Genomic DNA, 72,089 nt, shown 5'->3' with positions numbered 1-72,089 from the left:
ACTTCAACCTCTTGTTCGATGCATACACATAACTAAAACAGTTACAGATCGTTCCCTAGTAAATGTCTGCTCTCAACCTGTCCATTACTGCAGGGTTTATGAGAATCTGCTGAGCGATGATTCCGAAGAGGAAATACATTTATCTGTGTGGTCAGTGATAGGCCAGGAGCGGCAAAAATACCGACGGCCTGGTCCGTGTGTTGAGGGGTGTGTTTGGGCAGGTATAGCAGACTGTGGTTCACCTCTCCCCCAAATACAGATCTCTCTGTATTAACACCCTGAGACAGTTCTCTCTTATTCGAGTGATCGCTGGATTTATAATTTATTACAAGATATTGTGAATGAGCGCACTTTTTTACTCTTTTGACTTTATTTAAATGATCCCTCTTTGCATCTTGACGGATGGTTCGCCTTTAGATGTATTTCACGGCCGAGTGTATTCAAAGAAATAACGAGAACGATACTTGAACCACTGTGTTGTTTTATATTGAACACGTAGTAATTCAGAAACTTGTCTCCTTCTAAACAAATCTGGAAATCTGCAAAGTTTCAGTCCTTAACTGACATTATCTTCTCTCCTCCATCCGACCTTTTACAGAATGTTACATCTATTGCTGTTTATTTCATGTAATCTGTGTTATGCAGTTTGATATCAAAGTTGAAATGTTGTTAAACCTCTTCAGGCAAAATATAATCCATTCGATGCGGCTGATCACATTCAAGGTGCAAAGTGAAGGTCAATGTTCGTTCTATTTTGTTTTTTACAGCCGCTGCGACCATCTAAATCACTCATCGCTGTTGTAACCTTGTACTTTTCTAATTTACGCTCAAATTTATAGCCCACTTGTAACTTTTGCTATTCGTTCACATATTAGATTGGTTATACACTTATCCAATGCATTGTTCATACGTAACCTCATAGAAATAATGAATGTGTCCAGAGAGCACTTGACTTCACCCGTTTGCCCAGAGTGTAACTCCGCCCAATATAATGGTAACAATCATAACGACCATTATTGTTTTCCGTAATTGTGTACATCTTAACTGATGAGTTTCAAAATTTTAAAACAATTTGATCCCTAATCCTTGTAGCTACTTCTGTTAGTTTGTACAGCCATTGTTTCCTTGTTTCAATATCTTCTGCTCCGACCTGGAACGATCAAGAACGAGACTTGCACAAGACTTCGGCCCCTGCGTGCGGTAATCAGCTGATGTGTGAAATACTATAAGCGCAATCAATGGATATGACCGGTCAGTTGTTGGCGCTGTTCGCTGTTCATGACTAACAAAGAACATGGTCACTTTGCTGAGGTTTTTACCGGTATTGGCAATACAATATTCTATAAGTGTGATCTGCATTGCTCTTCCTTAACGAGTCATATCTGCGGTTAGTGTCGGTTTGTGCACCATTTAAGCCGAGGACAGCGAATGTACATTTGTGTTTGTGGGTTCCTCTCTTCCACAGTGGAAAACGCATTAACGACGTATCTACATTGCTAGTTCCACTACAATGTGAGACAGCAATCTCTATTGTGTTTCAAGCAGTTAGCAAGTTAAAACAGAAATGTACACGTCGGGCGGATATACTTTGTTTCCGCCCTCGATATCCTGTTACTCACGAGGAATCATGTGGTTTCAGTGAGCACATCAATACTACGTAAAATAGAGCTGAGTAAAGGAATTAAAATATGAATGTCTTGGGAATTTATTTGAACGAATGTCCATGGTACACAGTGCCATCATCACAGTGTTCAGTGATGAATCTGCAGAAGCAGCAACATTATCAGTGTGTTCAATGTTGGGTCTGGATTTGCAATGAATTTCTCAGCATGGTCAATACGATGTTTTCATCTCTTATCAGTGACGGTTCTAGAAAAGCAGCAATAACACCACTGATTTCCTTGTGGAGGCACAAATTAATCTATATATTGACATGAATTATCTCCATGACCGTTGAGAATATGCCTGTTATGTTCTCAGTACTCAGCGTTGCATTCCATGCTGTGTATACGTCTATTATCATTATCACTCCGGTTATAGCACCGAAGGACTTTACACAGTTGAGGGGCAGTGTGCTGACTGGAGAGCTTTTCCAGATCCAGTAGGCAGTGGTTCACATCCTTCTCCTTTGACAAATCATCCTGAATTCGGTTCCATGGAATGAACAAACTTTCACGAACATTTTACTTTTTACTTACACGTTGTTTTCTGTTGCCCGTTAGTTGTTCAGCATTCTATTTTGTTTACGTACAGCTTTTCCGCTAATTTAAAGCAATGTATTTTCCCTTGTTCTCCTGTTAGTTCCTGCAAGACAATGAAACTCAAGGTAGTAAATGGCAAACTATTGGCAATTTCATAATGATCTTACAGTGGACAGCTTGGGAGATTTGAACCAAAAAAAAAGTAATGAGATGGAATAAAGTACAAGGAGATGTATGGGCATGCTCTTCGGTAAATGGAATAAAGGCTTTGACTATTTTGTCAATGGGATAACATTGAAAAATAAAAAAAAAACAATCGAATGAATGCGGACTTGGTTGTTCTTGTGTAGGACTCTCAACAAGGTAACTTTCAGTTGGTGTTGCTGGTAAAGATTCCAACGGCAAATTTGCATTCACTCCTAGTCCGCTAGAATATAAGTGCAAGAATGTATTGCTGAGGTTTTATAGGACATTGATCAGACGTCAATTGGGGTACAGTGGGCGTTTTCGTCCAGCTCAATGTAGAAAAAGTGTGGCGGCGTGAAGCCATGTCTCTACCGATGGAGATAAAAGGCGCTTCCACCCTTCGCTAGCATGCAGTTCTCCCAAGGGCAAGGTGTTGCACCTGCCTTCTCGTACAATCAGCTTCACGTAAAGCCATGGGAGCTGGTGTTTGACGGTCGTATGAGCAGATGGTGCAAGTGAAAACTTCTGGTTATGTGACAACTGACGCTAGGCAAACAATCTCTCAAAAGTATTTCTAGTGGCTAGGGCCACCGATCTTATCAAGACACTGCCAAGCGAAGGCAACAAACAACCACTTCTATATAAAGAATGCCGAGAACAATCATTGTCACGGAAAGGGGATAACCGTGCACGTCATACCACGCAGTATAAACCGGTCAAACTAATCTAAAAGATGTATTGCAGATATTGAAGAGGTTTGAAGAGATGGCTTGCAAGAATGATTCCTGGAATGAGAGGTTTGATGTAACTGGAGCATTTGGTGGATCTGCGCCTGTACTTGCTGGAGCTCAATCGAAGGAGGCGGCATCTCATTGAAATCTACTGAATTGCGAAATAACTAGATTGAATAGATGTGGGGAGTATGTTTCCTATCCTGCCTGATGTTAGGATCCGAGGGCACAGCCTCAGAATAGATGGACGTTAAATTCAATTTCAATAGCTGTGGAATTCTTTTACCATGGACGGTTGTGTAGGCCGAGTCACAGATTATATTTAGAGCAGTGGTTGATAGGTCCTTGATTAGTTAGGTAGTCAAATGTTACAGAGAGATGAAAAAAAAAACATGAGAATGGGTTTGGGAAGTATAATAAATTAACCATGATGATAATCATGATAATAAATTAACCAGACTCAACAGTTCGAATGGTCTATATCCACCTCTATGTTTTTTTCGCTTGTTGCATACAGTGGCTGAACGTAATGGTCCAATCAGAGGAATCGAATACTATCGTTACGTCACTTTCCAAGTGATAGGAAAACTTTACTGAACTGTCATTTCAGACGCTTCAACCCAGGACTGATAATTCTAAAGTTTTTAAAACTTAGTGTGTAGGACTAAACAAACTTTCCACGCCTTTAGCATTCATTTCACCAAGTTCATTTTACTGAATGCTATTATACTGAATACTGAATACTGAATGAATATAAACCTGACTGTATTTGCTGCATCAGCAGAACTGTGGACAGCAAAATAAATCTGTTGCACAACATTCCTGAGGTTATATACAGTGGTGAAGAGATGCGGTGAGCCTATGGTACTCAGCATTTGAATGTTTATTTATTTGCATAATATGAAGATAAAGCACGTTATTTCAAAGATTTTAAATAAAATATAGATCCAAATATTGTACTCACTGGAATATTTCCAATGACCGATTAATGTTAGCTCAATAAATGGGAAGGGCTGCACCATATTATGTTTCATCTACAAATACATCACAGGCTTTATCGTCAAATGACATATTTCAGCTTTTTAAACTGAACAGTCTTCCCTTTTGTACATACATCACTGACAAACCTGAAAATGATTCTACCTTTTTCTAACACTATCTCTAAGCAGAGATGACAATATTACTGTTGACCACTCCGAAGAAGAAATTCCTAATCTAACTAACTAATGGTATTGACTTTATTGACTCATTGATCGCTACTTTGATATTTGGCACATAACGGGTGTGATTGCTGAAAATAATTGCAAGCAGATAAGTTATTGCCTGTTATGTTTGCTCCCGTGCTTCACACCTGAGCCGGAGAACATGATGGTGTACATGTAAATAGTTTGATGACAGAAAAAATCGATATGACTTGGCACCAATGAACAATTTCAAATATCCCAAAATATTTGGTCCAGGAAGCGTGTAGATTATCATTTTCGCTTATTATATGTAGTATTGTCATTACTGCACAACGAAACCGTAAGAAACAACGCAGGCAAATTACTAATCCGGATGTTACTGTATAAGAGATGTCAAAAACACGATCACTACCGACGAGTACAATAATGTGCAGCTTGATTTATATTGTTTCCTGTAAACTATACGCGGGCGCCGCCACGCAGTAACAGAAATGCTCTTGCGCACATAGCCTCTGGTGCCGACCAGCTGGAAATGAACGCAGCGAGAAAAAATCTTTAAGAAACGTGAAAACTTTTCTTTGTTGTTCTCTATTTTATTCTACACTTCAGTTCATTAAGAAAATGAAAGAATACCATTTTTCAATTTTCATTCTAAGCATCCATGTTATGCATATTTATATGAGCCATGGGGCTTTCAGGTCATCTAACAATTTCCTACTCGGAGTAATGGAGAAACAAAACTCACACTCAAATAGAGGGGACACTGCTCTTCACAGGGCAGCTTATATTTCATTAGACTAATAATGTAATATGATGACAGAAACTTTGCTCATTTCAAGATTTGTTACAAAGGAGCCAGAAGTTTTGAATTCCCACGTGTTCCGTATGGAACTACACATCGTTTGAAATATCGCTCTCGGCGTTTCTTTGATCATAGTCAGCCGTGAAATACACTGAAGGGGAACACATCTGACCGGATGCAAGGACGGGTATTTAACCAAAAGATAGTCAGTAAGGACGTACGCTAATTGAAAGTACCTTGCAATAAAATATAAATCAATATACCACTCGAATAGCAGAGAAATATCACAGGGTTAGAATACAGAGAGCTCTGCAGTTTTGGCGGGGGTGGATATGAACCTCACTCTGCTGGATCTGTTCAAACACTCCCCTCAGCACACGGACCTGGACGGCATTTTTTTCCTTTCTTGGTCGCTCCTGGTCTATCGTTGACCACACAGATGAAAGTGTTGATTGCGTAGAATCATCACTGCCCAGATTCTCTCAAATCATGTACTACTGTAGAGGCTGAGTGCAGAGATTTCCTAGGAAAGGATGGGTAATTGTTTTCGGTTAACTGTGTGTGACGATCAACCTGATGAAGTGGCTGTAGCAGGAAAGAAAACAATATTTAACATATGCTTGAACAGTGTAAAAACAGTCACAAACACGAGCTGAAATGACTGCTCGGAACGTCGACTGTTTTCACTTTTCCAAAGATGCTGCCCGACCTGCTGAATCCCGCCAGCATTTTTGATGTGTTGTTGTGGATAAATACTATAGGATTGAAGAAGTTGAAGCATGACGGGGAAATGTCATGAGCTTATTCGGCAACGACTAGCATGGCGAATATGGAAGAAAGGGAAGTGGTGCATTGAAAATACATAAATAAATAAACAAACAAACAAACAGATAAATAAATAAATAAATAAATAAATGAATGAATGAATGAATGAACGAACGAACGAATGAATGAATGAATGAATGAATGAATGAATGAATGAATGAATGAATAAATAAATAAATAAATAAATAAATGGATAAATAAATAAATAAATAAATAAACAGATGAATGAATAAATAAATAAATAAATAAATGAATGGATGAATGAATGAATGAATGAATGAATGAATGAATGAATGAATGAATGAATGAATGAATGAATGAATAAATAAATAAATAAATAAATAAATGAATGAATAAATGAGTGAATAAATTTGACAACGTTCCACATGGTAGGCTTATTCAGAATGTCAGAAGACATGGGATCCAGGGAAGTTTGGCCAGCTTGATTCAGAATTGGCTTGCCGGCAGAAGGCAGAGTGTCGTGGTGGAAGGAGTACATTCAGATTGGAGGGTTGTGACTAGTGGTGTCCCTCAATGATCTGTTCTGGGACCTCTACTTTTGGTGATTTTTATTAACGACCTGGATGTGGGGGTAGTAGGGTGGGTTGGCAAGTTTGCAGACGACATAAAGTTTAGTGGTATTGTAGATAGTGTGCAGATTGTCGAAGATTGCAGGGAGACATTGATAGGATGCAGAAGTGGCAGATGGAGTTAAACCCGGAGAAGTGTGAGGTGGCACACTTTGGAAGGACAAACTTCAAGGCAGAGTACAAAGTAAATGGCAGGATATTTGGTAGTGTGGAGGAGCAGAGGGATCTCGGGGTGCATGTCCACAGATCACTGAAAGTTGCCTCACAGGTAGATAGGGTAGTTAAGAAAGCTTATGGGGTGTTTGCTTTCATAAGTCAAGCGATAGTGTTTAAGTGACGCGATGTAATGATACAGCACTACAAAACTCTAGTTAGGCCATAATTGGAGTATTGTGTCCAGTTCTGGTCACCTCAGTATAGGAAGGATGTGGAAGCATTGGAAAAGGTACAGAGGAGATTGACCAGGACGCTGCCTGGTTTAGAGAGTATGGATTATGATCAGAGATTAAGGAAGCTAGGGCTTACTCTATGGAGAAAAGGAGGATGAGAGGAGGCATGATAGAGGTGTACAAGATATTAAGAGGAATAGAGAGAGTGGACAGCCAGCGCCTCTTCCCCAGGGCACTACTGCTCAGTACAAGAGAACATGGATTTAAGGTAAGGGGAGGGAAGTTCAAGGGGGATATTATAGGAAGGCTTTTCACTCAGAGAGTGGTTTGTGCGTGGAATACACTGCCAGAGTCAGTGGTGGAGGCAGATACACTAGTGAAATTTAAGAGTCTACTAGACAGGTATATGGAGGAATTTAAGTTGGGGGGTTATATGGGAGGCAGGGTTTCAGGGTCGGCACAACATTGTGGGTCGAAGGGCCCGTAATGTGCTGTACTGTTCTATGTTCTATGTTCTAAAGATGAGGAGGTGCCTGCTGCCTTACAGTAAATAAAGGTCAATAAATTCCCCGGGCCTGACATGATATGAAAAGAAATATCTTTATTGTCATTGCATAGTACAATTTGTCGTGCACCAATACAGCGAAAATGAGTTTGCAACTCTCGTACTCGAAACTATAAAGCAACAAATAAAATAAATAAATAAACAATAAATAAATCATGTAACCAGCCAGTGCAATCAACGTCCAACGTATAAAAGCGCAACTCATTGGCATGGCAGCCATAAAACCAGTATTAAAAGCGGCAATATAACAGATTTATGGATGATGCTTGATCGATTGGTTCAGAGGAATTGTAGCTCTGAGGTAAAAGCTATTTTTCGGTTTCGAAGTGCGGGCATAGAAGATATTATAGCGTCTGTAGATGGAAGAAATTCAAACGGTTGATTGCATAGGTGTGTATTGTTCTCGCAGATAGTTGTAGCTTTCCTTAGGCACCATGAGCAGGAGGAGCTGTGTCCCGATGTTCTCCTGTGCGCTACAGAAGATCCACCGATGTGCTTTCCTATCAGCTGCTGTACAACTGAGATACCACACAGAGATGCAGTATGTTAAATTGCTCTCTATGGTGCAGCGGTAAAAATACACCAGCATCTGTTCAGGTACACCAGGTTTCTTCTGCGTCCTGAGGGAAAGGAGACGTTGTTGTGCTTTCGTAACTATCGTTGTGGTGTTATTTCCTAGATTCTTGAGAGAGGCTAGTGTATAAATAGCAGGGGCCCTGACAGAAATTATCCCGCGGTCTGAAACACAGTGCAACTCCCTCCGCCACCAGCCCGCCCACACTAACCGCTCAGACACAGAGAGAAACTCCCTCAACACCAAACCATCAAATAATCCCCGGGTCAGAAACTGAGAACAGCTACCACCAGACCATCCCATCAAACACCCGGGGTTAAGCACTGAGAGAAGCTCCGTGCGCACCATCACATCACACAACCACATGTCAGAATCATTGTGAAGCTCCCTCGATGCAGCCGCTTCACACACTCCCCGGAACAGACACAGAGTGCATCTCCCTCCGCACTGCCGGATCACAACGTCACTGGGTCAGACACAGATAATTCCTCCACAGCATCCCATGATACTCTCCCAGAGTCTGTCATTGAGAAAATCTAACTCGGATTCGTCCCATTACAAAATTTATGTGTCAGAGACAGAGTGAAGAACCCTCCACACTGTCCCAACACACATACTACGCCTAGGCACAGAGTGAAGCTCCCTTCACACTGTCAAAACACACACACCTACGCCCAGACACAGAGTGAAGCTCCCTCTACACCACCCCATTACACAGTCCCGGCATCAGTAACAGATTGAAGCTCCCTCAACGCAGTCCTATTATACATTCCCAGTTTATGCACGGAGAGCAACTCCTTCCACACCACCCAGCCTCCACTCCCTGGGTCAGACACAAGGTTCATCTCCCGCCGCACCGTCCCATCAAACACTCCGGGGTCAAGCACTGGCAGAAGCTCCCCACACACCGTCCCATCACTAAATTACTGTGTCAGACACAGAGTGAGTTTCCCTCCACTCCGTCACATCATACACTCACACGGTCAGACGTTCTCATGGAACTCCCTCCACGGAGATTCATCACCGCACAACCCACAGCCCGTGGCCTCCGTCGCTTCCCATCCACTCCCATCGTCTGCACTCCTAATCGACTTCATCCCTTCCCATCAACCCCCATCGTCCACTCACCCAATGGACTCCATCCCTTCCCATCAACTCCCATCGTCCGCACTCACAATGAAAACTTCATCCCTTCTCATCCACTCCTATCGTCCGCACTCACAATGAAAAGTTCATCTCTTCCAATCAACTCCCATCGTCCGCTCTTCCAATGAACTCCATCACTTCCCATCTCCTCCCACCGTTTGGTTTACTTCGATCGTAAATCCTCCGGGGAAATAACATACTTCGGCTTGTATCAGCAGTAACTCCACGAAAGAGAATTTAAATCATTTTAAGAAGCCTCTCCTTTAACGGACTGTATAAACATTTGATCTTTCGCACTACTGCTTCCAAGAACTGCTTTCGCATTATCGCTTTTAGAACTGTTCAAGCTGCCGCACAACAGTCGACTTCCGGTTAAGTTAGTCGTTTGTTTACTTTTGTTTTTTTTTTAGCAGTGTTTAATAAAAGTTTTATTTGTTATAGAAAACCTGTCTCAATTATATCTTCAATGTTGCTGGTTTGTTACAGCAGACAAAGAATAACTGCGTAGTTAAAGTCGCGGTGGTTGCTCTTATTATTCTGCTTTTGATTATACAGTTTTGTAACTTGCCAGAAAATTAGCAATTTAATATGTTCGCTAGGTAACGGATATGTCGAATCAAGTGTTTTACCAATGTAATGATTGCGCTTGAATATTTAGTCACCATATGTGGTCAGTGACTGAGTCCCATTATCGACGGTACGATTGTGGTAACTTTCAAGTTTAAGTATGGAAATTACTGTTGTGTCCGAGATGCGACTTGAATTACAACGGCAGCGTTTGTTTCGTCAGTTTATTTCAGAATACGAGATGATGCTATCCGTGTGGATATTCATGGGTCTGAAACAAGCACTCCTAACGATATTCAGCAGGCCCCGCAACTTCAACGGAATATAGTACACCAGACCTGACCACAGTTGATGGAAACACTCCCACAGTAAACACGAATGTAGAAGATAAACCTGTTGAATTATTTTGAGGAGTTAGCAGTAGGACAGATAAAGGGGATGCAGTCGACGTTGTATAGCTGGATTTTAGGTTGGACTTTGTCAAGGTGCAAAACACGAGGCTCCAAACCAACGTAAGATCCCAAGGTTTTGCAGGAAAGTTACTGTGACATGATCAGAGCATTGGCTGATTAGTAGGAGGATGACAAGGATCATTTTCCAGTGACTGAGTAGTGGTGTTCCGCTGGGTCTGTGTTGGGACCGTTTCTGTTCATGCTAAACAATAATGAGTTAAATGATGGAGTAGGTGGCTCTGTTGCCATGTCTAACGATGATAGGAAGAATGGTGGATGGGCAGATTGTGTTGAAGAAACGGCTAGGATGCAGGAGGGCTTAGACAGATCAGAAGAATAGGCAAGAAAGTGACAAATCATATGCAATGTTGGAAAATTCGCGGTGATGCACTTTGCTGGTAGTAACAAATGTGCAGACTATTGTCTGTAACCCCCTTGGTCACCTCAGGCTCGCTCAGCTCGTGCTCGTCTAGGGGGACCAGCCTTCGGCCCCGCCAAACCGGGTAATCAGCTGGTGTGGATGCTATGTAATGTCCCCGCCTCGCCCAAAAACAGACAGTACAGCATATGCGATTAAATGAGTACAATTTATAAAGGTTACTATAACTAAGTGATTAATAACGATACAGTATATATGAAGGAAAAACAATAAAATTAAGGCGCCAAACTTATCAAAACCACTTTGTGCACAACCGTTGGAGCTCAATTACTGAAGTCTTCTGGACACCATTCGATCCCTTCCGAACTCCTCGACTCGCCGCTCAGGACCACCTGAAGTGGTCAACCCAGCACATCTTTCGTCGTCTCCTCTCCTCAGGGTACCTCCTGGTCTTGGAACCCCCCCACCCCGGGTCCGTTCCTCGCCCAGTTAACAGTATCGCGTCTTCACTCTCTCAACCCCTCGCGCCGGTCTCCCCAAAAGCCCGCCAACAATAGCTTACAGACTCAGAAGAAAGAGCAACATTAATCCCAATTGGTTTACAAAGGAATAGAATTCTTGTTATCAGTAAATTTTAACCCAAACAAGCTTCCAGCACTCTCTCGCAACAAAGAACCATTCTTGTTTTTAACAAAGCAAAGAAGCCATTTTGATTACATACACAGTAACAAAGAAAAAAGAAGAAACGCACTTTACACTCTCCTCCCACCAAATAAAAGTCATGTCCCTTTACATGTCTAAACGATGCAAATATCCAAAAGTCTGAGATGAAAATGGACTTCCAACTAGTAGTGCAGAACACACTAATGATTGAACATCTGTGGGTCTGTACTCGCTGGAATGCAGAACGATAAGGAGGAATCTCACTGAATCCTTTCGAACGTTGAATGGAATATTCAGAGCAGATGTGCAGAGGATGTTTCCCATGTTGAGGGACCCTAAAATAACAAGCCACACCCTGGGTGTGGAGGCCATTTGAAATAGAGAACGTTTTTTAACCCAGAAGGTGGAGGATTTGTTACCGGCAGCTGTGAAGGCCGGGTTGTTGGCTGTATTTAAGGCATAGATTGATAACTGCATGATTAGACATGGCATCAAAGATTACAGGCAGAAGGTCAGGAAATGGGGTTGAGGATGGAGAAAAAGATCTGAATGGAGAAGCAGACTCGAGGAGCCAAATGCACTCATTTTGGTCCTATATCTTACGGTATTAACGCCGAAAGGTAGAGACGTAACGTATGGGAGAGTACACAAAGTAAGGCTTTTCATCCGCATTAGTGAAGAACGGGGAATATACAGTTGCAGGATTCATTACAGTGAGGGGAATATTCCTCTGAGAAACTGCACGTGCTTAAACAAGGACAAATCCTCGAAGCTGAGTGAGATCTTAACCGATGGTTACTTGAGGAAGCCAAGTGAAATGTCTAAAGACATGGAGAACTACAGGATAGTTACAGTCTCTTCAGCGCTAATAGTCACGCAGATCTATTTGGTCCTGTCCCATCAACTTGCACCTGGACCATATCTGGATGGATGTTAGAAGGGACGGGGAAGTACCATCGTCATGTTCTGCAAATTGCGAATTACTCACCTGGAAATGGTGTGACAAGGTTCCGTATTATTTTTTTTGAATTTGACAACCTGTGATTTAACAACCTCTAATCACTGATGTCCGGGCAAGGAAACGAAATGTGGGAGGCCTGATGTGTTCATGGACAGTGACTCCCACATGATGGCAGGTCTGTTTCAGGTAGGTTCAATGTTACACCGCGGGTAGGTGGATCTGGAATCTGACTAATAGTGTTCAAAGGTATTCTGAAAATTTACTCTTGTGTACTCTTCATACAAATCAAAGCATTATACTGTATAGCGCAATGAAGTAGATCAGTGTGCAATAGCATCAATGCCGAATGAAGTGAAACAACTACTGATACATTGCACAATAAGCAGACAAAAATTAGGGAAATCACAACGATGTATATTGGGACGTGAGGTGTCCACATTACTGGACTAGGAAATCATTCAATAATCTTTTATCAGCGGTGTAGAACATTCCCGGAGTCTGGAGGTATATGTTTGCAGGTCTTTGTACCTTTACTGATGATTTCGCAAACACTTCCAGTAAACAGTTCCACGGCCATACTTCCGTTTTGAACGCTGTGATACCGTTCCGTTCTAATCTGGATTCTATAATAGAGACTACCCGAAATGTCTCGGCTCTTTTTAACCATTTCCGCCTTGGACAAAACCTGAAAAAGTCCGTGATTCAAAGTGTCGCTGAAACTCAGCACACGCAATTCAGCGGAAAAGAAAGAAAAAATGAGAACATTACTTAGGAAAGACAGATAAACAACTGTACCAATAACTCTTTGTTTACCCAACATCGGGGCCCTGAAAAGAGCAGTGCGTGTGAGACACGCCCTGGCTGTCCCCGACTTCCAATGCGACCATCGAATTTACAGACTTCTATCAATATTGTGACTGCAATTACTACTGAAGTGATTGGAAAGATGACAGCGATACCCGGGACATGAGCCAATTTCCAAACTCAATCTGAGAGCTGGGTGGCCTAGACCGTTATACAGGACTGACAGTAGGAACACAGATTCCCACGCTGGGAGAGGAACCAGGCGGACAGTGCCAGACTGTGGGTCACAATGACGGTACTGATGTGAACTAACGCACGCAGTCCTCTCCACTGGGGAAGAGAGGGGGATATAAACATGCGAATGCAGACACAAGTGATAGCAAGGAACATCGGTGAGCCAGAGTTGTGAACCATTAACGATAGTAAGGTCATTGTGTATCGAGTCGAACAAGGAATACGCCGGGCTCCATTGTTGCAGGAGTTGCCTGCAATGCGTGAAGAATTAGTAGGGTCAGGCCTTCCCATCCAGTACCGAACCAAACTTCTCTTAAAGGTTGAAATCAAAATCGCATCCACCACTTGAGCTGAAAGATCGTACCACACTCTGACGACCCAAATCATTCTTCACGTTTAACCCATGACCTCTGGTTGTAAAGAGCCTGGTTGTTTTTACACTGTCTTACCCCCTGTTAATTGCGTATATCTCAATCAAATGTCCCCTCAATCTTCTACGTTCTAAGCAATTGTTTTCTAACCTTTAATATTTAATATTTCCTTATAATTCAGATCCTCCAGACCTGGGAACAACCTTGTTTTTTTCCTTGCACTCCATCGATCTTCTTTACATCGATCCTGTAGGTAAATTACCAAATCTGTACACATTACTCCAAATTAAGCCTCACTAATGCCTTATTCTCGCAGCAATGAGAATCAATGGATATTTTATTATGACCATCAGTTGCTCCCTGAACCTGGTCTGGGTAACGGCGTAAAGAGCCGTGTTTGTACAGCAGCTCAAAAGCTGCAGCATTGAACCCAGATCTCCCAGATATTCAGGAGGAGGAGTCGATGTATAGAAACCTAAAAGCCGGTTCCACGCAGAATACACAGTGTACGGTGCCCACATCAGTACGAAATTGCCAGAGATGATCAGCAATAAAACGAGGGATTTCCTGCGGCTCTCCATCTCCGGGTCCCTGGCACCCTGTCCCTTGTCAGCACACCGGAGTCTCCTGCGCCCTCTGCTGGTGACTAAAACGTGTCTGACAGTTAATCCATTCGTCAGGAGAATCAGAAGGAATGGGATTACAGGGGTGAGGAGATAATTCAATATGTCTATTGACCCTGAGATATATAAGGACAAATAATAAGAGGTATCCATGCAAAGAAAAGGAGCAATCATCAGTGCATAATACCCTGAGAGCCGAAAATTCCAGTAAATGTTCCTTAAACAGCTGATTACAATCACTGACCCCTGAATCAGACTCGCGGTTTTCCCGGTGCAATAGTTTGTTTTCAGCTTTTGGCAACAAATGGCCACAAACCGGTCAAATGTGAAGGTGACAGTGAACCAGACTGAACAATCGGTGGCGGCGTAAAGCAGGATAGCGTGGATGTTACACACAGGTGTAGCCAGAGACCAGAAGAAAACATCGAATGGAGCGTAAGAATTCGGAATCTTGCTCAATATGAGGTCCAGGACAACGACCAGGAGATCTGCTGCTGCCATGGCAACCAGGTAGGGAGTGACAAATCTGGAGAGACCGCATTTTCCTCCGGACAAGATTAAAATCGTCACCATGTTCACTGTGAGGAGCATAAAATATCAATGGGTACGAATCAGGAAGCGTTCTCTGTTAAATGGACATATAATGTATACCATGTGCCTTCTGTGTCTAGTCATGTTGGAAAAACATTCCACCTCAAGAGGAATCAAATCACATGTGAAATCAGTGAAAAATCGAGCAGAATATTTTCGGACCAGTATCACCCAAGAAACAACATTGAATAACACAGATAACGATCACTGATTATTGGACAATTTCGTAAATGTTGCGGGAAAAGAGGTAGCTGGGTCATTAAATACTAACTCCGCAGAAATGTAATTGCCATCAAATAAATGTTCGAAACACTGATTCTGATTAGATCAAAGACAGGTTCCCGCCCCTGGTCATAATAAAGTAACGTGCGAGTGTCTTCAACATTTGTAATACTGCTGGAGTGGACAATACTTTTGAAAAGGACTGTATTTATCAAATTAGAGCGGATTGCGTGTTTGCACATCTGGCGGGAGTAAACGATGTAAGTGAAAGAGGGTGGAGATGTGGGACAGGTTGCAGAGATGTAGTGCCAGGGTAGGTTGGCACGGGTGCTGTCACCCCTATCCCTGAGACAGCAGGCAAGGTAATTTGATTCGAACCAATTGTTTTATTGAAAATTACAGAATGCCTTCCTGGAGCTTCCCGTTCCTTCCGCTCTGACTTCCCCTTTTCCCAACCATGATACTGCTCTCTCTGCCCCCTTCCCTTTATGGCAAGAGGTACTCATAACAGAATCAGGTTTATCATCACTCTCTTATGTAAAGAAATCCACTATTTTGCTTGTGGTGGCACTTACTGCACTTAGACATCCTTATACGAAGGGTGATTGATAAGTTTGTGGCCTAAGATAGAAGGAGATGAGTTATTAAACTTCAACACTTCTGCATAATCACTCAAAGAGTTGACCTGCATGTGCATGTAATGAGAGCTGTATAACCCATCTCCTTTCCACTCTCCACAGTGCTGACCTTTGCACTGTCCAAACATTAACCAATAAAGAACTGTCACTGGTCACCCTGTCAGCAGCAGCTCCATTGAATTCGCTCCATAAGCGAATGACTCAGAGCTGCGGAGACTAAGCAAGTTTTACACGATCCGTTAACTAATTCGAAACATCTGACCCAAAGCTTGAAGCAACTGGTGGACTGTCCAGAACTCGCTAAGTGGACGATCTGACTTGGATGTTCCAAATGTTGTGACCACAGACCGAAGGTTAACTGTGCAGATGATGCAACGACTGCAAGGTCATTTATCCCTTCAGAAGCATCGGCCACCATTCTTACACATTTTTGGTGACGGAATATTTTTTTCCGGCACCGATGATCCTTTTTTATCACCAAATCAGCACATCGCAGTTTGAATATCGTGGCCTTTTCGCAATCTTTCAGTTTGCAGATATGTAGTCACTTTTGAACAGGAATTGAGTTCACAGTAAAATACCCAGGCCGCGGATAATAACAGAATCACCTCAGGACATTTTAAAATTGCATTTGGAGACTGGAATCGATTTTCTGCGACAACTACCGTAAAACACAGAATTTACGGTCAAATGCCCCCGCAAACAAAATAAATATATAAATAAATAAATTGCTTAATACATAAATAAAACAAATATCAGTAGGATCACTGGCATTTTTTAGAAGTTAAATACCAATCGTAGATATAACTATGATACAGACAACATGGTGAGGAGGACGGTGAGAGGAGGGTGAGTGATGAAAAGATCATTTTACCGGAGGGATAGTGGAAATTGTGATCTCTTTACTTTGAGATCCGAAGGGTCGCCGGTGCGCTGAATAATTTATTTGTTCTACTGTGGTCATAACTTTCAAGGTCGGGCATGAAATGCCGATACCAGATGTGTTGAGGAAGGAGGATGAGAAAGTGAAAGAAAAGGGTTTTACCACCGAACCATTGAATGGGATAATTAGTCAAGAGGTATGATTCTCGCTTTGGGCTTGAATTTACGAATATCAGAGAGGTCCCGGGTTCAAATTCCAGATGGGCCCTCTAATTAATTTTGGGATTTTATTCAGTGGAGCACAGGGGAATGAAGGGCGATGTTTAGAAGTCCACAAGATTATGAGGGCTATAGACAAGGTCAATATCTGCAGGCTTTCCACCCTCTGTTTGAGTGAGATGAGAACTAAAGATCAAGGTTCAGTATGAAAAGTTATATATTAAATGGGAATCAGACGGGGAACGACTTCACTCAAAGGATATCGCGAGATTGGAACGAGATGTATGTTGAATTGATATAATTAAGAGAAGTTTGGATATATACATGGATTGGGGCCAGGACTGAAATTGAATAACTGGGAAGTGTAGTGAAGCTGCTGGCCAACTCCTGCCTCGTATTCTTTTGTTATTTTATTACTGACGTTCAGCTTACTCTATAGTAACATATGTAGTGAGTGTCATAGTCTCAACATTGAAATGAAATAAAGATAGTGGACATGTAAACTATTATTTGAGTAGATAATCGTCTGCCAAAAATCCTCTGAAGTCTGGAGACATTCTAGCCGAGCAGAGCTTGGAAAATGTAACCTCGCACTTTCACAAAGAAACTGGGAATCACAGGAAATTAGAGCAAACCAGATATCTAAATTAGGAGTAAAACCAGGGTGAAAGCATTCAGGACTTCTCCACTGAAGTTGGAGCTTAATGTCTTAGATTTATGGTGATTGTTGAACGATCATTATGACGGACTCTAAAATCCCTTCAGATACGTCTTTCAAAAAACTGGGGTGTAATCCATCAGGTCCGCGTGACTTGTTAAATTCAGAATGTTCAGCTTCCTGCCCAGCTCCTCCGTAGTAATGGAAACCTGATTCACTTCTTACCCCGAACACTCTAGAATATCTGGCATACTGCAAGTATCTTCCACTGTGGACTGGTGCACGATAGCTATTAGTTCGTCTGCTGGGTCTTTGTTACCCCCTTTCTATCATTCAACTGTCATTTTCCAGCGCTCCGATGTATATACTCTCGCGTCTTTGTAACATTTTATATATCTGAAAATAAAATACATTTTATAATATCGCATTTTTTCTATTTCTCATTTCTAACTTTTGCTATTTTTACAGCTTCCCAATCAGCTAACCACCCACTAATTCTTGTTATATTATATGTGACATATAAAGCTAATGTATCGTTTATCTTTAAGGATGAATGCATTGAAGAGTCAATAAGATATCATTTTACGACCCGTCACCATAATTCCATCAGCTTGAAAATAGGTCTGCAGAAATAGGTCTGAGGGCGATTAGCCGGGGATTTGCAAGGGTTTACGGTTGAGAAGAGGCTGAATTTATTTTGTGGTAAAGAGACATTTGTTTTTCAAGGTGAGATATCCGGAGTTCAGGTATTTCGTGTTCCAAACAGAGTGATGGACATAGCTGGCAGCAGTACGGAACATCGGTTGACGAGAGATATTGAGACCCTGGTCTGGATAAAAGGATAATGAGTAACAAATAACAAATGCTGGAGAAACGCAGAAAGTCTGACGGCATGTCGGGACAGGAGGCTAAAACACAGTCGACGCTTCCGCCCGATAGTTCAGAGTCCCCTGTATTTAACAGGAAACGTAGTTCAGCTTGAGGTATTCAGGAATAAGTGGATCCTTCGGCGAGGACACTTAACAGGAAAAGCCGGAGGGCAAAAAGAGGGTACGGTATCGATCTATCTGTAACGGCAGAGGAAAATCCTCCGGGATTATATAAATATATTGCTGGAAATGCATGATCAAGGAGTGAATGGATCAGCGCCGTCATCTGTATTGAGCCAAAGAGGATGGACGTGGAGTCAAATGATAACTTCCGACCCGCATTTAGCGTGGAGGATATCATGGAAGCGAGAAAATTCAGGGAAGGAGACGGCCCTGCTCTGAACCATGTGTTCATTGCAAAAGATGAGGGCTGGCCGCCTTAAAGGCAAAAACAAAATGTATAATGTATATTCCAGAGTGCGACCAAATGCATCTAGAGCATTCCGGGAAACAAAAGAAGAAATGAATGGAACAAAGGTGGAGGTAATTGTATTATCGCCAAATACATGGGGTACCGGAGTCCGGAGAGTGCCCAAAATTCTGTTTTTAGTTACGATAGGCTGCAGGAAAAACACAGTGTTCAATAAGTCATTAATCCTAACATTACTGATTGGAAACTACCTACAGCTGATTCTCAGAGACACGATCTACCTGAATTTGGATAGGGGAACTCTTTTTGGGAATGGTCAGCATGAACTTCGAGCGGAAAAAAGTCTCTCTTGAATTCCGTTGGTTGTTCGAAAAAGGTTACGAAGAGGATGGATGATTTAAGAGGGTCTCAAGTCACATAGAAATGATCCCATTCATCCCGCTAGGAAAATTACCCGGCTATCCAGAGATCTATGCATCTTACCATCTTGTACAGCGACATCAAGTGGCCTCACATCCTATGTCTCTCCAAACAGCTCGCTTAGCTAATCCTCATAATCTGGGCAGCATCCCGATAAATCTCCTCTCTCAAACTTCTGCATGCTTCCTATAATGAACCATACATTGTGTCACATACTCGCTTGTCCTGACCCGATGCATCTTCTGATCTTGTGAGAAGACGGGGGTAAAAAAAAACGAATTCACTTGCGGCCACATTTGCTTCATCTTTAGGCCAAGGTATGTACCAGAGGCTCATGTCGTACCATTTACGGGTAGCACAGGTACACCAAGGAAATTCAAGCCAGTGAGCCTGACATTCGTGGTGGGTAAGTTACTGGAGGTGGTTAATATGGTCAGCACCTTCGTGTTCTCGGTAAATCAGCTCTCACAAAGCTGTTAGACTTCTTTGGAGAGATGCCCTCGAGGATCGATGTGTGGAGGGCAGTATACGGAAGGAAGCATGTCTTTTAACGTGGCGCTGCATGGACGGCTACTCCGGATATGTAGAGAGCTTCAGGTTTAGGACGCACTAGCCAAGTGGACACGACACCGGCTTTATGGATGATGGTGGAAGATTGTTTTCAGGACGGGAGGCTCACGAATTGTGGTGTACTACGTGGATCTCTGCTGTGTTTATTGTGTTTGTATCTTAGTTCAGATAAATGATTTTGATGAAAATGTGCAAGGCACGGATATTAAATATACCGACGAGTCTAAACTAGGAGGTAATGTAAGCAGACAGGAAGGCAGAACATTGCGTTGGTTGACAATAAATTCATTTGCAGATTAGCAACATTTGTAGGTTAGTCCTGAGCAGCTGGGTTCGTGTACTGAGGAATGTGAAATGGCCTTCTATGTAGAAAAGGGAGAGCTGTAATGCTGTGAAACATCAAACCTGTGCTGGAAGTTTTCACTAAACGCTTTGGTGCTCCAGCATCTTGCGTGTATTCCGCTGTCTCATTCAGCTTTGACACTGAAGTGAAAGCAGCAGGAACACTTGAGTTGGCTCAAAAGGGGAAGGTAGAGGAACGGTGCGACATAGGTAGCAGCGGGCACAGTAACATCGAACATTGAATAGTACAGCACAGAGCACGTCATCAACCCAATGACGTTACGTCGACGTTTTAAAGTAGTCCAAGATCGATCAATCTCTTCCTTGATATATAACTCTACATTTTCCAATCTAAATTACCTTAAAATACCTTAACCTGTCTGTGTCTATCAGGATCCCGACAGACCGGTCCAGGAGCCTACCACTCTCTCCGTAAAGAACTTCCTTCTGACATCCCCTATACAGTCCCCCATTTCGAATATTCATTTCCGCCTGTGAAGCAGTCTCAGCTCTCGATCTCTCCCTTTCATCATCTAAAACACATCTATCAAGTAGCTGTTCATCCAAAGAGGCGACATTAAATTACCAGCAAGTATAAAACATCGAGCCTGAGGGTTGCCAGGAAATGAAATTCTAGAGAGAAGGTTTGAAAGTTCCAAGGAGGTTGCATGGGTTGGATGGTGGATGGCAGAGTGAGCAACTGGCTGAACACAGGAAAGTTTAGACGGCATGTTGGAGAAGGCAGATACTGGAGCCTGCCGGAAAGATAAGTTACCGGATGGACTCAGCAGGTTATGCAAGATATGGAACGGCCGATATGTATGTGCAGGATCTCGATCCTCAACGTTAACCATTCTCTTTTCTCCAGATCCCCACCTCTTTGTTTTCCCTGTTTGCTTTAAGGGGACGGTGCAGTCTTGTAAAAACCCGCTGGACAGAGAACAAACGAAATAATAACCGTTAGGTCTCGGCCACAAGTAATAAGTCTGTTATATTTGACATCTAGAGCAACATTAGACTAATGTCACGGCGCAAGTTGAGAGAGTGGTTCTGAAATCACGTTGTGCGCTGACCTTCATTAGTCAGAGATTTAGTTCAAGTGCCGCGAGATTAAGTAACTCTCTCAGACTCTGGTTAGACCACGCCTGGAGGATCGTGTCCAGTTCAGCTCGTCTCAGAATCGGGAAGATCAGGGATGGAGGATCAATGATTAACGTTTTCGCCGATACATTTACGTGTATTCGGCAATTGACGTAGAGTGTTGGGACGATATGCAACTGAAAAAACATTTCCCGATGATAAATCATAAATAAATAAATAAATAAATATATATATATATATATATATATATATATGTGTGTCGTGGTTACAGTACGAATATAGAACAGAATGTGCATAAATAACACGAAAACTAGCGTGTACTTACAATGTTATCACTTTGATAGAAATGTGGTTTAAATAGTTTACATCGTGATAGATAGAAGGGGCTTGGGGGAGCGGTGGTGCTGCTAAATAGAATGGTTGATCGGCGCCACTGTCTGGGTCGAAAAAGTCCTTTAGAGAAGGTGCACCGCAGGTTCAGCAGAACGTTGCCGCGATTAGGACACGTCTTGTGGAGGAAGATTGAAAAAGCTGGAACGTTTCTGTTCGAAGCTTCAGAGCGTGATGGAGGTGTATAAGATTACAAGAGACACAGACAGGCTGGACAACAGCACCTTTTCCCCAGCGTGACAACGTCCAACAGGAGAAGGCATACGTTGAAGATAAGTGGAAGAAAGGTTATGTCAGAGGTAGGTAGTTTTTTTTTGTACACAGTATGGTGGGTTCTGGGAACGCACTGCCGTGGTGCTGTTCGTCGTTTTCACAATAGGGATATTAAAAAGATACTTGGATAGACAGATGGCTGTCGTGAAAATAGCGGATTATGGTTTCTGTAGGAGGGAATAGTTATAATGTCAACAGAGTAGAGCTACACTGGTGAACTGAGCTTCCTGGGCCGAAGATCCTGCACTGCCTTGTATTGAACTTTGCTCTTTGATCTACTTTCGACGTAAAATTACCACCAGATGCGTTGACAAATCAGACTGAGAAAGTGAAAGGCAGCAGTGTTATGACATCAACACAGAACGGGCTCGTTGGTCTAGTGGTATGATTCTCGCTTTGGGCCTGAATTTGCGAGCATGCGAGAGATCCCGGGTTCAAATCCCGGACGAGCCCCATGATTGATAAATTTTAGAACTGCAGACATTGGAGCGCAGAAGAATGAGGGAAGCTGTTTAGATGTACAGAAAATTATATGTAGGTCAGTGCTTGCAAGCTTCCCCCCCCCCCCTCTGGTTTGGACAGACGACGACTACAGAACACAGCTTTAGAGTGGACAGTGAAAGATTTGGTTTGCCGTGGAAATTGAATGGATAAGGAGTGATGATAAACTGAGTGGCTAATCCCTGTTTCTCCAATCTTGTGTTTCTGTATGACTGAAATTCGGCTCTTTCAATAGGATTTTGTACTGAGATACGGAAAGTGACCATGGATAATTGGGTTTGAGCAGATGAACATTTTCCAAATATTTTCGCGTTTGCCGACGTTCTTGCAGAACGGAGTGTGTCAAACGTAATCTCATAGTTTCACAAAGGAACCGAGAAAACCAGCGAATTAGAGCAAACCAGCGATACGAAGTTACGAGGGGTATAAACCGTGTTATTGCAAGCAAGCCTTTTCCATTGAGGTTGAAGCCATAGGTCATAGATAAGGGGTGAAATATTAAATAGTTAAGGGGGAACTTCTTCACTCAAAAGGTGTGACTCAAAAGGATTTTGGAAAGTTTCCGTAAATAGAGTATAGCATGGATTGTGGGAATGAATACGAACCCATACGTGGCATTTTTAGATCAATGAGCCGAATGAAGCAGGGAAGAGGAAAATGAGGGCTTTTTGCTGGATGGAAGGAAGTGACAAGTTCGGTTTTGCGGAGTTCAGTACCCAGCATAGATTTTTGCAGGGTACGGCGATAACATTGAAGCTGATCTACAGTATTTAAAGATTAGATTCATATTGTTACATGTGCATATAAACATCAAGTGAAATTCGCTGTTTGCGTCAAGTCAAATCAGCGAACGTTGTGCCGGAGCAGCCCGCAAGTGTCTGGAACCAACAGAGCATGCCAACAACTCATTAACCGGAACCCGTACGACTTTCGTCTGCAGGTGGAAATCGGATTACCCGGGGGAAACCCACGCGGTCAGGGGTAGAACGAACAGATACTTTGCCGTTAGCTGTGGGAATTGAATCCCGATCTTTCAGCGGCAGCTTTGGTAGTCTGACGCAAACCGCTACACTACCGTGTCTTCGTGTGGACACATTCCCTGTTTGCGGACGACATGAAACTGCACGGTTGCAGGTGGGATGGAGAGTCGTGAGCAGGACGCAAAGCGCCTACGATATGGTCCATTCAGGATTGTTGAACGGCCAGATGCGTTCCAGATGTGGACGATGATAATTCAGAGGTTACCCTGAATTCTTATAAACCAGAAATCAGATTAGTAATAACGTGAGAGTAACGGTCTCCAAGGTTTCACTGTTAATGTAATGGTCTCTCTGTAATGTTTCACTGCTAATGTAATGGTTTCACTGTAGCAACGGAGGTTGGGTTAAGACTAGAGATAACGGGGACTTCGGAATATGTGTCATCCAATGAGCGGCGTGTTGTATTTATTTTTTCCAGTGCGTCTGATAGAAGGTATTCTCAGGCTTTTTGTCAGCAAGAGATGAAGGGAGATGATGCGATTGGAGAGAGCCGGTAGTCCGCTGGACGGAGTGGACTTGGAGTGAGAGTCCATGAGCCGATAACGCACGGAGGAGTTCGATGGGGAACGAATGGATGGGCAGCCGTGAGATCCAACGTGCACATTAGACAGTTTCATTAAAAAGGGCCCTTTTTATTTTTCTTTTCTTTACTAACTACAGATTAAGAATTATAAAGCTAAATTGCATATGGTGTACCGTTTGATATATTGCGATTCAGATCTGTAATCCGACAACACATCACGCATCGTCCACAGAAACGAAATTTCTCAGCTTGTCACGGCCAGAGGCTGTCTATCCCTAGACAAACGCATGCTGGAAGATAAATGGGTCACGATAAAGAAAGGTGGAAGGAGACCCGCGTGTCTGTGTACACGAAACAAGGATTCAGATCACACAGGAGATTCTGCAGCTACTGGAAATTGAGAGTAACACACATAACATGCTGGAGGAACTCAGCCGGTCAGACAGCATCTATGTAAAGGCAGCAATAGTCAACACCTCGGACACTAATCCTTCCTCAGGACTGATAGAACTGAAGCTTCGAGCTACGCCATGCTTTATTGAAAGTGAGGGTAAGTACAGGAGTGCCCCAATGCAGCCGTACAGGGCATTTATGAGTCGCGGCTGCGGCCATTTTATCGAAGGATATGTGTTGATTTGACGTAGAGAGCGCGTGCCGGTCTGATATCCGCGTGGCACAGCGAAGGGAGAATAGAGACTGGGCTGATGGTTCAATGATGTACACAGCACCAGATGGGATCTCAATGGCCAGATACTATGGATGGAATGAGGACCGATGTTAAAACGGAGTGTTGATAGGTTCTTGATTAGATGGAACTTGATAGGGTAAAACGGGAATGACATTGAGATTAATCAAGCACGATGGAATGGAGGAGATGAATTGATAGGCCGAACGGCCTAGTTCTGCACCCATGTCTTATCGCCTGATGTCGTGCACTCCACACCCAGGGATTGTGTCATCAAGGTATTTAGAAACTTCACATCCAATGGAGATTAATATTTATCTCTCCACCAGGACAGCGGCGAAAATATTCGTTCTTTTACATAGATGGCACCCGTCTCCAAGGAGCGGATCGTACTTCAGATATAAGTATATTACATTTATTAATTCTAAGAGAATCAGCTGATAGGGGAGTGGCTGTTGTTCCTGTGTGTGCACCGATGTTCAAAGGCAACGACAAAATGCTGCAGCTCTGTAAAACCCCGGTTAGTCAGATAACTGGAAAAATAGAAAACATAGAAATCCGACAGCACAATACAGGCCTTCAGGCCCACAAAGCTGTGCGGAGCATGTCCCTAACTCAGAACTACATAGGCTTACCAATATGTCTCTACTTTTTCGAAGCTCCATGTATTCATCCAGGAGACTCTTAGAAGACCCTATAATTTCCACCTCCACCACTACATCCGGCAGCCCATTCCACGCACTCACCATTCTCTACATTAAAAAAAAAACATATCCCTGACATCTCACCTGTACCTTCTTCCAGGCACCTTAAAACTGTGCCCTCTCGTGCTAGCCATTTCACCCTGGGAAACAGCCTCTGACTATCCAGATGATCAATGTCTCTCATCATCTTATACATCTCTGTCAGGTCACCTCTCATCCTCTGTCGCTCCAAGGAGAAAAGCCTATTTCATTCAACCTATTCTCATAAGGCAGGCTCCCCAATCCAGGCAACATCCTTATAAATCTCCTCCGCACCCTTTCTATGGGCTCCACGTACTTCGTGCATTGAGGCAACCAGAACAGTGCTCCAGGTGGGGTCCGACAAGTGTCCCTCATAGCTGAAACATTACCTCTCAGCTCTTGAACTCAATCCCACGCTTGATGAAGGCCAATGCACCGTGTACCTTCTTAACCACAGAGTCAACCTCCGTAGCAATTTTGAGTGTCCCATGGACGCGGACCACAGAATCCGTATGAGGTGTTAACATTCTGCAAATAATTTTACCATTAGTACTATATTCTGCCATCATATTAATCACTTCACACTTATCTGGGTTGAACTCCATCTGCCACTTCTCAGCCCTGTATTGCACCCTCCGAATGCCCTGCTGTAACCTCTGACAGTCCTCCACGCTATCCACAACAACGCAATCTTTGTGTCATCAGTAAAGTTACGAACCCAATCTTCCACTTCGTCATCCAGGTCATTTATCAAATTCGCGAAGCTCTCGGTATTCTGGGGAACGAGGGGTGAGCAGCCAGATGTCGTGGTCCACGTGCGGACCAATGACATTGATAGGAGAAGGGATAAGTTGGGAATGAAGTTAAAATTCTTGTCCTGAAGAAGGAAAAGAGTAAGTTGGGAATGAAGTTAAAATGCAGGACCTCAAGGCTGGTAATCTCGGGATTGCTGCCTGTGCCACGAGACAGAGAGGGTAGGAACAGGAAGTCATGGCGGATGAATGCGTGGCTGAAGAGTTGGTGCAGGAGGCACGGGTTCAGATTACTGGAACATTGGGTTCTCTGCTGCGGAAGGTCTGACCTATGCAAAAAGGACGGGCAGCACCTGAACTGGAAAGGGACCAGTATCCTGGGGGGGGGGGGGGGTAGATTTGCTAGATATGTTGGGGAGGGTTTAACCTAGTTTAGCAGGGGGTGGGAATCAGAATCTAAGTGCAAAGATTAGGGTAGAAGGACAAGGGCATGATGTTATGTGTTCTGAGCTGGTGAGGAAGGACAGGCGGACAAAACATGTAGCCAGTTAGAGTGTTTGAAATGCGTCTCTTTCAACGCTAGGAGTATTAGGAAAAATTTGAATGAACGTAGAGCATGGATCTGTACGTGGGACTATGATGCTGGTGCCGTTAATAAAACTTGGCTGGTGGAAGGTACCAGGGTTTAGGTGTTTCAAAGGAATAGGACGGGAGGTAAAGGGGGAGAGGGGTAGCTTTACTGGTCAAGATAGCATCAGGTCTGTCAAAGGGAGGACGCTGCAGAGAGAGTGTCCACTGAGTCGGTGTGGGTGTAAGTCATAAATAGGAAAAAATTAGTGCTGTGCTGGGATTAGTCCCTAGGACCCGAAGTAGCCTTCAGGAACAGAACAACAGACAACCAGGCAGATTTTAGAATGGTGCAGGCAATAATTGGTTGTAGTTATGGGTGATTTCAACGTATACTGGCACCCTCTGACTGCAAGTGGTGTAGATGGGGCTGAATTTGTCAGGTGTGTTTAAGAAGAATTCCTGACGCAGTATGTGGACCGGCCGACGAGAAGAGAGGCCATACATGGTCTAGTTCTGTGTAATGAATCTGTTCAGGTGGCAGGCCTCTTGCTCGGGGAGCATTTTGCTGCCACAACTCCCCTAGCATCAGCATTGCTATGGAAAAGGATAAAAAGAGACAAAAAGGGAAAATGCTTAACTGGAGAAGGGCTAACTATGAAGGGATGAGGCAGGACCTAGTGACAGTAAATTAGAAACAGATGTTCAAGGGGGAAAACTCAGAAGTAATGTGGAAGAAGTTTAGAGACCACCTCTGCTGGGTTCAGGATAGGTTTGTCCCACTGAAACAAGGAAACAATGGTAGGAAAAGGGAACTGTGGTTAAGGAAACACATGAGACAACTCGTCAAGCTGAAGAAGGAAGCATACGTTAGATATAAGAAGCAGGAAGCAGGAAGCAGGAGGGGCACAATAGAAATATAGGGTAGCCAGGAAGGAGCTTGAGAAAGGACTTAGGAGAGCTGGAAAGGGGCATGAGATGGCCTTGGCATGTAGGATTACGGAGAACCCCAAGGTGAACTATGCGTACGTGAAGAACGGAAAGAAGACAAATATGAAGCTGGGGCCTGTAAAGGATAAAGAATGCAACATGTGCCTAGAAGCGGAGGAGGTTGGGGAAGTCCTAAATGAGTACTTTGCTTCAGTAATCACAAGTGAAAAGGGCCTTGATCAGGGTGACTTCTAAATAGAACAGGCCGGTGTCTTGGACAATATGGATATTAAGGAAAAAGAGGTGTCGAATCTTCTTAAAAACATCAAGATTGATAAGTCCCCAGAGCCGGACGTGATATACCCCAGGTTGCTATGGGAAGTGAGAGAAGAGATCGCTGAAGCAGTAGCTATGAACTTTGAATCCTTTTTGGCCAGGGGAGGTGCCAGAGGATCGGGAAATAGCAACTATAGCTCCCTTGTTTAAAAAAGAAGGAAGTAGGGAGAATCCAGGGAACTATAGACCGGTGAGTCTTACGTTGGTGGTCTGCAAACCTTTGGAATGGATTCTCAAGGAAACGATCTACGAGCATTTGGGGAAGTACAGTCTACTCAACGATAGTGAACATGGTTTTGTGACGGAATATTTTTACCTTACGAGCCTAATTGAGTTTTTTGAAGAGATAACAAAATACAGTGATGGGCGTAGGGCGGTAGATGTGGTGTACATGGATTTTAGCAAGGCATTTTACAAGATCCCCCACGAGAAACTCATCGAGAAAGTCATAAGGCATGGGATCAGTGGATCATTGGCAGTTGGGATAAAAAATTGGCTTACTGGAAGAAAGCAGAGAGTAGAAGTGGAAGGAAAGTAGTCTACCTGGAGGTCCGTGACTAGTGGAGTGCCACAAGGATTGGTCCTGGGACCCCAGCTCTTTGTGATTTTTATAAATGACCTGGATGAAGAGCCGGAAGTATGGGTGAGTAGGTTTGTGGATGACACGAAGATTGGAGGAGTTGTGGATGGAGCTGTAGGTGTCGAAGGTTACAAGAGGATATACACAGGATGCAGAGTTGGGCAGAAAAGTGGCAGATGGAGTTCAATCCGGTAGACTGTGAGGTGTTGCATTTTGGAAGGACAAACCAGAAGGCTAAGTACACGGTTAATGGTCACTTACTTAAGAGTGTGGATGAACAAAGGGACCTTGGCCTTCAAATCCATACATCCCTCAAGTTCGCTGTGAAGGCAGGTAGGGTAGGTAAGAAGGCCTATGGGATGCTAGGCTTAATTAACAGGGGGATTGAGCTCAAGAGTAGAGAGGTCATGTTGCAACTCTACAAATCTCTGGTGAGACTGCACTTAGAGTGTTGTGTTCAGTTCTGGTTACCTCATTATAGGAAGGATGTGGAAGCTATGGAGAGGGTGCAGAGGAGATTTACCACGATGTTACCTGGATTGAAAAACAAGAGGCAAGTTTAGCAGAGCTGGGAACGTTCTCTTTGGAGCTTAAAAGCATGAGAGGACACTTGATAGAAGTCTACAAGATTATGAGTGGCATAGATAAGGTGGATAGCAAGTATCTGTTTCCCAGGGCAGGGATACCACACGCCAGAGGGCATATGCACAAAGATAGGGGAGGAAAGTTGAGGGGAGACATCAGGGGTATTCTTTTTTACACTGAGGGTTATGGGTGCCTCGAATGTCTTGGCAGGTATGGTGGTTGAGGCTAAAACATTAGGGGTGTTTAGGAGCCTCTTGGACAGGCACATGGATGAAAGAAAAATAGAGGGTTTTGGGGTAGTGGGGGTTCAGAACTTTTTTAAAGCAAAATATGGGTCGGCACAACATCGAGGGCTGAAGGGCTTGTACTGTGCGGTTGTATTCTAGTGTCTAGTGTCTTCTGGATGGTGACGAGGAGCAGGACAGAAGTGGGGTAGTTTGGCATGTAGAGTGGTGTCACAACAGCCTTGCACTCAACATTATGAAACCAATGAATTTATTGTGGTCTCAGGAAGTATAAGTGGGGAGAGGCGGAAATGCTTCCGGTGTAAGGTGGTGCTGGTGAAGCTCGGTGACCACTTATCGACGGCAAACTAAACAAAGAAAACAACTTAATATGTTATTAATAACTTATTTTATTCTGATAAACGATCGCTGTAAACGAAAGCCTCTAACTTTCCATTCGGTGTTGAGCTTTTGAACCGCCTATATGAACTGGCATTTTTGCGGTGTGAACTGAAAGCTCGAAAGCGCTAGATAGTGCTGCCTTGAAGGCCGAAGCAAACCGCCGGGGTCTGGGTCGAAAAACCGAGAACGAGCCAACGTATAATAGCGATTGCAGGCGCGGACTTAGAGGCGATTCGATGTGGCAGAACAGAGGCTAGCGGAGGCGAGGCAGATTTCGGCTCCATGCCCGACAGCGAGGACATATCGGGAATTTGATCCATTTTAAAGTGGGCCCGAATTGGAAAGTTCGGAACGAGCAGAATCGAGGCGGTGAGGCCAGACCCGAGAGAATAACAAAGCAGCAGGGCCCGGGTCCGAAAGCGAGGAACGACGCGATGTTTGGACTTTTAAAATGACGGACCAGTTTGGACGATGGGCGGGACGCTTCGGCTCGGTGCTCCGCGACGTTTACTCTGCGCTGCTTTGAACAGAGACAGGGGCATGTTCTTGAATCGGTTGTTGCAACGTCTGGCTTCCTATCCGTGAAGGACTCACTTTCCTGAACTTCAGTTCGGAATGTTATTTGGTTAAGTTTATCGTTTGCAGCATTGGTCTTTTTGTTATGTTATTTTTCTCTGCGTATCGGGTGTTTGACTGTTTTCTGACTTAACCGGCTCTATTGGCTTTTTTTTTTTGGTTTGTGGTTAATTGTGAGGAGACGAATCAAAATGCTGAAAAAGTATACCTTGATAATAAACGCACTTTGAATTTTGAACTGTAAACAGGTACGTCTTCATCGATGGGTCAGCAGTGGAAAGGCTGAGCAGATTCCATTTCCCCTGGGTCCACGGCTCCAGATGATGAGTTGGAGATGAAGAATTGATGAAATTACGAAAGACTTTGAGAAGATCCGTTATGTCAAAGTTTGAGAAGATTTATGATATGCAAAAGACTCCAGAAAATTTCTAGAGATGTACCCTGGACTGTATGCGGGCTGTCACATTCCGTCAGGTGTGGAGGCGCTAATGCAGAAGATCGGAAAAAGCCACAACGTGTTGTAAACTCAGTCAGCTCCAGCAATGGCATCAGGCTCCCACCAGATTCAAAAAGCAATGTCTCAGCAAGACGGCATCCATCATTAAGGACCCTCCGTTAAGTTATGTCTCCATGTATTCGCCATTTCTGCCTGGGAAACGTGCAGTATCTCTTGCTGTACAATCAACCTCTGCCTCTTATCTTTTTGTACACATTCCCAAAGTCACAGCTCATGTTCTGTTCCCCTAAAGCAAACCCTCGCTCAACCTCGCTTCTTAATCCTTGCGTCATCACAGTAAATCTCCTCTGCTCCATCTCTAACGATTTGACATGCTTGCTATAATGTGACGACTGGAACGGAAAAGGACAGAAAGTGCGGATTCAGCAGGGTTTCATAGGGCTACAAAATTATCTCACGGATCTGACACTCATTCCTCCATCTAATGAAGGCCACTGCAGCCTCTGCCTTTTGCGGCCAAACCAGTTTTGAATCCAGACAGGTAACAGTCCCTGTAGCTGATACCTCCTACCTTCCTCAATGATCGTATCATTGAGCGAACATACCATAGTAAAATCAATATTTAATAAATATGTCTTGCCAATTTCTCACGGTATTCAATCATGTTCGTGAGACATGTTCTGTTCTTCAGAATGTCCTGTCGACTGTCCCTGATCAGACTGTGCTTAAGCAAATGAAGAGAACACAATGGAACGTTATTGTCATGGCAGAAGACAACAAAATTGCGGCGCTGCTCCAGACCGGGCAAAGCAGGTATTTGCAATGCGTGCGGTTCGGATTCATTAAAACAAATGCACTCAAAGAGCATTGGCAAGACAGTGTGTGGCATTATTCAGCAGAACAATGGCTCCCGGGATGATGTTATTTCCGTCTAATGCCGTGGAGAAGATGTTTCTCTATCTCCTACCAGATGACAGGAAATTAAACAGACAATGCCAGTGATCGGATGAGTCTTTACTGTTGCCGTAGGCATCTAGAGTTCGATTGTCTCCCAGTCCGGTAGTTGAGCCTCAGTGATGTTCGGAGCTGTCTTGATCAACCATCTGAGTAGTTTGCAATCTGTTTCGCTGCATTTAGAGTACAGTACTGCTATTCCGTGTGTCAGTATGCTTTCTATCGCACATAAAATGTTGAGCTGATATTTTTGAGACAGATTAGCTCTCACTAATCACCTCATATAGTATAGTCACTGTTGTGCTTTGGGTGCTAACGAGATTTCGCTGATGCACCGTGAGAGCTCCTCGCTGATATTCATCCCCAAACACATGAAGCTCTGAACACTCCCCATTACGACACCATTAGAGATAGTGGGGCCTATTCGAGACTACTTGCATTTTTTGAAGTCGATTACCATTTCTGTTGTCTTGTTAATGCTGGTCGAAGTTTCAGGTTAATTCGCTCTACATGCAGATTCATTAGTTTCTGTTATTAGGCCAATCACTGTTGTGTCCTCTGCGACTATGATGGCGGAGTTTGTTGCAAGAGCGTGTGTGCAGTCATGGGCGAGGAGAGAGAGAGAGTAGAGACGTGGACTCTGTACGCACCACCGCGGGCACCTGTGTTGAAGTTTTGGGGAATTGATGCGCACTTGCTTAGTTTCTCCGTTTCGGTACGATTAGTGAGGACGTCTAAGTTCCAGTTACAGGTTGGAACCTGAATTACTTGAGGCAATTCCAGAAATTCTCCCTGATTTTACCCGTCACTGAAGTAAAAGTAATTGGTCTATCATTCCAGGGTTAATCCTGCTGCCTTTCTTGGAAAAAAATAAAGATGTTTGTCAGAACCTCCCACCATGTTTCGCACCTATTCCTGTGGCCAGTGGGGACGCACATATCATCACCAAAGCCGGAGCAATCTCTTCCCACGCATCCATTAGTAACATGTGCTGTATTCCTTTCCCTATCGGGGACATATCGATCCTCATGCTCTTCAGAATATCCAATGCATCTTCCTTCGAAACCTTGACATATTCCAGCATATCAGCCTGTTCACGCTGCCACCACATTCATCAAGGTCCCTCTGGGATTCCTAATCTGTGTTCAACGGAGTACTTGCTTAATAGTACTATTCCACGGCATAAAATCTGTTGGGAACCTCTGTACTGGCTAAGACTGAAGCACGTCATTCATTAACGACCTTCCCTACCGCCTCCGACTCCAGGCGCATGTTTCTTTACTCTTGTATCCTTCATCGCTTCGACGCTCTTGTCCTCTTGTTCTCCTCCTCGCCAATGCACTAATGTCCATTGTTTGGCTCCTTCTTGGCGACTTTGTAACTCTCCAGAACCATTTCTGATAATCTCTGCTTCGTTGGTCTTAAGCCTGTTTCTTTCTTCCTCGGGAATGGATATTCCAGATCTCGTCACAGCCGTAACTCCTTCGAGTTACCATCCTTTCCCTACCTCAGTGGGTCAAACCTTCCTACAACGCTAAGCAAGGGTACCCTAAACCACCTTGACAATCCTGTTGGGCTTTTCCCTAAACACATCCGTTCCTAGTTCACATCCCCAGGTTCCTGCCTCATAGCATCATATTGAGTACTCCCCCAAATTAAACACTTCCCAATATATTCTGCTCATATCCTTGTCCATGGCTATGTAAGAGTTCAGGGGGTTATCGTCAGTATCTCCAAAATGTCCGCTAAGCCTCGTATATCTTAGTTGAGTTCATTCTCTTCAAGCATCGGCTTTTTAAATTATTTCTAAACTTTTCTAAATAAAAAAAACGATGGCACTGTTTGAATTCTTTTTGCCCTACCTCTCTTGTTTAATTATTTTTTATTGTTTATTTTAGCTCTTTTGGACGTATTGACTATACAGACATTTCACGACATTTACTGGAGAGAGTAAACGTGATGCTGGTTCCGATTCTGATGACGGAAATGAGGAGCCAATGATGATCCGTAATATGCACCGCCATTTATTGAGACATAATTCGGAGCCAGAAAAGCCGATGCCCATTCGGCATTGGTAATATCTGTAACAGAAGTCATTATATAGATCTTTAGTCTTCAATATTAACAAGCAGGGGATACTTCATTACATTTCGTGCTGTCGTTGTCAATCATGCCTGCGCAATGGGCTTCTGAGTTCATTGTGACTAAAGAAGTAAGGACAAAGTTGGAATAAGGTGATGAAATCCGTACGGTCAACATTTATATTGGGCAAATAACGCAGAATGTGCAAGCTCGCTGTAATGTTCATATGATGTGGGATTGGTTTCAGGATAAATCGTGAGCGAACTCAAAGCTAACACAAAGTGCACTGCAGATGCTGTGGTCAAAGCTACAGGTACAACAAGCTGGAGGAACTCAGCAGTCAACGTTTGACTCCGTGGAAACGAGCAATCAACGTTTCGGGTCGAGACCCTTCGTCAAGACTGAAGAGGAAGAGGGGAGGGGCCCCATAAATAAGGTGGGTAGGGTGGGTAGGAGAAGGCTGGTAGGTGCCAGGTGAAAAGACAATCAGAAGAAAGATGAAGGGGTGGGGGAGGCGAAGCGGAGGGGGGGGACATCGGCAGGAAAGGTGAAGAAGGAATGAAAGTGCGAAGCACTGTGTAGTAGAAGTAGGCAGAATCATGACAGAGGTGATAGTCAGCTGGGGAAGGAGGCAGATTGAAACTGGGATGGGGAAAGGGGAAAGCGAGGGGATTACTGGAAGCTGGAGAATTCAGTGTTCATACCAAAGGACTGGAGACTACCCAGACGGTATGTGACGTGTTGCTCCTCCAATCTGAGTTTGCCCTCATCATGGCGGTAGAGGAGGCCATGTATGGACATATCCGAAAGGGAATATGAAGCAGATTTGACATTTGCTAACAAAAGTTAACATTTGCTTTGAGAGATATGAAGCGAGATGTAATACAATTAATAACAAATAAAATGAATGTGAAGGCAACAGTAAAAGCAGATCATAGATCATGATTGGCATTTGAAGCCATAATGCGACGGACAGCTTTAAAAAGTTTCCGATTGTCTACTTTACTAGACGGTTTTATGGACTGAGCTTTAAGTACTCCCTGTGGTGCACAGAGAATGCAGAATTAGAAACGGCGCCTTGTTTGTTAACTAACTGTAACTAACTCATGTTATGTGCAACTTCTGCTACTGTTGTTTTGGGGTTTTTTTTAAACCGGAGAATAGATTAAAGTATATAAAGGGCAGCGAGATCAGAACGCAGGCGAGTGGCGCTTAGTGCAAGGAGTGCGGTACATTTTGTACAATATCCGAGAAATGGCTCTACCGACAATCCGGCATGTAAGGATTGTATTTTACCCTATTCTCGCAGCTTTCGGTGTTCCGGGTAAGTCGACACATCCTCTGTCCGGAATGTTATGGACGGTCGTCTATTAACAGACATTTCACTGGGTATTCTTTATCGGCGAAACCAACCCATTGCGGAAACACGGCGGACTACTGCTGCTGAACATTTTGTCATCGCTCTCTACGGTGATGCAGGATCGAGTTCACTGCCACCCCGACGCCCGGCGCCTCCAAAGTTCATGCTGCTCAAATTCAGAGAGATCAATCCTCGCTCTTGCTGACCACTGTCAGTGTAAATTTGATACCACGGATCGTTACGGATTGAAACATACTTTGTGACCTAACTTTTGGGTGAAGGAGCAGTAGAACAGTACGAATTGTGCGAGCGTTTGGGATTGTACCAACTGCCGCCGTAGCTGAACAATCTCTCCCCCCCCCCCCTCTCTCTCTCTCTCTCTCTCTCTCTCTCTCTCTCTCTCTCTCTCTCTCTCTCTCTCTCTCTCTCTCTCTCACTCACTCTCTCTCTCTCTCCTCTCTCTCTCTCTCTCTCTCACACACACACACACTATCTCTCTCGTTCTTTCTTTCTGTGTCTCTCTTTCTCTATCTATCTCCCTGTCTCTCTCACTTTCTGTCCTTTTTTCTCTCTCTCTCCCTTTCTCGCTCTCTTTCTCCCCGTCTCTGTCTGTCTCCCAGTCTCTGTCCTCTCTCTCACTCTCCGCCCTCTCTCTCTCTGTCTGTTCCTCGCTCACTCGCTCTCTCCAACTCCTTCCATCCCCCTTTTGCGGATTTCCGATCAAACCTTTGATTATATGTCTTAGCAGTACCAGTTGGGAATTATAGTAAATATAGCTAGCACAAGAATGGGCTGTCCAGCTGGAGATTTGAATTAATTTGTCCCTATCGCGCCTTTAAGATGATAATGAATGTGATGAAAAATGGCAGATATATCCAAGTGAAAGAGCTTATTTATTTTTAGATGTTTCTGGAACTATTCGAGTGTAAGCTAGATTGTGCACAAGCGACAATCAGTGAATTCCGATCCTGTTAACGGGTCCTGTCCTCATTCATTGATTAAACGGAGGGAACGAGTGCATCGGTTTCACCCTGGGTCTGGTGACCGACAGCGAGCGCGACCCCACTTACTCCGGGCCAGTAATGGCTCAATAGTAATGAGAGTTCCGTTGAGTGAAATCTGTCGGCTGCACATCAGCCGACCCTCCTATAGCTACTGTGTTCAGCTCCGTCACCGCTTTCATTCCCTACGGCTGGTGCCTGAATGGAGCTTGGAGGATAAGAGCTATTGAAATGATGATCCCACGGGTAGGGAATGTAGGGCGCAAGGAAGGAATGGGAGAAGATGGTGATCTCCACTATTTGTCTGGGTTGTGATGGTGAATAGGCGGCAGTGCTGCCCCCTCTCGGTTACATCGCCAAAGAGAAATCGAGAGCATGTCACCAGCAACTTAAGCAGGAACAAATGCACGTTCAGCTCCGATCACTTTTAGTTCACTGGATGAGGAGTTTTTTTTTTCTCGTTTGGAAATATATTTCCCTGGTAATTTTGCCGATCACTGTCGGAATATTATTTTCACACTGGATTCCGAGAACACTTCTCCTCGCCCTGTTTCTAACTCATAATTTGTGTCTCTTCCCCTAGCGAACCTATTGACAATGGTGGTCCTCTTCCGTGGGAATTGCGGCCTTTCCAAATGTATATCCCACTACATGTTTGCCATGGCAATGGCAGATCTCCTGGTGATGATGTTCTGTGTAATCGGGTATCATATTGTCATGTACGAGTTTCCAACATCCTTCCTGTCCTACACATCCGCCTGTAAGGCTGTTGTGTACTTCAATTCAACCAGCCTGCAAACCTCGGTCTGGTTCACTGTCCTGTTCACAGTCGATCGGTTTGTAGCGATCTGTTGTCAGAAGCTTAAAGCGAAATATTGCACAGTGAGGACAGCTGTTGCCGGCATTATAACCGTGGCGCTCCTGGTGCATTTACAGAGCGTCCCGTTTCTATTTGAGTATAAACCTGTGCGTATAGATAACGGTATTCAATGGGGCTGTCAGCCGAGCTCATGGTTCATGACGTCTCCTGTGGGAGTCGCATTCTCCTTTCTGCAGAGTATTTTAACGGTTATAATACCTTTTGTACTGATAGCTCTGTTTAACTGTCTGACAGTGAAGCGCATTTTATTAGCCAGTAAAGTGCGCCGCGGACTGCGCGGTCACAGCAGTCAAACACAGAACGATCCGGAGATGGAAAGCCGCCGGAAATCCATCGTTTTACTCTTTAGTGTGTCCGGTAGTTTCATTCTCTTGTGGCTGACAGTATGTATGAGCTCTCTGATCACCGGACCCGCAGGAACCGCGCATTACGACGGCGATTACACCGACTCTGCCTATGTCGCCACTGAAGCCGGCTACATGCTCATGTACTTGAGTTCCTGCACGAACACCTGCATTTATACAGCGACCCAGGCTAAGTTTAGAGAAGAAATGCTGCTTGTGCTAAAATCTCCTTGGACTTTGTTTTTAGTATTGATTAAAAAGCACAGGTAAAGAAAAGTACATGTTCCTAAAGGTCAAACGTTCATTAACCACTAATTCTCCGCATTGGGCACAAACACATTAATACCATTGGCATTAGCTCACTTAGATCCTTCTGCGTAATTTTACCAAAATGTGCAACGAGACCAGTAAGTGAGCAGTCAGCGGCTCTATTTACAACTTTTCCACAGTTGTATTGTCAGCGGTCACGACTGTTCCCATTTTCCAAACTGAAACTTTCACTGTGGCTCTCTTCCCGCAAGCATTCCGGAATCGATGTTTCCAGCATTTTCGGCACTTTTCACAGTCACGCCTGTTGTTTCCTCTGCAAGTAGAACCGGTTTCCCCTCAGTGTGGACGTGATCCAGGGACACATGAAAACCTTCCCAGTTTCCTTCTGCAGACTTTCAATTAACGTCACTGATTTTTTTTAAATATATTCAGCGGATCCACTTTGGTTGGTCAGACACCAAAACCACCCCAACTCGTCCCACTATGTGCCACCAGATATGAAATATACTCGCTGTACAGACAAGCTGTGTAGTTCTTCATCAGCCCTGGACCACATCAGTGTTTACCTCATTTTGATCAGCTTCCCAGTATAATGTTTATTTCCAATAACATGAAGCTCAGAGCTATCCACGGTTCCGTTCATCTCTTAAACCATCTTCCCACATCTGTTGTGTGTGTGTTTGTGTGTGCGCGCCTGTGTGTGTGTGTGTGTGTGTGTGCGCGCGCCTGTGTGTGTGTGTATGCGCGCGAGCATAAATGTCCGTATTACATTTCTTCAAATATATATGAATTTAATTTCCTGCCGTTGCTGTGGACTTTTAAGCCTTAGTGACGGACAGAGCCGCTGTTGAATCCACCTGAGGAACAGTTAGATTCTGAAATATTGTGGAGTTCAATTAGCTGTAGGAAGACAATTGGCTGATAAGGCTGCCACTCGCTGTTCTGTGGGTTATGAGCGCAACCACCAACACGTTTGTCTCTGGGAAATACTGGCATGATTTAACAGAATATATTCTGCCATGTACGGAATCCGCTCCGTATACTGACGTTTTCAACTCCTGCTCTGTCCTTAAGATATCCGTGTCGTTAGCATTCCCCTCGCAGTGTCATGGTAGAAAGAAATGCAGGACCGCCAAATAAGGCCAGCTCTCCCCCCCCCCCGCTCCCTTTCTTTGTGGAGTGTAAGGAGGGGGTGAGTTACCCAGGAAGGGGGTTGGGTGGAGATGAGATCCTGGGCACCCAGGGTGCGGGGGGCAACAGAAACCTCAAATAAAACTCATCCGAAACGAAGACAGGACGTTACAGTGGTTTATTGATTTCATCGACAAATGTAAATTAAACAATGTGTGAGCTGCTGACGTGCGGGAATAAATAAGTTGCTCCCGACTCACTCACAGTCACACACAATTAACTGACCGGCAACGACCAGTGCCAGTTTGAATAATCAGTCCCATTTCTCACTGTCACTCTGCATCACGGAACTGATGATTATCAAATCACACTTCAGGGCTGTGTCCCAGACCACCGCAGATCCAGGGTCATTTCCGAACCTTTGCGAATTGCTTCTGGAGTGCGGAAAGATAAGGGCGGGTGTTAAAGGGGGGGGGGGGGGGGAAATCGGCCAAATTGTCTCCATCCTGCGGCCGGGTATGTTCACACATTCAGACATTTACAGATACACTCTCAGTCCGGGTCTGGACTCCTGTAGAGATTCCAGTTCATTCTCCCCAGTCCCACTGAAATTATTCACCGCTAGCCTGAAACGGATGGAAAAATAAAGATGAAAAGAAACCCAGATTATATAACCGTGTCAGTAACAGGGTACTGGGGTTAATGTTTCAACAGTAATCACAGACAAACATCACCAGAAAACCCGCGGATCTGCTGAAATTTTATCACATTGAACATTAACACAGACACTCACATGATCTGCTCCAGACTCGGGTGGGTCAGTATGAGCCGGCGGAGAGCGGGGACAGACTGGTCTGTGAGCGGGTTCCATCCCAGGTCCAGCTCCATCAGTGATCGGTTTGTACTGAGAGCGGAGGCGAGATCCTCAGCACCAGAATCTGTAAGTTCGACATGGTTCAGACTGGAAATGAGAGAGAGAGTGAGGGTGAAGGACATAGAGAGACAGGGGACGGTACAAATTCCCAGAATTTACCAATAACACAATTACTGATCACATTAATGTTCAGTGTCAGACACCCAGTGTCTGTAAACACAATCTCCCACAGTCTGGTACTTACTTCAGTGTCTGTATTTTACACTCTGGGTTCTTCAGTGCCTCAGACACCAGTTTCACTCCTGAATCTCCCAGGTCATTCCGCCCAAGACTAAACAGAAACAGACAAATTAATGAACAAAGTGATTCAAACCATGGGTCTGAAGGAATTTCTCTCACTCGGTTACTTCAGGAAACATTAAACCCTTCAGTAAATCACTGATCGGCATTCCCATCACTGTCAATGTCCCTCACTGACCAGTTACAGGGGATTCACTGAACGTCAGTAATTTAGTCTGTCGGTGTGACCCTGTAAACTCCTCATATCCTAACTCATTGCGCGATGGTTAGAAAAGTGTTCCTGACCTGTGAGTGGATCGGAAGGGAGAGGGTTGAAGGGGAGAAAGTCCCACAGTGAGGAAGATTTGTGAATAGAGAAATGTCGGTGGGAAATGACACCATCTGAGGAAAAGGATGGAAAGACGGGACCTGAAGTAGGAAGGGGGTTGGGAAAGAAAGATCCCACAGGAGGAACGGGGATGTGAAAGAGAGATCCCACAGGACGAAGCGGGATGGAGAAGAGATATCCCACAGCAGGAACGGAGTTGGGGAAGAGACATCTCACAGGAGGAAGGGGGATCGCATTTGTCACAATTCTTCACAATCATATTCACTATAGTTTTACCCAAATCCCTTTACATTGAAAGAACACAATGGAACAGTTTCACAGTTCAGAGTGAGAGAAAAATTAAGTTACCTCAATACCTGGAACTTGTGCAGCCAGGGTCCCAGCCGCTGGATTCCTTCACACAAAATGTGGCAGTACGACAAGTCGAGACGTTTTATTGTATCACAGAGTCTGACAACATGAGACAGGACCGCACAGTCAACCGGGATCAGTGTCATTCCACTGAATGAAAGTTCTTCCACAGATCCCAGTGCGGTCTGAGCCAGTTCACGATTCTGAGACTCAAACAGGTAGTGAAATGTGTTCAGGAGCCTCCTTTTACCAGCTTCACTCGTCGTGTTCTCACTCTGGCGTTTAACCTCCTCCTTCACCCAGTCAATCACCCGACAGGTTGTTTCATGAGGAAATGGACCCAGAAACTCCTCCAGACCCCGAGCTGTCATTGGGGAGGAGAGACCGGCAACAAAACGGAGGAATACCTCAAATCGCCCATCGGTCCTGTTATGAACTTCAGTGAGGAATCTCAGGATATCCTCGGGATGTAGAGTCAGGAACTGTGCGACTGCAGCTACAAACTCTTGGATGGTGAGGTGTGGGAATGTGTACACCACGCTCTGGGCAGAATCCTCTCTCCCCAAAAGCTCCATCAGGAACCCGGACAGGAACTGGGAAGGCTGCAGATTGTAGGTGTTCAAATCTCCATCTGTAAACACAGTTTTCTTATCGGACACTCCTCTGAAGGCTATCTGACCAACCCTGAGTAACACATCACGGAGGTTCTCAATCTCACGGCTGTGGTTTTTCAGGATGCTGTAAATATAGTAGGAATACAGTTGGGTGATGGTCTTGGGAATTCGCTGTGGGTCCCTGTCTCTTTGTGTGAAGAAAGGACCCAGTGCAAGAGCAAGGATCCAGCAGTAGGAGGGGTTGTAGCTCATGGCGTACAGGATCTCGTTCTCCTTCACGTGTTCGAAAACAGCAGCTGCCACCGTCTGATCTTCAAAATGCTTCATGAAATATTCCTTCCATTGCTCACCAGCAAATCCCAGGATTTCTGCCCAGACCCTGATATCTGCCTTTTCCAATAAATGTAACGCAGTGGGGCGGGTGGTCACCAGCACTGAACACCCTGGGAGCAGTTTGCCCTGGATTAAACTGTACACAATGTCCGACACTGCACACCAGCACTCGGGATCTGGGCACTGGTGCTTAGGTTCTGTATCTCTCCAACTGTCTGCAAAATAGATTCTGTGTTTGAATTCATCCAAACCATCGAATATGAACAACAATCCCTGTGGGTTCTTCCAGACATCTCTCAGGAAATTCCCAAAGTAAGGATACTGATCCAGAATCAGTTCCCCCAGGTTTGTTCTGCAGTTAATGGAGTTTAAATCCCGGAATTTGAAACTAAAGACAAACTGGAATTGTTGGAATATTTTCCCCGTGGCCCAGTCATAAACAATCTTTTGTACCATTGTTGTTTTCCCAATCCCCGCGACTCCAGCCACTGCTGCTGATCTCCCAGATTTGGATTTACTTCGGGAAAAGCTGCTCTGGAATAACTGATCAGTCCGGATTTTTTCCATCTCTCCGTGGAGATGTTTCTCTCTCCAACGCTCGTGGTCTCTGCCTCTTGCTAGTAGCTCATGTTCAACCAGTCGCCGATCTCGAACAGCAGAAATGACGATGAGCTCAGCATATCGAACAACCAGCTGGAAAACCTTCACCTTCTCCCTCATCAGGACCGTGTTGACTCTCAGTGTTTCAGTTTGTGCCCGCAGAGTATCCATGTGTTTCTGTTGAACATCTTCAATGGGAACAGACAGTGTTCAAACTGTTAGATGTCTCAACTCAGAACTCAGTATTTAAGCACACAAGAGTTAGCCCAAAGCTATTGCATTAATTGAATTAATCAATGAATGTCCGTACAGTAAAGTAAATTTGCTTGCCTGGTCTGGATAAACACATGGTCATCATATTTCCATATTAACTGTGCTGTGAAGATGAGTATTTCCCTGGTAGTTTACTGACCCCAGACGGTCCCGTACTGGACACCCTCTCACTACAGCCACAGATATCACTGTTCATGTGGAAGAAACTTTTAATCCCCATTGTTGATGAGGTGTGTGTGGAGATAGAGAAAAGGGAAGTTGGCATTCTGTCAAAGGAACAGGTCGGGGAATCACAGCTCCCCCCCTCCCCTCTCAACATCACTGATTCAAAACGCAAAGAAGTATATTCGTTGATCAGCACCTGCTCTGTGGCTGGGTAGCTGGGGGAGAAAATGTCAATGACTTGTTCTGGAGATTGAGACAGTCAGCATTTTGACACAAACCACAGACAATCCACCCCCCCCCCCCACTTCCATCATCACAGATGCTGCTCAGCTCACTGAGTTCCTTCAGAAAATGGTTCGAGACGGCAGATCTGCAGTACCGTGTCTCTTAAAGAGTCTGTGTTGTAAATACTCAACAGATCCAAGATTGAATATACACGAGTGTAAAGGAGAAGGAAATAATTGTTATTCCGGATCTGGTGAAGCACAAACTCAGATAGTGTATGCAAAGGAAAACTCGGTATTTTTTTTTCAATCGTTCTGGTGGTGGGGTGCGGTTGTTAGTTGTGGATGTGTTGATCTGTCTTACTGCTTGAGGAAAGTAACTGATTTTGAGTCTGGTGGTCCTGCCGTGGATGCTACGTAGCTTCCTCCCTCACGGGGCAGGGCAAGCAGCCCGTAGGCAGGATAGGTGGGATCCTTCCTAACGCTGCTGGCCCTTGTCCGGAGCCTTTCTGTATATACGTCCCTGATGGGAGGTGGGATGGGGGTGCCGGTGATACGTTTGGGCAGTTTTGACTACCCGTTGTAGAGCCTTCCAGTTGGCCACAGTTATGCAGCATGTTGGCCTGTCCTCTGCAGCACAGCTGTAGAAGGACGCGAGTGTAGATGTGAGTACAGGTCAGACAACGTCTGTGGAAACGGGAGATACCACTGGTCTATGGCTTTAAATACAAGTTTGAAAACCATGTTATTTACATGTCGGGAGTTAAAGAGAGCAGAGACCGAGGAATTTTGGTAGCAGCCAGCATGAAGTCTCATTACACTGTGATGTTTAAGCATTCTCCCCATTTAGGTAATAGTCCACCCTATTGTTTCTCTTGCCAAAATGCATTACCATTCATTCCCCAACATTGTAGTCCATCTGCCACAATTGGCCCACTCTTCCAATTTGTCGAAGTTTTGCTGCAATCGCATTGCTTCCTCAGCACTACCCACCCCTTCGCCGATCTTCGTATCATCAACAAATGCGGTCAGTAAAGGAGCCCAGCAGAAAGCAGCTGATTGTGCAAACAAGGTCAAGTGACCTTGGAAAAACTCATACCAATAAATAGAGGGGTAGCTCAAGTGGAGCGGCCAGTAAAGGAATGGAACTTTGCGGCTTTGACTCGGGAAGCAGCCTTGTTGAGGAAAGGTCCTTGTGAGGAAAGAGCGAGTCTTTGGCGAGGAAGCTGAGGGAGGAGACTACGCCACAGTTGGTGAGGGTGAGAGGTGGTGAAGAGATGACAGGTAAACTGATTCAGTGTGATGCTTGCCTGATGTGGGAGGTCAGGGATACTGATGGTGCTTCCGGCTGCTACAACTGTGAAAAGTGTGTCCAGGTTCAGCTCCTAAAGGACCGTGTTGGGGCACTGGAGAGGCAGCTGGATGACCTCAGGTTCATCCGGGAAAAACGGGAGTTTTCTGGATAGTACCTACAGTGAAATCGTTACACCGAAGATAACAGAGGAGAGAACGGGGGTGACAATGAGGAAGAGATGGAAGCTTGAAGTACAGGAGACCCCGGGGGATGTGCCTCTTGAAAACATGTTCACCCTCTTGGAAGCTTGGGACAGAAGACACTGCCAGTCTGAGAGGTGAACGGGTCTGCGAGTCAAAAATTGGCACTGAAGCAAAGCCAAAGAGACAGACGACTGGCAGAGCTGTGGGTTTTAGATTCTTAGACCACTGGGATCGGTTTTGGGGTAAGGATGAATTGTACAAAAGGGACGGGTTGCACCTTAGCAGTCGGGGGACCAGCATTCTGGCCGGCAAGTTTGCCACTGCAACACGGGTGTGTTTAAACTAATAAGTGTGGGGAGGAGACGAACTGGAAATATAAGGATGGAGTTAAAGGGAAAGACTGAATAAGAAAAGTTAAGAAATACATCAGAATTTACAGGGCAGAAAGCTCCGGAAGGGTTCGGAGAGTATGGCCAAGTGCAATAGGACCAATGAGACAACCTAGGGGAGTAATGGATTAAAAGTATTATATATGGATGAGCTTGAATTTCAGTTGGAAGTTGGTAAGTATGATGTTGTAGGAATAACAGAGACATGGCTGCAAGAGGACCACAGCTGGGAAATGAATATTCAAGGATATACATCCTATCGAAAGGACAGACAGGTGGGCAGACGGGGTGGGGTGGCTCTGCTGGTGAGGAATGAAATACATTCCCTTGCAAGGGGTGACGTAGAATCAGGAGAAGCAGAGTCAGTATGGATAGAACTGAGAAATTGTAAGGGCAAAAAGACCCTAATGGGAGTTATCTACAGACCCCCAAATAGTAACCTGGATATAGGGTGCAAGTTGAATCAAGATCTAAAATTAGCATGTTGCAAAGGTAATGCTACAGTTATAATGGGGGATTTCAACGTGCAGGTAGACAGGGAAAATCAGACTGATACTGGTCCCCAAGAAAGGGAGTTTGTGGAGTGCCTCCGAGATGGATTCTCAGAGCAGCTTGAGCTGGAGCCTACCAGGGAGAAGGCAATTCTGGATCTAGTGTTGTGTCATGAACCAGATTTGATAAGGGAACTCGAGGTAAAGGAGCCATTACGAGGTAGTGACAATAATATGTTGAGTTTTAATCTACAATTTGAGAGGGAGAAGGGAAAATCGGAAGTGTCAGTATTACTGTTGAACAAAGGGGACTATGGAGCCATGAGGGAGGAGCTAGTCAAAGTTGACTGAAAGGATATCTTCGCAGGGATGACAGTGGAACAACAATGGCAGGTATTTCTGGGAATAATTCAGAAGGTGCAGGGTCAGTTCATTCCAAAGAGTAAGAACGATTCTAACGGGAGTAGAGAGCGACCGTGGCTAGCAAGGGAAGTCAAGGAGAGTATAAAACATAAGAGAGAAGAAGTATAACATAGTAAAGATGAGCGGGAAGCCAGAGGACTGGGAACATTTAAAGAACAATAGAAGATTACTAAAAAAGGCAATATGCGGAGAATATAAAGGAGGATAGTAAAAGCTTCTTTAGGTATGTGAAGAGGAAAAAGCTATTTAAGACCAAAGTTGGGCCCTTGAAGGCAGAAACAGGTGAATTTACTATGAGGAGCGAGGAAATGGCAGACGAGTTGAACAGGTACTTTGGATCTGTCTTCACTAGGGAAGACACAGACGATCTCCCAGATATAATAGTGGCCAGAGGACATAGGATAATGGAGGGACTGAAGGAAATTCACGTTAGGCAGAAAAAGGTGTTGGGTAGACTGATGGGACTGAAGGCTGATAAATCCCCAGGGCCTTATGGTCTGCATCCCAGGGTACTTAAGGAGGTGGCTCTAGAAATCGTAGACGCATTGGTAATCATTTTCCAATGTTCTATAGATTCAGGATCGGTTCCTGAGAATTGGAGGATAGCTAATGTTATCCCGCTTTTTAAGAATGAAGGGAGAGAGAAAACAGGGAATTATAGACCAGTTAGCCTGACATCAGTGGTAGGGAAGATGCTGGAGTCAATTATAAAAGATGAAATAACGGCATATTTGGATAGCAGTGACAGGATCGGTCCGAGTCAGCATGTATTTACGAAGGGGAAATCATGCTTGACTAATCTTCTGAAATTTTTTGAGGATCTAACTATGAAAATGGACAAGAAAGAGCCAGTGGATGTAGTGTACCTGGACTTATAGAAAGCCTTTGATAAGGTCCCATATAGGAGATTAGTGGGCAAAATTAGAACACATGGTATTGGGGGTAGGGTACTCACATGGATAGAAAATTGGTTGGCAGTCAGGAAACAAAGAGTAGGGATTAATGGGTACTTTTCAGAATGGCAGACAGTGACTCGTCGGGTATTGCAAGGCTCGGTGCTGGGACCGCAGCTATTTACAACATGCATTAATGATTTAGATGAAGGGATTAAAAGTAACATTGGCAAATTTGCAGATGACACAAAGCTGGGTGGTAGTGTAAAATATGAGGAGGATAGACTCCAACGATTCAATCAGTTAGGTTAGGCTACCTGGCCTGTAATTCCACAAACAAGAGAAAATCTGCAGATGCTGGAAGTCCAAGCAACACACACAAAATGTTGGAGGAGCTCAGCAGGCCAGACAGCAGCTATGGAACAGCTGACGTTTTGGGCCGAGATCCTTCGGCAGGACTGGAGACAGAAAGCTAAGGAGTAGATTCGAAAGGTGGAGGGGGGAGAGAGAAATGACAGGTGATCGGTGAAGCTTGGAGGGGAGGGGATGAAGCAAAGTGTATGAAGTTGATTCTTGATAGAGACGGAAGGCCATGGAAGCAAGAAAAAGGTGGGAGGGTCACCAGAGGGAGGCGATGGACAGGCAAGGGGATAGCATGTGAGATGTACGAGGACATGGGGAACGGTGAAGGGGGAGAGGAAGCCTTTCTGGACACTTAAGAAATCGATATTCATGCCATCAGGTTGGACGCTACTCAGACGGAGCGTAAGGTGTTGTTCCTCCAACCCGAGTGTGGCCTTATCCTGACGGTGCAGGATGCCATGGACTGACCTATCCGAATGGGAATGGGAAATAAAATGGGTGGCCACTGGGAGATCACGCTTGTTCTGGCGGACACAGTGCAGACGCTCGGCGAAACCGTTCGCCACTCTATGTCCGGTCTCATCGACAGACAACAGACCATACCGAGATCAACTACGCCTCCCTCTTTTGCTCTCTCCACCCACTATTTTCCTTTCTTCCATGCCTTCTGTCTCTTTTACTAACCAACTTCCTAGCTCTTTGCTCATCCCTTCCCCCTCCAAATTTCACCTATCGCCTGGCATTTCTCTCTCCCCTTCCACCCCGCCCTTCACCTTTCAAACCGACTCCTCAGCGTTTTATCTCCAGTCCCACCGAATGTTCTCAGCCCGAAACGTTGACTGTACTTTCTCCATAGATGTGCTGAGTTTCTCCATCATTTTCTGTGTGATAGCCTATAATTTATTTCTTTTGTCTTCATCCCTTCTTTATGCTTCTTTTTGTTACCTATTGTTAGATTTTAGAAGCTTCCAAATCAACTAGCTTTTGTCTCACTTCTGCTACATTATATTGCGTTTCCTATTCTATTATGCAGACCCTAGCTGCCTCCTAAGGGATCATTTACAATAATCTCCCTGATAAGATCTGATCGCAGAGTGTTAGGGACATGCAGGGTATCACAGAGTGCCGGGAACCTGTTAGGGACGTGTGGGGTCTCACAGTGTCTCAGGACATTGCCAGGGATGTGTAGGGTCTCACAGAGTACTGGGAACCTGTCAGAGCTGTGTGGAGACTCACAGTGCATCAGGACCGTGCCAAGGTTATGTGGTGTCTAACGGCGTGTCTGGACACTGTCAGGGGTGTGTGGGGTGTCATAGTGTGTCAGGGCCCTGTCAGGGGTGTGAGGGGCTTCACAATGAGTCTGGACCCTGTCAGGGTTGTGCGGGGTCTCATTGTGTCAGGACCCTGTCAGTGGTGTGTGGTGCCTCACAGTGTGTTGGGACCCTGTCTAGGGTGTGTGGGGTCCCACAGTGTGTCCAGAACCTGTCAGGAGAGTGTGGTGTCTCACAGTGTGTCAGGACGCATGTCAGAGTTGTGTGGGGCCCCATAGTGTGTCCGGACCCTGTCAGGGGTATGGGCGGTCTGACAGTGTGTCAGGAACCAGTCAGCTCTGTGTGGGGTCTCCCAGTGTGTCAGGACGCATGGCAGAGTTGTGTGGGGCCCCACAGTGTGTCCGGACCCTGTCAGGGGTATGAGCGGTCTGACAGTGTGTCAGGAACCAGTCAGGTCTATGTGGGGTCTCCCAGTGTGTCAGGAATCTGCCAGGGGTGTGTGGGGTCTCACAGCGTGACAGGATACTGTCAGGAGTGCGTGGGTCTCTCAATGTATCAGGAACTTGCTGGGTGTCTGTGTGGTCTCACTGTGTGTCAGTACCCTGCCAAGGGTTTGTGAAGTCTCACAGTGTGTCAGGACCCTGTCAGGGGTGTGTGGTGTCCCACAGTGTATCAGGAACCTGTCAGGTGTTTGTGGGGTCTCACAGTATGTTAGGACCCTGTCATTAGTGGGTGGGGATTCACAGTGTGTCAGGACCCTGTCAGGGGTGTGTGCTGTCCCACAGTATGTCCGGAACCTGTCAGGGTTGTCTGGTGTCTGGCTGTGTGTCAGGACCTGCCAGCGATGAGTGTGGTCTCACAGTGTGTCAGGACCCTGTCCGCGATATGTGGGGTCTCACAGAGTTTCTGGACCCTGCCAGCGATCTGTGAGGTCTCACAATGTGAGAAGACCTTACCAGTGGTGTGCGGGGTCTCACAGTGTATCGGGACCATGTCAGAGGTGTGTGGGGTCTCACAGTGTGTCAGGACCGTGTCTGGGGTGTATGGGGTCTCAGACTGTGTCAGAACCCTGTCAGGGATTGTGTGCCGTCTCGCAGTGTGTCTGAACCCTGTCAGGGGTGTGTGGGGTCTCCATTCAAAGTGTTCGGCTGTAATAGGGAGCGTAGGAAAACATTAATTGTAGACATATTTTCTTTAGAGAATATGACAGTGGTAGAAATGGTGTTCTTCAATAGTCAGGGAGAGATTCTGTTTCATGTACAGAAATGGCTGTAGGAATTTCACTGTCGTGTTTGTTCCCTCGGCAAACAACTTGAGGAATAGTGAGCAAAAAGCTTGTAGCAATTTACCAAACCCATGGTGCAGAGAAACTGAGGGGTTTCATTGACCTGATGTGGACTGGAACAGCATTAACAGAGGTGAGTAGTTTGTAAACATCCTGATTCATCTATCTCTGGTCCCATATTTAAATTATCATCTTTGGAATTTGTTCTTGTAATTGAGAGACAGAACCAGGGTTCCGGCCGAGATTCCTTACATTTCTGTTGAGAGCTTTGAATAATCAGATAAACATGGGCTGATGCAATATTAATAAGTTTTGTGATGTTTGTCTTTCCTACGCGCTCTCCTCTGTTAAATGTGCAGTTGAGTGATCCAACTCAGTCTGCAGTGATGAAGCCTTACAATCTTTTGAGCCCATGAACTGCCCCGGGCTCCGTTTTCACAGTCATGATGGGTTTCACAGTTATAGATGTAGTGAGCTTTCCATCCAGACGGTCACAGTTTAACTAATTGCAATATTATTTAGAGATATTTTCAGTCATTTTCACCTTCCTTGCCGTGATCCCACAACCCTCGGTTTCTCTGTCCTAATTCCCATCCCTTACCCTTCCACAGTGTCCATCGCACAACACCGGCAGACATGAATTTCAGCTTCTGTGGACTGAGCTGAGGAATATGTACCCCAATCTCACCCTCTCTAACACTGTAGCAGTGTTTGCACTAGGGAGAGTAGATGTGAACACAGTGTGTTCATCTGCTGCTCTGTGGTTGAACAGACCAGTTGGGATGTTACCTGATTTTCTAATTAAAGTGATGCTATTATTACTATTCTGTGACTGGAACTTCAGTGGACGCCCAACTCTAAGAAAAGATAATCTGCTGGGGGAAGTTTAGAAAACGGTTAAGAATGTGTCTGTTCAGGAGAGGGCAGTGGCTATCAAGAGAAGGTTTTGACATCTTGTGTGAAGGAATATAAGTTTTTAATTCCATTTTCCATATCCCCCTCTCCCTTTCTACACGTAGACTCGCAGTGGAGGGACTTGTAGGCCCTGGAGCGATGTGACCAATTTCCTCAAACTCGTCAGCTCTCTGCCTCTTTCCTCAAAATGACCTTTGAAAACATTCCCTCTACGAAACATGTGTTCTCACTGTGTTCTCTGTCACAGTGCCCATATTTACCTGCTCAGATCCCTGTGGCTCAACAACCTAACCGCCGTACACAAATTACAACCGTTGGTGGAAACAGAGGTCAAGTTTCAACTTAATGAACTCTGCTGCAGCCCATTCTGGGCTATTGCATACCGCCCCACTACCGGAGGGATGTTGAGGCTTTAGAGAGGGAGCAGAAGAGGTTTACCGGGATGCTGCCTGGTTCAGAGGGCATGTGCTATCATGAGAGGCTGGATAAAATTAGATTGCTTGCTCTGGATCATCGGAGGCCGAGGGGAGCTCTGACACAGGTTGAGAATATTATGAGAGGCAGAGATAGAGTGGACAGAGATCATCAGTTTGTCGCGGTTGAAATGTCTATTACCAGAGGGAATATATTGAAGGTGAGATAGTGTAGAATGAAGTATGATGTGAGGGAGAGCTTTTTATTCATCAGAGAGCCGTGGCTGCATGGACCACACTGCCCGGTAAGGCGATAGAGACAAATTATCAGAAGCTTTTCAGAGACGTTTGGATAGACACATGGATGTAAGGAAGATGGAGGAGTATGGACATGGTGTAGGAAGGAGAGATTAGAGTTGGGTTATGTTGATTTACTTCTCAGCTGGTTCGGCACAATATTATATGACTAATGATCTATTCCTGTGGAATACTCTTCAATGTTCAATGCACGTTCACTTACCTTTCAGCTCACTGAGAACCTTGATTAAACCTTGAGCGGGATTTGATCGATTGGAGGGATCACAACCTGTTTCAATTTAAACACATTGAGGGAATGATGTGTAAAATTTTAAAGTGAGCTGTATTCAATCCAAATTTGAATTAATCTCTGATATTTTCTCACCATATATCTGTATTTCGTTCAGTATTTTGTCCAACATTGGAACATCATTCCACATTTTCACAAAGGTCTCCCACATCACCCTCCGGGCGCGGGAGCCTTTCTCCATCACCAGGTTCAGAAGGAGTTTAGAACTGTCCGACCGCTGTCCCTGATCAGCGAGATCAGAGATTTTCTGTGAAGAGTAACAGTGAACATATCAGGGACTGACAGATTCACACAGAGAATGAGAAGTAAATGATGTGCTCTGTAACGGGATCACACCGAGCAGTCACCCGGACAGGTGCCGCTCCTGTCTGGACGTGGACTGTACATTCTGAGTGCAGAGCACAAGGAGGGACATTCACTGTGCACCTGGTCCACCAGTCAATGACATCCTTCATTGACGTGGCTCCAATTCCCTCACCGGGTTTGACGGTGTAAAACAGAAATCATAAAATAACGATCACAGAGGAAGAAATAAAACTGGAGGGTTTTATTTTATATAACAGACTGAACAGCCTCAGAGAAGTTGCAGAAACTATGATGTGATTCATCTCCTCAGTCCGCCAGTGTCCAACATGACAGCAGATTACTGGCTGACATCTGACACCTTTCGCTTCCCTTTTCCAGTAGAGGTTTTCTCAGTGATTACACGTTACAATGTTCCCCGATTCACACTGTTTGCAGTTACGGATTGTCTCCACCCAGAACTGAACACACCCGGGCTCCTGTGGCATTCACTGATGATGTCCCGGTTCTCACTGACATCCTGCCGTCACTCTGTACATTTTTCACAGACTGAAACTTCCTGTCATGTTTGCATTTAATGCTGTAAGCCCACAGACCTGTTACTTGCTCAACTCACTCTGAACATCGAGCAGCTCCCCACCAGTCCGCGGGGTCTTTTCACCTCTTTCCATCTCCGGTTCAGATTCACATGTTCGGGATTGCATGTGGAGTACTTATGTCCCAGTTATTCTTTTATCTAATTTAATATCCGTTGAGTCAAAGATCCGACAGCCATCAGTCCTGTGATGTGTGAAAATTCAAACCCATTCTCCCTCCCACTCACCCGATGTTCCTCTCTGCTGAACTGTTTCTCAGTCTTTAACGCCAGACTCACTCCGTGAACCCCTCCTTCCATCGCCTGCTCCAGCCTGTCCCGGTAGAAGTCCGTCAACTGCAGCAGCTGGAAATCATCCCAGCTTGCCAGGAGCTCGGTGATCACTGAGCCCGGACCTGTGAAGGAAAATGAGGAGCATTAAAGAAATTACTGACCTCATACTGGACAGTAACGTTCCCTTTGGAACCTAAAGATCACCAAACACAGTCCGAAATATATGTATATGGGGATGGGGGGTGGGGGGGAGGTGGGGTGGAACAGGCTTTGGCCGGGGGATCGGGGGCGCCGGGGTTGTAGGAGCAGGTATAGTTTCATCTGTTGAAGGCTGCTCTTTCGTGTCCCCAGGAATATAACTCTCTGTTTGGAAAGGACCCTGCTTATTCCTAAGAATATAGTAACCCAGCACCATCACTCTCCTGGTGCTGCCCATCACCACCGCTTTGCTCTCGGTTACTGTCTGCCGTCCTGATCAACCCCTTCCTCAGCAAATCTCTGGAGAATCTCACAAAATGCTGGAGGTACTCAGCATGTCAGGCAGCATCTATGGAGGAGAATAAGCAATCAATGTTTTGGGCCAAGGCCCTTCATCGGACTGGAAATGAGGGAACAGAAATTCTAGATATTGCCACATTACTTTCCATTCATCGTGGTCCTCATCCAAAATGTCAAATCTTTATTCCTCTCCATGGATGCTGCCTGACCTGCTGAGTTCTGCCAATATTTTGTGTCTTTTTATTGCCCACAACTTTCAGCTTCAGAAGAATGTCATGTCTTCTAGAGTAACTCGCTATTTTAATGTGCATCACAATCTGTTACAGGAGCAGCAGCAGACGGTAATTGTACACCTTCTACGTTTGACTGTATTTCCCCCAGAAATGTTAATTCCCTCTCTTATCTCTCTGTTCAGTTTTCACAAACACATTGTGAATTCCCAATATTGAATTAAACACAGACGCAGAATCAGCAGAGTATTTATAAATTAAAATAATTCGCCAACATACCCGTGTCCTTTCCCGATGTTGACGACACTGGAAGTCCTCCCCTGCCTGCACATTGACCCATTGTGAGGACAGGTGTGATCAGATTTTGTTGCTCTGTAACAAAACAAATAACAGGAGGGTCAAACATTAATTGGGGTTTAAAGGAGAACACTGTTTTGTTTTTAAACTGAGGTAAACACTTCCAAACATCTTGGGCCTGTCCAGTGAAGCCTTGACAGGGCCTGATCCAGCTGAGCCCATCGATTTCCGCGCTCTCCATCTATTGTACACCGTGCCGGGACTTCCGGGGTACCTACGCGCTTATATTGCAGACAATTCCCTTTTCGGAGCCAGTCTTGTGTCCTCGAACGGGAGTGAAGTGTCAATGGAATGGCAATGCAGGTTGAGCAGACAGCGCCCACTGCTTTGCCCCTCCTACGACTGGTGGTGCTATGGTGAGTAATGGACAGCCGTTACAGCAGTGTGGGTTGAAACATTTCTGCTGATTATTGGGACATCCATTCCTCTCGTCACTGAATTATACAGATTTCTCAGTCACACCTGATTCTCACCATCTCCTTTCAGTTTTACATCCCCCGGGCATTGACACCAGTGGCAATATAGACCATGGTTTAAGTCTGTATAGAATCACCCTGACATCCTGAACAATGAAATCTCACACATAGCATCATGACATCTTGTTCTGAACCACTATGTTATCTCCGGCAGAACTTTAAGACCATTATTATCATCTAAACTCGGTCAAGATTTCTTTGGACATAGCACCTGGCTATTATCAGATAGTTATATGGCACCTTGTTAAGCACAATGTAGACCCGCCATACATCCGAAACAGCAAGTTGGGAAAATTCATTGTAACCTGTTGCAATATGAACCAGACTCCTGAATTTAGTATCAAACTTTCTAACCATGCCATGTACATTCATGTACAAATCAATGTCATGAATATCTAATTAACGAGGCCTCGACACTGACATGCTCTTCCCACTCGTCACGGACATCCATTCGTTAAATCCATCTTCAGTCATCACCCTCTGCTCTCTGTCATTGAACCCGGTGTGAATCCAGCTCACCAGCTCCCCGAGAATCCCACGTGACCTATCCTTCCAGATGAGCTGTCATGCGGGATCTTGTTACAGACTTTTCCAAAGTTCAGATGAATATGTTACAATCCAGCAACAATGAATATATGATTGAAACAGGGTTTTTATAACAAATAAAACATTTATTAAACACTGCTAAAAAAAAACAAAAAGTAAACAAACGCCTAACAACCGGAAGTCAGCTGCAATACGGCAGCTCGAACAGTTCTTAAAGCGAGAATCCGAAAACAGTTCTTAAAACGATAATGCAAAAACAGTTCTCAGAAGTAGTAATACGAAAGCCCAAAATTTTAGCCAGTCGCTTAGGAGAGACTTCTTGAAACAATTTAAATTCTCTTTCACGTCGTGTTACTGCTGTTCCCAGACGAAGTATGTTTTGATCAAAGGATTCATGATGAAGAAAATGAAACGGCTTAAAGGCACTGACCTTTCTTTGGCAAAACTTCACCCAACCCTCTATTTTTCTGGTAGAACAGGAGTTATCATGGGCATAGCTGACAAATTCCTTCCGAATGAGAATCAAACAAGGTCGAACCTGCTTTACCATCGAAATCAACTTTCCTCGATCATTAACTTACCGAACTTCAAATCTTCACTCTCCAATGACTGGACTGGCAGTATTATGGCAAAACTGACGGCAATAACCTTTGACTTAAGGCAGAAAGTAAAACTCCACTTGTAAATGAATCTGCGTCATAACATCGGAATACACAGAAGCGTGGAGTCACTACCAAATTCAACCACGAACTGCCCACGTCACAGGGTGGGGTTCTCCTTTAATACCCGGTTGGGGGGGAAACTATCACATGATCTCTCACTGGCGGGAAAATGACATCAATCCCCCATCACAAGACCATTACCTCATCTCCAGCATAGCTTCAATTACATCATGGTCACGTGACTGGTATAAGATACCCACGGGTACGTAACAAATAACATCACTGCTCTATTTTATCTATCTTCAGTTAGCTCTTCAAAAGTTTCTAGAATACTTGTCAGATATGATGTCCCACTGAGTGGTGCAGATGACAATTTCCCCACAATCAATGTCCAACCGACCGGGACTTCAGCTTCACGGTAGACTGAGGAAATTCCAATCCAGTTGTAGAATTGCCGACCTGGACTGAAGCTCGCATACTGCCAGTTCCATACCCTCAGAGTCACTAACCCAATATTATGACCCAAACAAAGACGTTATGGTGCCGGCGATTTGCCGTGGTGTTCCTGCCATTTCCGATTCACAAACTGATGTTGAACTGGAACCTAATAACCCTTTGCCGGGGCCGAGGCTCAGTCTGGTTCACCGGTCTGTAGATTGTGAGAAGATGCAGATACACTTCAGCTTGTTTCCAACAACTAAACTGAGCAGGTTTGATCACAATGGCATTGCTGTGTGGGATCTTGCCCAGCACAGCTGTCTGCCATGCTTCCGCTCAGTGTAGCAGGAAGAAAATGTAAAATTATTAAATAGAAAAATATGGGAACTCCGTACATCAGGTTACATCCGAGAAAGGAGAAATGGTGGAAGATCCAATATCTGAACTGGAACTGTCCAAGATGCTGTCGATCGGCTTTTCCAGTATTTTCGTCTTTTTACTTGAAATTTCCTGCAACTGTAGCTTTATCCCACCTCTTTATATTATGCACAGATGGTAACTGATTGTAAAATACCAGCAACACGCTAAAATGTTTGTTGGTTATCAGTTCATTCTGACCCTGGTGTAATACACTCCATACAATCAATGCCGGCCGAATGGCCGCATTCAGTGTGTTGGGAATATGTAAAACAATTATCGACCCCAGCCATCGATCCATCTGAAGCTTGGAACCGATACCGAGCCGGTTGTTGGAAGTAAAGTTCCCCAGGTACATCTTAATGGACGGGTTCAGTCTCGGCATCACCACTCAACCCGCTCCTGGGACCAGAACACCAGGGGCTGAGCAGCGGCTCCTCTCAGGCGGTTCAGTGTGAAGGACCTACAACCCTGACGGACCCCTGCAGTTTGTGTCCAGGAAGTGGAACGAGGCGGCCAGTTCGAGGAAGTTAAAGGGACTCACTGCCCAAAATCTCTACCCACCCCCCCCCCCCCCACACACACACACCGGGATCGGCCTCAGTACTCACCGATGGGAAATTGTCGGTCGCGTTCACCCCGAGTGACCGGCCTCAATACTCACTGATGAGAACTTGGTCAAATTGTTCTCCAGACAAAGATCGGTCCTCCGGCTCCAAGCCGATGATCCGCTTCAACAGAGAACGGAAAGAAAACCACCGCCCATCCGGGGAATGTGAGCGCGGGGGCGGAGCTTTGACGGTGGAACCCTCACGTGCTGCAGATTGGCGTTTGAAATGGGAGTGAGAAACAGGATCATGTGACGGGAGGAGGGTCTCCCATCTGAACCGGTTTCACACGCTGCCCGACCTACCTGCCGCATTTTACACCTTATTTCGTATTTACACCAACTACAATTTTCAGTTTTTCCCTCTGCATCTTCCATGTCCCGATTACTCCACCACCCGGTTCTTAGAGTTACGGGATCAATTCCCATCCCGGTCCGATACAGAATTCCCGCTCCAACAGGAATTATGCAGGTTTCATTGAAAACACTTCTATGTTTATAAACACTAATTTCTATTTACATTCCTCCGGAGCCTCACTGGACAGGAGCACTGAAACATCAAGTGAGAAACAGGAGGAGGTGGCCATTCTGTCCCTTAAACCATCAACAAGATGACGGCAGCTCTTCAATCTCAGCCACATGTTTGTGCCCGATCCTCATTTCCTCGATCCCTTCGGTCTCCACACATCTGCCGGCCTCTGTTTTATGTGAGGACGATGACTGAGACTTCCCCCTGCAGGAGTCAGTCTGGCGAATCTCCAAAGCAAACACTCTCTCACTTCTTATAATCCTCCATGGAATTAAATTCCATTTCTGCAGCCCCGTGTGGCCCGCACCACTCACCTCGCACTCCGTCATTATTTCCACCTTCCCACCTCTCCCCTCAACTGGATCCACCTCTCACTCCCCAGCTCTTGCCCCATCCCCAAACCTCTCGTCTTTTCTCCGACTATTTGCCGTCCACTCACAATCCAGAGGGAGTGTCTCGGCCCGAAATGTTGACGGTCCATTTTCCTACACAGATGCTGCCCGACCCACTGAGTTCCTCCGGCAGTTTGTTCTTTGGTCTGTATAACCCATGTTAGTATGGAGAGCGGGGTTTTACACCTTATTCCAGGTACAATCTCAACAAAGCCCAAATAATTGTTACCGTAATTACCACACTCAAAGACGAGAAAGCTTGCAAATGCTGGAAATCCAAAACACCACACAAAATGATGGAAGAGTTCAGCACAACAGGCAGTATCTATGGGAAAGAATAAACAGTACACATTTTGGACCACGAGTCTTTTTTATTACTGAGGAGGAGGGGGAAGTGATCTGAATAAAGAGGTGGGGAAGTAGAAAGAGAGGAGGTGGAAGGTGATAGCTGAAGTCAAGTGATGGGCTGTTCAAGGGCTGGAGACGAAAGAATCGGAGCGTTGTCAATGGGAGAAAGGGAAAGAGGGGGCACAGGAGGAAGTAATAGGCTGCTGAGCAGAAATGTAAGCTCTGGGTGGGGAGTGCGGAACTGAGAAGTGGGTGGGGGTATTTGTTTACTGGAAGGAGATTTTAATATTCATACAATAAGGCTGGAGAGCACTCAGATGGAATATAAGTTCAGAGTGAGGCATAGAGTAATTGGGTGGGGGTATTTGTTTACTGGAAGGAGAATTCAATATTCATACAATAAGGTTGGAGAGCACTCAGATGGAATATAAGGTTTTGCTCCTCCACCCTGAGAGTGGTTTTATCTTGGCACAAGCGGAGGCCATTGATCGAGACGTCAGAATGGGAACGTTTGGCCACTGTAAAGTCCCCGTTGTGCCAGACGATACAGAGATGCTCGACAGAACGGTCTCCCAATTTATGGCGGGTCTCACCAATATAAAGGTGGCCGCATCGGGAGCACACGACGCAATAGATGACCCCAGCAGATTCGCAGGTGCAGTGCTCCTGGATGGATTGTTTTGTGTCTGAATGGAGGTGAGGGAGGAGGTGTACGGGTAGCTGTTGCACTTAGGACTCTTGCAGGGATATGTAGCTGGAGGGAGATTAGTGAGGTAAGGACAAGAGGAACTCTATTACTATTACGGTGGTCGGAAGTTGGGTGAGCACGGACGTATGACAAATGTGAGCATCAATAGTGGAGGGAGGACAGCCACATCCTGGAAGCAGATGCAACGGAAGCAAAGAAACTGAGAAAAGGGTAGAGCATTTTACAAGTGATAGGTTGGGAAAAGGTATGGTCGAGATTGCCAAGGGTATCAGTAGGTTTGTAAAAGACACAAAGTACACTGAAGATGTTGTGGTCAAATCAACACGTACAAACAAGCTAGAGGAACTCAGCAGGTTGGACAGCATCTGATGCTGCCCGACCTGCTGAGCTCCTCCATCTTGTTTGTACGTGTTGGTTTATAAAAGAAGCCGGTTGACAACTTGTCTCTGGAGATGAAGACAGAGAGAGATCAGGAAAGGACTCGAAGTTAGAATCAAACTTGCTAACCGTACCATGCTCATTCATATAAAAGCCAAAAGCATGAATAATGAGTTACACGTCTCGACAATTATACGCACATCCCACTCATCACAGGCCTCCATTCGCTACATCCATCTTCAATCATCTCCCTCTGCTTCTTGTCATCGAGCCCGAAGTGAATCCACTTCACATGCTTCCCGAGAATCCCACGTGACCGAGCTTTCCAGATCAGCTGCAATGCAGGATTTTGTTAGAGGCTTTACCAACGTCCATATGGACAGCATCACTGCCCAACTTCATCTATCTCCATAGTTATCTCTTCTAAAATCTCCAGAATTCTTGACAGGTATGATGTCCCACTAGGTGGTGCAGACGGAAATTTCTCCATAACCAACGTCTAACCACCGTGACTTCAGCCTTACTGCAGACAGAAAAATGTCCAATCCCAGCTGTAAAATTACCAACCTGGATTGAAGCCCGTATACTGTCAGTTCTATAGTCTGAGAGACTCCATCTATGTTATAAGCCACACACAAGACGACTTGTTGCCGGCTATTTGCCGTTGTGTTCCTGCCATTTTCGATTCACAGACCGAGGTGGGACGAGAACCTAACCTAAGGGTCTTCTGCCTGGGCTGTTGCTCAGGATGGTTCACGGTCTGTAGCTTGTGAGAGGATGCGAATACACTTCAGCTTGTCTCCAGCAGCTAAACTGAGCACATTTGATCACTATCTTCTTGCTGTGTGGGATCTTGCACAGCACAGTTGGCTGTGATGTTTCCCTCAGGGTAGCAGAAACACAATGTAAAGTTATAAAATGGAAAATGCTGAGACGCAGTACATCAGGGTACATCCGTGAAGGAGAAATGGTGAAGACACAGTTTCAGACCTGGGGCTATCCAAGATGCTGCCGATTTGCCGAATATTTCCAGCATTTTCTCTTTTTTACTTTAAATTTCCTGCAAGAACAGTTTTCGATTATTTTTAATGCACAGATATTAAATGAGTGGAGACTTGCGGATGTTGTTCACTTATTCAAGAAAGTGAGCAGAGATAGTCAAGAAATTTATACACTAATGAGTCTTACTTCAGTGGTTGGGAAGTTGATCGAGAGATCCTGATTTATGAACATTTGTAGAGGCATAATATGATTATTACGAGCCTGACTGAATTTTTTAAGGATTGGACTAAACATATTGGTGAAAGTAGAACAGGAGATGTAGTGTATATGGATTTCAGCTAGACATTTGATAAGGTACCCCATGCAAGGCTAATTGAGAAGCTAAGGAGGCATGGGATCCAAGCAGAACTTGCTTTGTGAATCCAGAATTGTCTTTTCCACAGAAGACAAAGAGTAGTTGTAGACGGGTCATATTCTACATGCAAATCGAAGATTAATGCTGCGACTCAGTGATCTGCTCTGGGACCTCTTCTCTTAGCAATTTTTGGAAATGGCCTGGATGAGGAAGTGGAGGGATAAGTTAATAAATTTGTTGATGGCACGTTGGTTGGGGGTATTGTGGATAGTGTTGAGGGCTGTTAGAGGTTACAGCGGGACGCGGTTTGATCCAAAACTGGGCTGAGAAGTGGCAGATGGAGTTCAGCACAGGTAAGTATGAGGTGGTTCATTTTGCTAGGTCAAATATGATGGTAGAATATAATATTAATGGTCAGGCTCTTGGCAGTGTAGAGGATCACAGTCCATCAGACACTCAAAGCTGCCTCGTAGGTTGGCTGTGTGGTTCGGAAGGCTTATGGTGCATTGTCCTTCATTAACCGTGGGATTGAGTTTAAGAGCCGAGCGGTAATGTTACAGCTATATAGGACCCTGGTCAGACCCATCATGGAGTACTGTGCTCAGTTCTGGTCACCTCGCTAACCGAAGGATGTGCAAACTATAGAAAGGGTGTAGAGGGGATAGATAAGAATGTTGCCTGGATTGGAGAGCAAGCCTTCTGAGAATAGGTTGAGTGAACTTGGCCATTTCTCCTTGGAGAGATGGAGGATGAGAGGTGACCTGATAGAGGTGTATAACGTGATGAGAGGCAATGATCGTGCGGGTAGGCAGAGGCATTTTCTCACGGCTTAAATAACTAACACGAGAGGGCACAGTTTTAAGGTGCTTGGAAGTAGGTACCAAGGCAATGTCTGGGGTATTTTTTTTTCCTTTTACGCAGACAGTGGTGTGTACGTGGACACTGCTGCCGGCGACGTGGGTGGAGGCGGACAGAGTAGGGTCCTTTAAGAGGATCTTGGATATATACATGGATTTTGAAAAATAGCGGACTAAGGCTAACCCTGGGAAATTTTTGAAGTAAGTACATGTTTCGGACAGGAGGGTTAGCCAAGGGCTTGCAGGTTTTCTATATTTCTATGTTCACTCCACACAGCTAATGCTCACAGAATCCTTTCCTCCCACTATCATTCCGTTGAAGTTGCTCCCGAGGTTACTGATTCTACGCAAAGAGGAAGTGAACACAGAACGATGAAATTGTGCAACACTTCTTGCAGTTCTCGTGGTTTGTTACCGTGGAAACGGAGGAAGTGGCTCAACAACAGTAACTGAAAAAGGAAATAACAAAGTCAGCAGCACACGCTCTGAATTACATTGTGACAAAGGTTAACACTGTAGCCATTTTGAAATGATGAATCTAAAATTGTAAAGGCTGCTTTTTGCCATGCCTGGTGCTGTATTGAATTAATCGTGTAGTTGTTCTGGCTAACAAAACATGATTCCTACACTATCGATCAATAATATATTACCAATATTATACCAAATGACAGCTTCAACCACCAGCTGTTGCAACAAACTCCGCAGGCCGACCACTCTTTTGCTGACGAAGTTTCTCTCATCTCAGGTTTAAAGAGAAACTTCTTCATTTTGAAGCTGTCCTCTCAGATAACAGACTCTCCGGCTGATGGAAACATCCTCCCCATGTCCACTGTCTCCAGGCTGTTCCGCGTTCTGCGGGTTTAAATAAGATCCCGTCCAGCTCTATACTTCTGAACTCCTCAGAGTTCAGGCCCAGAGTCATCAGATGCTTCTCGTACATAAACCCTCTCATTCCTGAGATTACTCTTGTGAATTGTGTGAGCAACAGTGGGACTGAACACATTTCCAGCAATAACAAAGGAACACCAGAAGCAAAAATCTGAGCTTAGAAAATAAATAGTAGCTCAACACCTTAAAAACATGCGCTGCTTGAACCCGGGTCCATTGCACTTGCAACTAAAACTGGTGTATCCCAGGACTCTGTGATATCCCAGGCAAACAATTTTGTGCCGAACCTCTACTTCCTTTAGAAATTACCCAGGGTTACACACAGCCCTCTATTTGACGAAGATCCATGTCCCTATCCAAGTGTCTCTTCAAAGACCCTATCATATCCGCCTCCACCACCATCGCCAGAGGCCCTTTCCATGCTCTCACCACTCTCTGCGTAAAAAAAAACACCCTAATTATCTCCTCTGTGCCCACTTCCCAGCACCTTGAAACTGTGCCCTTTCATGTTAGCCATTTCAGCCCTGGGAAAAATCCATAACAAAACTGCAGGAATTAGGAGGTAGGGCAGTATCTATGCAGAGAAATAAACATTCGACGTTTCGCGTCAAGAAATTCCTCTCCATAGATGGCGTCCGACGATTTGGGCTTTCCCAGCAAATAGTTCTGCAGACTCTTTTGTGTTTACTATTCCCATTGTCTGATTTTAAAATCACACATATTCTGCATTACAGCTACGTCTCTATCAACAATGAAGATTATTCGGGTTTCCCACTGAACATCTGTGCTGCCTCTTGTTCTTTGACATGCTGTAATAATGAACACCCAACCCGGTCATCTTACAGCCATATCTCTGTAACCGCTATCAGGCCGGACTCAACGAGGACGCTTTCAGAATAGTAAAATAAACTATTAAGGCTTCCATAGGATACCCATTTGCCTTGGTAGGACCCCATTAAAATGATTAGAATCTCGCGGTTGTCACAGCTTTTCTTTAAAACATGCCATGAAAAATTCGCCTCTCGCCCACCAAGCCTTCTGCCCTAAATAGTGAAATGATGGCTTTCGTTCCGCTATGCCGTCTGCCACTTTCTGTAACTGGTCACCCCAACTGTTTGCGATGTATCGAAACCATGAACAGAATCAAAGCCTTTGCTTCAACAGGACTTTCAGGAGATCAGCTCAGAAACACCCACAATATACACAGTCTCAAAGAGAAAACAAAATACCTACATCCGAAACGGCAAGTTTTGGTAAAAGGGAACTCATGTTGCCTGAACAGCTCTTCGCACACTTGCTTTGCAATTGTAATACTGGGTTAGATCATTGTTCCTAATCTCAACCATCTCTTGCAGACTCTCTGGTGTTTATTCTTCTCGTAGCATGATTTCCCTGCTAACATTGATTTAAAATCGCGCCCACTTTGCATCACTTCTACCTTAATGTCAGCTGCAGTCAGCTGATCACCGTTGAGCTAGATCAAGTGCAGTCCTGTATTTTGTACATTATTGTTTTTAGTATTTATTTTTTTGTCGGCGTGGATGGTCCCAAGCGGTAGTGCAAATAACAGCTCACCAGATGCTACTGTCCTGCCGAATTCATAACTGTATGGCATGGATTAAAATCAATGGATATTTATCAAATAGTCTTACTCCAGAAAGGGGCCCAAGACAGGGTTGTGCATGGTCACCGCTACTCTTCGCATTGTGTCTGGAACCATTAGCTCGATACATCAGACAAAATGAAGATATCAGGGGAATTACTATTAAAGGTACAGAGCATAATTTGGCTTGCTACGCTGATGACATTTTGATCTATCTAGGGCAACCAACGTACTCTTTACCTAAATTGATGCAATCCTTTGAACAATATGGTAAAATATCAGGGTACAAGATTAACATAGATAAAACCCAATTACTTTCATATAACTAGAGCCCACCAAGTGAAATAGAAAGTCGATACCCGGGGCATGGCAAACAGAGTCTTTCAAATATCTGGGCATTATTGTGCCAAAAGATTTGGCAAAATTATGAGAATGTGATTATCAGACTTTTTATAAAACAAATTAAGGAAGATATGGCAAGATGGAACCTGATTTCTTTTTTTTAGTCTCAGTTCAAGGATTGAGTCTATTAAAATTAATATATTGCTCAGCCTGTTATATCTCTTTCATACACTACCAATAGAGATTAATCAAAATCAATTCAATGATTGGAACAAGATGTTATCAAGGAATATTTGGCAGGGTAAAAGGCCTAGAGGTCGTCTGAAAACTTTGCAATTAACAAAGGAAAAGCGGATGGAGCCTACCTTCTCTTAGAGATTATAATTTTGCAGCACAGTTGAGAGCTGTGAAATGTTGGTGCAACCCATCATATGACGCTCAATGGAAAAACTTTGAGGAGTGGGTACTTCCCATCCCCATACAAGCAATTCTGGCTGCTAACAACCTGCAAAGGTACATAAATACTATTGATAACTCATGGGTGAAATTGACTCTTAAAATATGGAATACTATTATAAAAGAATAAAATCTAGAGGGAGATATTGCAATTATTCAATGGTGTGCATATGACTCGGATTTTACACCGAATAAACTGGATGCTAGGTTTAAGGACTGGGCAGCTAAAGGAATAACATTTCTTTTCAACATAATGAAAGAAGGAACACTGTTCAGTTTTGAAGTGCTTAAAGAGAAACACTTATTAGAAAAACAAGATTTTTATCGGTATTTACAGATGGGACAATATGTTAATAAAACGCTTAAAAATGTAACCAAGGCACGTACATGCTTGATAGAGCTATTTAGAAAAGCATAGAATTCAGATAACGGTAGTAGAATCATTTCAAGCATGTATAAGGGTTTGTCAAAACTTAAAACACGTTCGGCTTCATACATTAAAACAAAATGGGAGAATGAAGAAGGGATAATTATATCTGAGGAAGAATGGACAATAATATGGAGGTATCAATGGAAGAGTACCAGTTCACAGAAATGGAGGGAGTTTGGATGGAAATAATTTGATAAGTTTTTTATTACACCCTCTTAGAAATCCCATTATGATAGTAACCTCCCTGTTCGCTGGAAAAATTGTGGAAATCAAAATGCAAATCATTAAGACATCTTTAAATGTGAAATACCCTTAGAGAGTACGACCATATATTTTGTGTGTCTACCTCAAGAATGGTGTAAAATAGATGAATATTTAACGAATATACTGTTGGTGGCTGGTAAAAAGACTCTTACTAGGAAATGGTTATCACAGGAGAGCCCACATTTAAATTCATGGATGGAAATTACAATGGACATTTTCAAATTGGAGAAGTTAACAGCATATTTTAATCATTAGCTGGAACAATTTGATTCATACTGGGTAAAATGGGTTAACTACATAATGCCTCATAGGCCTGATTTTATTCTCACATATCAATGAATATGTTGTTAAAAAAATCACTCTCTACTTGTACGTAGTTTTTTTTTCATTTTGCTTGTTTTGTTTTCTTTCGACTGTTTTCTATAAGTGTTTACCTCAGATAAATACTATTTGGAGATTTTTGACATATATGATTATATGTTATATATGTACAATATCTGAAATAGATCTTATGGAAATTTCAGTTCAATGATGAAATTCAATAAAAAATAAATAAAAAAAAAGAAAAATGAGCAAAGTTTGAATAAGGTGATGAAATCGGTATGTTCCACACATTTATTGGGCAACTAATGCGGACTGTGCAAGCCCGCTGTAATGCTCATATAACGTGGGGTTGTGTTCAGGATAAACCGTGAGCTCGCACAGAGCAAACATTTGCTTTGAGAGATATGGACCGAAATATCATACAATTAATATTAAATAAAATGAATGTGAAGGCAACAATGGAACTAGGCGACAGGTCATGAATGGCATTTCAATGCGGAATGCCTGGAACAGCTTTAAAAACTTCCTGACTGTCTACTTTGCTAGACGGTGTGGTGCCGAGAGAACACAGAATTAGAAACGGCGCCTTGTTTGTTCACTGACTATAACTAACTTGAGTCATTGTGCAACCTTTGTGCCTGTTGTTTTATTTTCATCGGGGCATAGATTAATGTATAAAAGGGCAGCCAGCTCAGAGCGCAGGCGAGTGGCGCTTAGTGCAAGGAGTGCGGTACATTTTGTACAATACCCAAAAAATGGCTCTACCAACAATCCGGGATGTAAGGATTGCATTTTACCCTTTTCTCGCAGCCTTCGGTGTTCCGGGTAAGACGACACATTGAAATTACTCTCTGTCTGAAATGCTCGGGACGCTCTTCGATTAACAGTGGTTTCACTGGGTGTCTTGTACCGGTGAAACCAACCCAGCGCGGAGACACGGCAGACTACTGCTGCAGAGATGATCCTCTCCGGTGGATCCTCTCACGTTCACTGCCGCCCCCTCCCCCCTCCAAAGGTCACCCCTGACGATGCTGCTCAAATTCAGAGAAATCAATCCTCCCCGCTGGCAGGTGTAAATCCGCAACCACGCATTGTTACAGATTGAAATAAGTCTTGTGATATAACTTATTTTTGAAGAAGAGTACGAATTTTGGGATCATTGTGGATTGTACCAACTGCCGCCCAACACAGCACCTTCCAGTCTATCATAATTGGACAGAGAGTGGAGTTTCAGGATAAATTCTGCTTACCTTCGTCTCCCCCTCTCTCTCCCTCTCTCTCTCCCCCTCTCTCCCGCGCCCCGCCACTTTAGGCTTTTCGATCAAACCTTTGATAGCATGTCTTACCCGTACTAGCTGGGAATTATATTAAATATAGCTATCACAAGCATGTCCAGCTAGGGATTTGAAATAATTTCTCCCTATTGCTCCTGCAAGATGATAACGAATGCGATCAAAAGGGCAGATATATCCCAGAGGAGGAGCTTATTTATTGATCGGCATGTCTGAAACTATTGAATTTCAGTTAGTTTGTGTACAAGCGACAATGGACAAGTCAGTGAAGTCCGTTTCTGTTCAAACGGCCCCGTGCTCATTCATTGATTAAACGCAGGGAACGAGTGCATCGGTTTCACCCTGGGCATGGTGACCGAGAACAACACGACCCCACTTAGTCCGGGGCAGTACTGGCTCAATAATCATGAGAGCTCCGTTGAGTGGAACCTGTCGAGTTCACATCAGCCGATTCTCCTATAGCCGCTGGGTTCAGCGGCTCTCAATCCCGACAGCTGGTGCCTGAATGGGGTTTCGAGGGTAAGAGCCATTGAAATGACGATCCCACGGGTGGGGGTTGCAGGGCGCAAGGGAGGTATGGGAGAAGATGGTGATCTCCGTGTTTCTGGGTTGTGATGGCGAATGAGCAGAGGTGCTGCCCCTCTCGGTCACATCGCCAAGGTGAAATCGAGAGCGTATCATCAGCAACTTAACCAGGAGCAAATGCGCAGTTCGGCTGCAAACCGTTTTAGTTCACTGAATGAGGGGTTTTTAGTCTCTTGAAATATTTTTAAAATATTCTCGCTTGGAACATATTTTGTCGATCACTGTCGGAATAGTATTTTCACATTGGACTTCGCAAACACTTCTCCTCGCCCTGTTTGTAACTCACACTTTGTATCTCTTTCCCTAGCGAACCTGTTGACAATGGTGGTTCTCTTCCGAGGGAATTGCGGCCTTTCCAAATGTATATCCCACTACATGGTTGCCATGGCAATGGCAGATCTCCTGGTGATGATGTTCTGTGTAATCGGGTATCATTTCGTCATGTACCAGTTTCCAACATCCTTCCTGTCCTACACATCGGCTTGTAAGGTCGTCCTGTACTTCACGTCGACCAGCCTACAAACCTCGGTCTGGTGCACTGTCCTGTTCACAGGCGATCGGTTTGTAGCAATCTGTTGTCAGAAGCTTAAAGTGAAATATTGCACAGTGAGGACAGCTGTTGCCGGCATTATAACCGTGCTGGTCCTGCTGCATTTACAGAGCGTCCCGTATCTATTTCAGTATAAACCTGTGTATGTAATTAACGGTATTCAATGGGGCTGTCAGCCGAGCTCATGGTTCATGACGTCTCCTGTGGGAGTCACATTCTCCTTTCTGCAGAGTATTTTAACGGTTATAATACCTTTTTCTCTGATAGCCCTGTTTAACTGTCTGACAGTGAGGCGCATTTTATTAGCCAGTAAAGTGCGCCGCGGACTGCGCGGTCACAACAGTCAAACACAGAAGGATCCGGAGATGGAAAGCCGCCGGAAATCCATCATTTTACTCTTTAGTGTGTCCGGCAGTTTCATTCTGTTGTGGCTGCCGGTCACTGTGAGCTTTCTGACCACCCGACTCACAGGAACCGCGCATTACGACGGCGATTACACCGACTCTGCCTATGTCGCCACTGAAGCCGGCTACATGCTCATGTACCTGAGTTCCTGCACGAACAGCTGCATTTATACAGCGACCCAGGCTCAGTTTAGAGAAGAAATGCGGCGGGTGTTAAAATCTCCTTGGACTTTGTTTTTAATATTGATTAATAAACGCAGTTAAAGCAAAGCACATGTTCCTAAAGGTCAAAAGTTCATTAACAACTAATTCTCCGCATCGGGCATCCGCCATTGGGTCGCGATGTGCATCTGGGTTTTATGTGTTTAATATTATGGGTCTCGCTATTAAATTGACTTGAAATAAAATAACACTCAACTCCATTTCCGTGCAGGAGCGCCCTTGACAGCGTGACGTCATCAACAATATCGGTATCCGATCACTCAGTTGATTTCATTCACTCGCTCCGTTTCACATCTGCTTTGACACTCAGGGCTCATCTGGCCGCAGGGTAACTCGGGTAAAGCTGGAGCAATCGCAATGACTTTTACACTGGCAGTGGAGATTCGCTGCGGTCAACGCTCTGACAGAGCCACCTTCTTGTAAATTGCAGCGGGGGATCAATATTGCATAGGTTCTGCCCCAAGTCGACTATGGCGAATTATGTTAATCCCCAGAGCCATAATACATCCCGAATCCCTCGCTTCCTTCGTTAACCAAGGGCTATCCAGACACTTTTCCATTATTTTATTGTCACCTCCATCCAGCACGTCTGCTGTAGACATCACCACGCACACGGGGTGAAAAGAGAATGTCTTCAGATCTGTGTATGCATGTGCCTGTAGTTTCAGCCACTGCTGACGTAGGAAAAGACAAAGCTGTTGGCTATCTGTACAATATACACCTCCTCCTAATTGAAAAACTTCTACAAGGAATCTTCACTTCATTTTCTAGTTGGAACAATCAAACTTCTCCTTATTGTTTATCCCCTTCCCCATAGTCCAAGAAACAATCTGGTGAATTTTGATCTACCATCGCTCAGTTCTTACCAAATCCTTCACATGGCGTGGGAATCAGAATTGCACCCGCAACACTGGGCAAAGAAAGGATGTCTTCAGATCTGTGTATGCATGTGCCTGTAGTGTTAGCTACTACTGACGTAGGAAAAGACAAAGTTGTTGGCTATCTGCACAATATACACCTCCTCATAATTGTATAAACTTCTACAAGGACCCTTCAATTTATTTTCTATATCAATCAATCAAACTTCTCCTTATAGTTTATTCCCTTCCCCACAGTCCAGAAACGATCTGGTGAATTTTGATCTACCATCGCTCAAAGCCTTGTTAGACAATGCGAGTATAAAAAGAACCCCTTGCGACCCTACAAAGGTCTGTATGTCCTCCCAGAATTTTATTTCACGAAGTGCATTAAGTCACAAATTGTTTCACATACTGTTTTGCAAACAATAAAGGACCCAACAGCAAATCTACACTCGCCGCTTATTGCTGGCGTCCGGGAAGAGAGAGACACACGCACACTATCATTTGCATCCATTTACCGAGCTAACTAGTTTGCTATTGTAACTAGTTTGACAGCTCATCTCGGCGTCCCTGTATCTGCCATGGAAGCCTTCTTAGAAACATTACTGAAGTCCATCCAAACTCCCTCTACCTTCCTGCTTCGTTAAATTGCCGAGATTATTCCTTTAAGATCACAGTCATATTTCTGAGACATGACGTCCCAGTCACAAGACACCACTACTAATTATTCGCTTAGATGAACTACCTTCCGGGCTGTGTATACATCAATTTTGTTAACCGGAATTTTCCCCCATGACATTCCCACGCCGATATAAAGAGAACTGATCTCAATATTCAAGAAATGAAGTGATAAGGGGAGCGATGTGGAATCGGTGAAGACGGGAGAAAAATACATTTATGAGCCACAAATTGTAAACCGAGTTTAGGGGATAAATTGAAGACAGATGTTTGCATGACTAACGGCACAGCTTAATCGAGAACGCTGAGTTTATAATTTTATGCACTTGTATGGAAATCACTCCAAAGTCCCGTCCAAATCAGTCCCATGATCCCAGAGTTCAGTGCTCTTTCAGTCATTCCCGCTTGGCCCTCCCTTCACCGCGGACATCCATCCTTCAGCTACCTGACGTGAAAAATGCGCAGTAACATCCGCCCGCTCAGTAGCCTGTCTTTTCCTTCCATTGTTGTGCATTGTCTCAGTGGAAAACTGGGCGAGATACGCTTCCTGACAAAAACTCACCACCAAAATTCTCCAAGCCATATGATAAAGGACACGTAACTGAAAGCGTTCCAGGAAAACGAAACGGGGCAAATAGAGCATAGCCTACTGGGTAATAACTGAGAAAACACTGTGAACATTAGAGGAAATCCGGATAGACTTGTGAAATACGAGGAGAAGCTATTCCTTAATGAGACATTATCATGGCTAATATTTTCCCACGAAGAAGTTTTTCCTTTTTCCGCATCTAATCTCATCGATTTATATATATAAAGAGAATATTATGAAGTATTTCAAAGATTGAGCTTCCGTGGAACCTCGGGTGAAATGTTGCAAACTTACACTACATTTGCTGAAGGGTATTCTCCCCGTCACAGTTCCAACTTATCCCGTTTCCTGTCTCCTCACCTCGGGAAAATTCCCTCTGTGTACTTTCTTTTGTATCCTGTCTTCAGTGTGGAAAAGTTTGATTCAGTTCATTTCTGAGTCTTGTATTCACTCCATGGTTCTCCTCAGCCCCGCCCTCCTGCATCCATTCCACACCATCATACTTCTCATTTGAAGCTATATTCCATTCTTACAGTCTCCATGCCTCTGCTGTACTTTTCCAATATTGGAAGTTTCTCCACAAGGGTTTCTCTGAAGTTCCGTCCCTCTGCCAATGAAGAGAAATTCCTTTCTTCGTCTCAATTATTTCCTCTGCATGTTCTCTCCACACCGCTTCCGAATTCAGCACGGTGAGATTGATCTGGTCTTCATGCTCTTCAATTTCTCTTCAGGTTGGAACTAATGTAGAACTTCTCTGTCACTCAGGCACTGGGTCCTCGGTCAACGTGAAAGCTCACACCACCTTCCGAACGTCGCTCGCAACCCATTTCGAACAAACGGCTCTACCAACAGATCCTATGCCTCAGCCGCTTCTCTACAGCGTCATCTCTCCACATCCCCCGCAGAACAAAACCCAAACTTAGTGTCCCTCCCCAGAGAAACATCCCCTTAATTCAACCATCCGAATTGGATGGTGCACATGTCTCCTCATCTCTTACGTTCAACCACAAGCCAAACAAGCTGAAAACAAGCTGCTTTCACAGAACAGCCAATATGAAACACGTGCAGTATAACAGTAAAACTAGGAACCGGGGCATTGCACTCTCCACACAACAAAATAGTCATGTCCTCATGACTTGGAAATAATTTGTCATCTCAGGTTAATAACACCTCTTCCAATGGAATTTCGTGACGTCAGCAGCTCCAATCCATTTGTAAACTGTAGTGACATATCTCCCGAGTGGGATATTCGTAGCACTCTGTT

General features: G+C 44.5%; 3 protein-coding genes and 1 non-coding gene across 4 annotated transcripts; 2 read left to right on the top strand and 2 right to left on the bottom strand.

The window, feature by feature from the left end:
• Positions 1 to 22,217: 22,217 nt before the first annotated feature.
• Positions 22,218 to 22,305, top strand: trnap-ugg (transfer RNA proline (anticodon UGG)). Its single transcript is given in 2 exon segments — positions 22,218 to 22,253; positions 22,270 to 22,305. It is a non-coding gene; the product is annotated as a tRNA-Pro (tRNA).
• A 16,648-nt stretch (positions 22,306 to 38,953) lies between these two features.
• On the bottom strand, positions 38,954 to 41,204 carry LOC140723320 (NLR family CARD domain-containing protein 3-like). Its single transcript, XM_073037920.1, has 4 exons — positions 40,608 to 41,204; positions 39,876 to 39,962; positions 39,551 to 39,718; positions 38,954 to 39,383 (listed from the first exon to the last, which is right to left on the bottom strand). The coding sequence occupies exons 1-4, from the start codon at positions 41,183 to 41,185 to the stop codon at positions 39,296 to 39,298; spliced, it is 921 nt and encodes a 306-aa protein (XP_072894021.1). The 5' UTR covers positions 41,186 to 41,204; the 3' UTR covers positions 38,954 to 39,295.
• Positions 41,205 to 41,229: 25 nt separating this feature from the next.
• LOC140723328 (NACHT, LRR and PYD domains-containing protein 12-like) lies at positions 41,230 to 66,267 on the bottom strand. The gene is made up of 10 exons (XM_073037925.1): positions 66,259 to 66,267; positions 61,677 to 61,787; positions 59,356 to 59,458; positions 56,826 to 56,978; positions 53,545 to 53,637; positions 52,493 to 52,659; positions 51,442 to 51,613; positions 51,280 to 51,345; positions 41,282 to 42,345; positions 41,230 to 41,241 (listed from the first exon to the last, which is right to left on the bottom strand). The coding sequence occupies exons 1-10, from the start codon at positions 66,265 to 66,267 to the stop codon at positions 41,230 to 41,232; spliced, it is 1,950 nt and encodes a 649-aa protein (XP_072894026.1).
• A 1,576-nt stretch (positions 66,268 to 67,843) lies between these two features.
• On the top strand, positions 67,844 to 68,740 carry LOC140723327 (probable G-protein coupled receptor 139). The gene has a single exon (XM_073037924.1). It carries the CDS (start codon positions 67,844 to 67,846, stop codon positions 68,738 to 68,740), a length of 897 nt encoding a protein of 298 aa, XP_072894025.1.
• The last annotated feature ends 3,349 nt before the right edge of the window (positions 68,741 to 72,089 follow it).

This window comes from Hemitrygon akajei, unplaced genomic scaffold, assembly GCF_048418815.1.
Source record: "Hemitrygon akajei unplaced genomic scaffold, sHemAka1.3 Scf000109, whole genome shotgun sequence".
NCBI lineage: Eukaryota > Metazoa > Chordata > Chondrichthyes > Myliobatiformes > Dasyatidae > Hemitrygon > Hemitrygon akajei.
This window is presented reverse-complemented; position numbering and strand designations above follow the sequence as displayed.

Excerpts from the sequence above, each read along its gene's own strand:
- LOC140723320 (XM_073037920.1), bottom strand. The coding sequence starts at position 41,185 with ATGGAGCTTTTGGGGAGAGAGGATTCTGCCCAGAGCGTGGTGTACACA. Across the intron at positions 39,963-40,607 it reads CACAAGTTCCAGGTATTGAG|TCTTGGGCGGAATGACCTGG; the intron begins GTAACTTAATTT and ends GTTTCTGTTTAG. Across the intron at positions 39,719-39,875 it reads TGTAAAATACAGACACTGAA|TCTGAACCATGTCGAACTTA; the intron begins GTAAGTACCAGA and ends TCTCATTTCCAG.
- LOC140723328 (XM_073037925.1), bottom strand. Across the intron at positions 59,459-61,676 it reads TTCCTCTTTGCGTAGAATCA|CTGATCTGGAAAGCTCGGTC; the intron begins GTAACCTCGGGA and ends CCTGCATTGCAG. Across the intron at positions 51,346-51,441 it reads GAACGAAATACAGATATATG|GTTGTGATCCCTCCAATCGA; the intron begins GTGAGAAAATAT and ends AAATTGAAACAG.
- LOC140723327 (XM_073037924.1), top strand. The coding sequence starts at position 67,844 with ATGGTGGTTCTCTTCCGAGGGAATTGCGGCCTTTCCAAATGTATATCC.